General features: G+C 35.3%; 1 protein-coding gene and 1 pseudogene across 1 annotated transcript; one reads left to right on the forward strand and one right to left on the reverse strand.

Moving 5' to 3' along the window:
- Positions 1-31,721: 31,721 nt before the first annotated feature.
- On the forward strand, positions 31,722-32,837 carry LOC131856526 (F-box protein At1g11810-like). Its single transcript, XM_059208349.1, has one exon. The coding sequence runs from the start codon at positions 31,722-31,724 to the stop codon at positions 32,835-32,837; it is 1,116 nt and encodes a 371-aa protein (XP_059064332.1).
- A 6,351-nt stretch (positions 32,838-39,188) lies between these two features.
- Positions 39,189-54,426, reverse strand: LOC131078242 (serine carboxypeptidase-like 32; annotated as a pseudogene).
- Between the last annotated feature and the right edge of the window lie 17,663 nt (positions 54,427-72,089).

A 72,089-nucleotide genomic window follows, 5' to 3' on the forward strand; every position in this document is an offset into this window, starting at 1 on the left:
CCAAACTACCCTCTAGCTTTGATACCGCATAGATATGACAGACATCAGAACAACATAGCCGTAACGATGGTGGAAGAGGTAGAGATTACTTCCGATAAGACCTTAATAACCAAGGGAATCCCCCACCTCCTCTACTACAGAAATAGACATGTTGAGACAACAAGTAGAAAATATCTCTCAACAACTCAATAGTGGTGTGAAGACTACCCGATTTTAACTAAACAATATTTGTCCCTATCCCTTTGATAGGAACATGCATATGCCACCTTTTCTGCGAGGGTTTGAAACACCCAAGTTTAAAAAGTACAGGGGCAAAGGAGACCCTAGAGATCATGTACAAGAATTTCACTCAGCTTGTTTAGAGGTGCCCTGTGAGGACAACTATCTAATGCACCTTTTTCCTCTGAGTTTGGGAGGCACAACCACACAATGGTTTTCCCGATTACCAGGTAGCATTAGAACATTTGAGGAACTAGTTCAAACATTCATCGCTCATTATGCACATAACCTAGAACGAGATGTTACCATTGTAAAGTTTTGATGCCAATAGCTAACAAGATGAGAGGGGGGGGGATGAATCATACAAACTTAATCTTCCATAAAATCAACAGATTCAACCTCGGTAACTTATACTTCAGCAATATAACCAAAAACTGCTAAACATGCAAACTCATAAACACATAATCATCATAACACATATAACACCAGATTTAACGTGGAAACCCAAATAGGGAAAAATCACTGTGGGATTCCGGACCCTCTAAGAAATATACTCTTCTAGAGTATGCTCAGTTAAAAGCAAATCCTATTAAAGATTACAAACACATTGCTAGATGTGACCCGGTTAAGGGAATTCAATCAGATCTGTTAGGATCTTCACTTTGTTATAAGTGACCTTGTCAAAGGATTTCAAACACTCATTTAGAATGTTACCTTGCTAGAGGGTTTACAAATAAGACTGTTAAGTCCACTCGGTTAAGAGATTTTCTGTCACTTACAAAATAAACAACAGTAATAAATATATCTACAACTTCACATCTGAAATGCTAAAGAAGATTCTTATTTGCTCAAAACAATCTTGTCATAGGACTTATCTTGTCCCTCTGCTGGGCTCCTTACTCTGTTATACAAACATGTATTCAAGCTTCTATGCTCGGTAATCACTATGTAGCATCCCTGTGCTTACACTTGCCCGCATACATTGTTCATCAATAATTTCTTATTTATAAACAATTTGCTAACCGCTGAATCTCCTTGATCAAATTTCCCACGATCAATCTTAGCCATCAGATCTTCAATCTTGACTAGGTTCAATGTATCCTTCGATCTGAAAATGTTTTACCTTGCCTTGGGACTTGCATTCCTTTCTTGGAACTTGCACAAGGTTATTGCGGTTCAATCTGCGCTGTAGATCTTTCTCTTGATTTTCCATTGCCGTAGATCCTTAACAAACTTCATGCACGGTATACCAATCATTTAATCAACTCCATCTCATCATTTTCCTTCATTAAATAATGCTTTTATCCATCCAATGCGATCTGTCATAACTCAGTCACAACTCGGTAAATACTAAACTTTACTCGGTAGACATTCCATCTTCATTAACCGATATCGATAACCTTAGGGTTTACCGACTAGGTTCCTTAGGGTTTATCGACTAGGTTCTTTGCTTGGTGACATAGTATAGTATTAACATTATAATCAACAACATTTGTAGGATATCAAAACAATCTAAACATCATGATCTCATCATTGTCTAACTCGGTAATAGTTGCCCATTGAATATCTTATTTCTCCCCTTTCTTATCACATTCTTTCTGTGTCTTTTACCGACATCTTAATTTTCTTCAAATCAATCTCCTCAAGATATAACAACATCATATTGAATAAGAAAATCAATTTCTTGACATCAATGACAAAATAATGTTATAAAGATAGTTATCATCCTTTTTCAGTTATATCAAATAATCTTCAACAACCTTCTCAATATCCTTAATGAATATCAACAATCTCCTTCTATTGAAATGCCAACAATCTCCCCCTTTGGCATTGATGGCAAAACCAACTTTTAAATGGTAATACCAACAATATATTCAAATTGATTCAGATTCAGATTGTTGTTAGACTTCTCCTGTTATCCTTGAGCTGTTAAAATCTCGTGAAGTCTTCTCCCTTTTTCATTAGCTTCTGAGCTGTTGTCTTGCATTTAGTCTTCTCCCTTTTGTAATCTTCTCCCCCTGTCATTAGTCTTCTGTTATCTTCTTCATTTAGGATTTTACCATTTAGTCTTCTCCTCCTTTGACAACAATGCCAAAAAGTAAAAGAACTAAATCACGATTTCTTCCTCTGTGAAGTGATTTGCCTTGCTATGTATCATCTCAGTCTCGGTTAGAGCAACTTGTCTCTATTAACTATTTCCTGCACACCTTTAGAAAACCTTCTAAAGTGTGTAAATGAGCATCAATCCACACATAATATTCTGTAGATTCATCGAATTGATGCTTTCACCGAACTCTATCAGTGAGTAGAAGATAGGGGTAGGACACCTAACTTGATTCTAAGATACTCAAAAGTGTCCCTTGGCAGTGGCTTTGTGAAGATGTCTGCTAATTGCTCCTTTGAACTGATATATTCCAGCACAAATTTCTTCTCTTGAACTTCTTCTCTGAGATAATGATACTTTATAGAGATATGTTTTGTCTTAGAGCACAATACCAAATTCTTTGAAATGTTAATGACACTCGTATTATCATAGAATATAGTTGCTGGCTTGGTAACTTTCTCATTTATACCTTCCAACAGTTGTTTGATCCATGCTATATTGGTACAATTCAATGCTGCAACAACATATTCAGCTTCTATTGTTGACTTTGAAATACATCCTTGTTTCTTACTAAGCCAACTAACTAGTCTTTCTCCTAAAAAGAAAGCTGCACCACTTGTGCTTTTCCTGTCATGTATGGTGCCTGCCCAATCAATATCAGTATAAACTTTTAAATCAAAATCATTCCTTTTTTCATATACTAAGCCATAATCTTCAGTGCCTCTTAGGTATTTGAAAATTCTCTTGAATGCTGTCATATGGGTTTCCTTGGGATCTACATAAAATCTTGCAACAATACCTACTACATGTGCTATATCCGGTCTACTATGCACAACATATTGCAACTTCCCAATCATAGATCGGTAAAGTGTCTCATCAACATATGCAGATTGATCATTCCTTGATAGTTTACAGTTAGTAGTCATAGGAGTACTTACTGGTTTAGAATCCTCCATTCCAAAATTCTTCAAGATTTCCTTTATGTACTTTGATTGAGTAATGAAAATCTCATCTTTCATTTGCAGTATCTGTAAACCTATAAAATACTTTATCTCATCGATTAATGACATCTCACTTTCTTTGCACATTTCATTTCCAAAATTCTTGCATAAGGAGTCATTACCACAAAAAATAATATCATCAACAAATATGGCTGAAAGCAGTATACAATTGTTCTCATCATTCTTCATGTACATATTGCTGTTTTCACTTGTCCTTATAAAACCAATCTTGATCAAATAAGAGTGTAGTCTTTCATACCATGCTCTAGGTGCTTGTTTCAGACCATATAAAGCTTTGTTTAATTTACATACCTGATCTTTACTCTTGTCTTCAACAAATCCTTTAGGTTGTTCAATATAAACTTCTTCTTCTAGTATACCATTCAAAAATGCAGATTTAACATCCATTTGATATACCTTGAAATTTTTGAAAGCAACATATACCAACAATGTTCTTACTCCCTCAAGTCTAGCCACAGGTGCAAAAGTCTCACCATAATCTATTCCTTCTTCTTGAGCATAACCTTTGCAAACTAGTCTTGCTTTGTTCTGAATGACCTCACCTTTTTCATTTAGCTTGTTTCTGAAAATCCACTTTGTACCGATTACATTTTTGTCCTTCGGTCTTGGGATCAGTGTTCATGTGTCATTCTTCTTTATTTGATCAATCTCTTCTGTCATAGCATTTACCCAATCTTCACTATTATATGCCTCTTTTACTATTCTCGGTTCAAATTCAGATATCAGACATGTGTTCTTTCTCAGTTTGTTCCTTGTCATCACTGGATCATCCTTGATGGATGATGTCTTCTGATATAGCTGGCTAATATAGGCTCGGTAGGTTCTGTATGATCTTCTTCATCACTCGGTAACTGGACATTATCTTCATTTTCTTCAGCAGCTTTCTTAGTAGGACTTCTCGATTGAACATAAACAAATTCTTCATAATTTTCTGGTTCTTTGGAATTTCCTTCATTATTTCTTTTTGTAAATTCATCAATTTTCACATTTGCACTTTCCACTATTTTGTTAGATGATTTGATCAGACATTTAAATGCTTTACTTCTAGAAGAATAACCAAGAAATGTTCCTTCTTCCCTTTTCTGATCAAACTTTCCATTTCTGTCATCTTTGTGAAGATAACATCTACTTCCAAATATTTTAAAATAACTTACATTAGGATTCTTGTCATACCAGATCTCATATGGTGTCTTCATAGTTCCTTTCTTTAGTTGAACTCGGTTCAGGGTGTAAACTGCAGTGCTGATTGCTTCTCTCCAAAATGTTTGAGGTACCGTTTTTTCTATCATCAGGGTTCTAGCACAATCTACAATTGATCTGTTTCTTCTCTCGGCTATCCCATTTTGTTGAGGTGTTCTCGGTGCAGATACTTGTCTTTTTATACCATGATCATTGTAGAATAAGTTAAATTCAAGAGAAGTGAATTCTCGTCCTCTATTAGATCTAAGACATTTCAGCTGTCTTCTTATTTCATTTTCAACTCTTGTCTTGTACCATTTAAACATTTGAAAAGCTTCTAATTTTTCTTTTAAAAACATAACTGACATCATCCTTGAGTAATCATCCACCAATAATATGAAATACTTATCACCATAATAACTTTGAACTTACATGGGACCACAAAGATCAGTGTGTACTAGATCTAAAATTCCTTTAGAAGTGTAGGACTTACTTGTAAAGCTTGATCTTGTCATCTTACCCATCTGGCATCCTCGGCATATAGCATTCTCAGGTTTTTCCAGACTCGGTAGACCTCTTACTCGGTGCTTCTTTCTTATTTTGATCAGATTATCAAAATTTACATGACAAAATCTTTTATGCCATAACCAGGTATCATCTATCTTAGCATAAAGACACTTGTTCCGAGTTGAGTCAAGATGAAATGTATTACCTTTTGTTTGCGTCCCGGTAGCAGCTAACTTTCCATGCTTGTGATGAACTTTGACAATTCCTTTCTGAAATTCTATTCGGTATCCTGTATTGTTTAGCTGTGCTACACTCAACAAATTGTATTTCAAACCTTCAACCTAGTATACATCATCACATTTAGCATTGTCAAGAAGTGTTATAGATCCTTTACCTTTCATCAGACATGGTGCATCATTACCAAAACTTACATAGCCTCCATCATAGTCTTCTAATTTAACAAACTTGTGTTTATCACCTGTCATGTGATGTGAGCATCCACTGTCTATGATCCAAGAATCATTATTATTTATGTGAGATATTAGGGATTTTTCTTCATACCTTTCTTCATCTGATCTATCTTTAATAGCCACATAAACAACTTCCTCTGTATCCATTTCATCAGATTTGTCATTGTTGGATTCCTCATCAGCTACTAGGCATGTCTTTCTATCTCTCCTTTTGAAGTCTCAGTGTCCTCTATATTGGTTGTCTTTCTGCCTGTTATCTCGGTATTCTCTCTTTTTACTAGATTCTTTGTCAGGGTAGTTAGAAGCCATATGTCCTATTTTATCACAATTGAAACATTTTAAAGGCAGCTTTCCTTTATACTTACCTTTTCCTCTCAGTAACCTTCTGGCTAATAATGCTTCAAACTCTTCTTGCTTCTTGATTTCCTCATACAGTTTGTGCACTTCTTGCATGTTCTTGTGAAATCTTTCACTTGCTCCACTGTGATTCCCTTCAGAGTACTTACTCATTCTATCATTGTAATTATCAGATTCACCAATATGAAAAGAACTGAATGCAGATTCTACTTTATTTACCGAAGACCCACTGTTATCAAAATTACTTAACTCAAATGCATGTAGCTTACCAATAGTAGCATCCAAAGAAACTGGCATGTTAGGTACATACCTTAGTTCATTGATCGCAGAGACTCGAATGGCATAAGCAGGTAGAAGGGTTGTCAACAACTTACTTGTTACATCCTTTTCTTCAATAGTTCCTCCTGCTCCTTTAATTTGATTGACAATCTCCTTTAACCTTTTATTGTATTGAGTTATGTTCTCACCTTCATTCATTCTCATGGATTCAAGTTGTCCTCTTAGACTATCTACTTTTGCTCTTTGGACATGTTCATCACCGCCATACACAGATATGAGCTTAGTCCACATTGCTTTTGCATCATTGCAGTCTTCTAGATCATTAAACTCTGAGTCGGTCAATGCTGATGTTATTTCAATCATAGCTTGAAAATGTTCTTGCTTTGCCTTTATCTCTTCCAAGGTCATCGGGTTGGTGCTTGGTGGTATGTAATCATTCTCCAAATAATATGTTGCATATTCTCCAATTCCTGATAAATGTAGCTTCATCCTTTTCTGCGATGTGGAGAAACTTGACTTGTTCAGCTTTGGTGCATCCCTTTTATACATCTTCGAATCTTTGCCTCAAGTACCTTTAAAATTTTCTTCCGGAGTCCAACGCTTTGATACCAATTGTAAAGTTCTGATGCCAATAGCTAACAAGATGAGATGGGGGGGGGGTGAATCATACAAACTTAATATTCCATAAAATCAATAGATTCAACCTCGGTAACTTATATACTTCAGCAATATAACCAAAAACTGCTAAACATGCAAACTCATAAACACATAATCATCATAACACATATAACACCAGATTTAACGTGGAAACCCAAATAGGGAAAACCATTGTGGGATTTTGGACCCACTAAGAAATATACTCTTCTAGAGTATGCTCGGTTAAAAACAAATCCTGTTAAAGATTACAAACACATTGCTAGATGTGACCTGGTTAAGGGATTTCCCTCAGATCTGTTAGGATCTTCACTTTGTTAGAAGTGACCTTGTCAAAGGATTTCAAACACTCATTTAGAATGTTACCTTGCTAGAGGGTTTACAAATAAGACTGTTAAGTCCACTCGGTTAAGAGATTTTCTGTCACTTACAAAATAAACAACAGTAATAAATATATCTACAACTTCACATTTGAAATGCCAAAGCAGATTCTTATTTGCTCAAAACAATCTTGTCATAGGACTTATCTTGTCCCTTTGCTGAGCTCCTTACTCTGTTATACAAATAGGTATTCAAGCTTCTGTGCTCGGTAATCACTATGTAGCATCCCTGTGCTTACACTTGCCCACATACATTGTTCATCAATAATTTCTTATTTATAAACAATTTGCTAACTGCTGAATCTCCTTGATCACATTTCCCATGATCAATCTTAGCCATCAAATCTTCAATCTTGAGTAGGTTCAATGTATCATTTGATCTGAAAACGTTTTACCTTGCCTTGGGACTTGCATTCCTTTCTTGGAACTTGCACAAGGTTATTGCGATTCAATCTGCACTATAGATCTTCCTCTTGATTTTCCATTGCCTTAGATACTTAACAAACTTCATGCACGACATACCAATCATTTAATCAACTCCAGCTCATCATTGTCCTTCATTAAATAATGCTTTTATCCATCCAATGTGATCTATTATAACTCGGTTGAAACTCGGTAAATACTAAACTTTACTCGATAGACATTCCGTGTTCATTAATCGATATCGATAACCTTAGGGTTTACCGACTAGGTTCCTTAGGGTTTACCGACTAGGTTCTTTGCTCAGTGACATAGTATAGTATTAACCTTACAATCAACAATATTTGTTGGATATCAAAACAATCTAAACATCATGATCTCATCATTGTCTAACTCGATAATCATTTCCCATTGAATATCTTATTTCTCCCCTTTCTTATCACATTCTTTCTATGTCTTTTACCGACATCTAAATTCTCTTCAAATCAATCTCCTCAAGATATGGCAACATCATACTGAATCAGAAAATCAATTTCTTGACATCAATGACAAAATAATGTTATAAAGATAGTTATCATCCTTTTTCAGTTATATCAAATAATCTTCAACAACCTTCTCAATATCCTTAATGAATATCAACAATCTCCTTCTATTCAAATTCCAACAACCATGGTAGATTTATGCAACACCAAACAAAAACTAGGGGAATTGTTCTCAGCTTTCCTGCAATGGTGGAGGCAACTGTCTAGCAGACGTTCTCTTCATTTGCCTAAACAAAAACTAGTGGAAATATTCATTTCTAACTTGAATGACGAGATGGAATTCCATTTAGACATGAAGGGTACAAAATGCTTTGAAGAGATGATCACTCAAGGATTAAAATGTGAATGAGCCCTTTTCAAAAAGGGACTTATCAAAATCTACAGTGAACCCAAAGATGACCCTCGTCCATGTTATAATAGTGATAAACCCAATTTGTGAAACAAGAACAAGAACGTTGTCAATGATGGGATAGTGGATGCATGAATAGTAAAAATTGCACAACCTATTGTTAGGTTTGTAGGACAAAATCCCCCTCCTAAAAGCAACACCATCACTCATCCACAAAATCAAGGTCGCAATGCGCCATAAGAGGAACCAAGACAAAGGCAACAAAACTACAAACCAAAACGCACGTACACACCCTTAGGGGAACCCATTGAAACAATATTGTGTCAATTGGTCCCTTGCAATCTTGTGACCTTACCGAAAACATCTAACTATGAACCTTAGGTCAAACCTCCATGGTGGCGCAATAATGAACATTGTGAATTTCACCAAGGAAAAGGGCATAAGATGAGCAATTGCCATCGACTGAAAGATCTTGTTCAAGATCTTATTGACAGAGGATAAATTGAAATAGAAGGACATAACCCTAAAACATCCAATGATGATCATCTAATGTTCAGGAATCCACTTCCATCACATGATCAAAGGGGTCCTTCCACCTCAGGGCGAAACATAGATACTACAACTAATTATACACAAGCTGCCTATAATTATACTATTAATCACCTCTATGATGCTGATGAACAAGTTGCAACTCTCACCATCAAAGATCCAAATCCTGCATGCAACGTTGTTACGCATCGGAGAAAAATTACCATTCGAGGAGCACCACAAGGAATGATACCCCTGCCCAAGCAATATAATCTTGTGGAACAATTGGATAAAACACCCGCACTCATTTCCATATTAGAGCTTTTGCACTTATCTCCTTCTCATAAAACAATCTTGGATCAAGATCTCCAAGAAGTGTCAGTCCCCACCAACCTCAACACAAATCAATTTCAAGCCATGGTTGGCAACCTCAGGTCATCACCATGCCTCACTTTTTCTGAAAGTGACAACACTCCATTCCAACAACCGCATAACGCATCCCTTCATATTCAAGGATTTGTAAACCAGCATAGAATCAAGTGAGTCTTGATTGACAATGGAGCGTAGTCCACCTAAATATACGCACCTTGCAGTTGGTCACAACATTGGGATATGCGGTAGAATAAGTGGATCCCAACAAAAAGATAACCATTAAGGCCTGTGATGATGCAGAGCATTCTTCCAAAGGAGCTATTGTATTACCTATCAGAGTGGGGCTAGTGGTGAAACATATAGTTTTCCAAGTTCTGGACCTTCCTTTTCCATATAATCTTTTGTTAGGAAGACCTTGGATACATGCCATGCAAGTCGTTCCATCTACCTATCATCAGTGTATCAAGTTTCCCCATAACAGTGTAGAAATCACAATCCTTGGCGATGCAAATCTATTTGCATATTGTAACAATATTAACCATCATCCAGAGATTGCCACACCTAACAATAGAGAAGCTATCCCTTCCACATCATATGTTAATCCAACCTCTCTTTCTGGTTTGATCACCCCTATACCAAAGCAAGACAAGTTGAAAATGAAAATGACTGAGGAAGGTCCCGAGGAATATAACCTTAGCCAACTCTTTTATGTTGGGAAATTACCCACCTCCCCTAGAACTCATGGAAAGCCTCAAAATTTGCTTCAACCACCACTGTCCAAGCAAGCATGCACTTTGGCATAGTTCATCCCTGGTAAAAGTTAGGAAGAGGAAACCAAAGATGAGGACCTGGTAGAATGGATCTACAAGGACCCTATCAACACAGAAATCCCAAAGGCTAAGCTTCCCACTGATAAATATGGCAAAGGCCTCACTATCATGCAAAGAATGGGCTATGATGGCTAGAGTGATTTGGGACATTGTAAATAAGGGCGACACGAGCCCTTACAACTTGAGTTGAAACCCAAAGATAAAACTAGAGTAGGTTTTCAAAAGGAATCTCTTCCTAATCTCAGATTCAAAGGTAAACCCAGCAAACCCATTTATCAAACAATTACTCCAAGGAGGCCATCCTTGATTATATCTGCAACACCAATACTCCCAGGACTTGTACCAACCGCACCTACCAAACTGAGAATCCCATCAGTAGCATCAAAGCCATCAGCAACATCAACAACAACAATAATCCCATTAGTGGCAATAACAACATCAACAACACCAATAATCCCAGTAGCAACATCAACAACACTAATAATCCCATCAGTAACAACAGTAGCACCATCTGCACCAACAACACCGATAATCCCATCAGTAGTATCAAAGCCAACAACAACATCAACAACACTAATAATCTTGCCAACAACCCCAACAATCCCATCTCCAAAAGAGAACAAACCCGTAACCAATACACTCTTCAATTCAAAAGACATCCCATCTTGGTACAATAATTAGATGTTAGAGAGTGATTCAGAGACCGAATCACATGAGTGGGAATGGGATTCAATGAATCTAAATACTTCAGATGAGGAAGACACATCGCCTCCACCACCTCATAAAGATATCCCAGTTTATGGAGAGGCATGGATTAAAACCTTTTGGGTTCGTGAGCAAGAAACAACTTCCATAGGCCCTATGTCAAATCCTACACCAGAATCTGACAAGGAGAGTACCATTGACGAACTTAACTCATCTTTATTAACCCTCACTGATGCCTCCTCTGAACTCAACTTAATATATGAGGTCATGCCATCATCCACCGTGAACTCATTGACTGGAACAAGCCAAATCCCCCATGTCTTGATCACTTCCAAAATGATGAGGCGCTCATCGACTTTTTAGAAATACAGGATAACATACCAAGAAGGGATCATAAAGCTAGATTTGCCATCGAACTTAATAGCACAACATACTTTGGGGTAGATGCCAAACCTTTCAGCTGCAAAAATATCATAATAAAACATGGATCTTCTAGTGAAAACCACACTGTGGCACTTATTGATCCCAAAAAAGTTAAAATAAAGAGCGTATCCAACGGTGAAAACCTCTCTGAGGTGCTTGCGGATGAAAGGTTTGACATCCTCCCGTCTAGTAAAAATCAGGAGAGTTCGATGATCCTAATCAAAGAAACAAAAGAATTCAATGTAGGGACCCTTGAGAATCCTCACCAAATACATTTGGCATCTCTACTAACTCCAGAGGAACTACCAAAGTTTGTGGAGTTCTTCCAGAAGCGTCAAATCAAATTTGCATGGTCTTATGCAGACATGCCTAGCTTAGATCCTGAGTTGGTCATGCATCACCTAACTGTGGTAGAAGGAGCTAAAGATGTAAAACAAAATCTCAGAAAGATGCACCCACAGATTGTTGTTCTCGTCAAGGTAGAACTCAAAAAGCTCTTAGATGTTGGTTTCATCCAACCAATTGATTATGCAGATTGGATCTCCCATATTGTACCTATCGGCAAACCTAATGGGGGCATCCGTATCTATACAGACTTCAGAGATTTGAACAAGCAATGCCCTAAAGATGACTTCCCCTTACCAAACATCGACATGATCGTCGATCCAACAATGGGTCATGCAATGCTTTCTCTTATGGATGGATTTTTAGGGTACAACCAGATCAAGATTTCTCTAGAGGATCAACATAAAACTTCTTTCACATGCCCATGGGGAACCTACTATTGGAACGTGATGCCATTTGGTCTGAAGAATGCAGGGGAAACCTATCAAAGAGCCATGAATACCATATTTCATGACATGATGCACACCATAATAGAAGATTATGTTGATTATTTACGAGCTAAATCATTAACAAGAGAGGGTCATCTAGCAATACTGGGTCAAATCTTTGACAGATTAGAGAAATATCATGTCCGTCTTAATCCAAAGAAATGTGTCTTTGGAGTAACCTCAGGGAAGCTCCTAGGATACATTGTCTCAAGAAACGACATTGAAGTAGATCCGGCAAAATTCAAAGCAATCATGGACATGCCACCTCCCAAGAACATCAGTCAGTTAAGGACACTACAAGGGTGATTACAATCAATTCAGAGATTCATTGCACAATTGGCTGATAAGTGTCATCCCTTCACATATCTGTTACACAAGAATATCCACTTTCAATGGGATACAAAGTGCCAACAAGCATTCCAAATACTTAAAAACTACCTAATGAATACACCGTTGCTGATCCTACCAAATCCAAGTAGACCTCTATTGCTATATATTTCAGCTACAAATACAACATTAGGAGTACTGCTGGCACAAAATAATGCAGAAGGAAAAGAATGTGCTGTATATTATATCTCTCGCACATTGGTAGGCTATGAAATCAATTACACACCTATTGAGCAAGCTTGCCTAGCAGTTATCTTGGCAGCCACCAAATTTAGGCACTACATGTTAACACACAAGGTTCAACTCATCACCAAAATCGATCCCCTCAAGTACCTACTCAGCAAGGCCGCATTGACAGGCCGCTTGACCAAATGAGTTATGATCTTGAGTGAATTTGATATAGAGTATGTGGACCGCAAGGCTATCAAGGGGCAAGCTATTGTAGATCAATTGGCTAATGCACCCCTCGTAGGTGACCATCCTCTTGTTTCCAATTTTCCAGATGAAGAGATCTTCATGATCACAGCTACACAACCTTGGAAGCTATATTTTGATGGCTCATACACTAGACATGGCTCGGGGGCAGGTATTCTTTTCATTACACCTCAAGGTGATAGCATCCTGAAGTCATACAGGCTCACTTTCCCATGCACCAATAATATAGAAAACAATGAGACCTTGATCATAGGGCTTAGATTGACTATACAATGGCATCTCAAAGAGCTTCAGGTATATGGAGATTCCCAGTTAGTCATCCGATAAGTCACCAATGAGTACCAAACTAAGGATGATAAGCTCATGCCATATAAAAGGATGGTGGATAACTACAAATAATCATTTACAACTATCACATTTGAGAAAGTACCCAGAGATCATAATCAAGCCACCAACGCAATGGATACAATTGCATCTCTCTTGAATCTTCCGTAAAATTCAACGTGCTACGAGTTCTTAGTAGATCAACTTTGGATCCCCGTGTATGATATCCTCGAAACTGAAATGATATGTCACCTTGTTGGTTTTGAATCCCCATGGTACGGTGAGTTCTTCACTTACCTCCACAATCACACACTTCCTCCCAACCAATCCAATAACCAACGAAAAACCTTCATCTGCCAAACCACTCGATACACCATCATTGTCGACACCCTATATAGGCGAAGTCTTGATGGTACTTTCCTTCGATGTCTGGAACAAGATGAGATAACAAAGGCCTTGGAAGAGGTACATGAAGGAATTTGTGGGGCTCATTCAAGTGGTCCTTCGCTGGCAAAGAAAATCATGCACACTGGATACTATTGGCCCACCATGGAAAAAGACTCCTACTATTTTGTCAGAAAATGCAAGAAGTGCCAAGTTCACGGAGAACTGATACATGTACCAGCACAAGAATTGCAACCAATCACAACACCATGGACCTTTTGTCAATGGGGACTTGACCTTGTGGGTAAAATCCATCCATCTTCATCCAACGGTCATAAATTTATCATTACCGCCACCGAATACTTCACAAAGTGGATCGAAGCCATTCCACTTACCCAAGTCATCGACAAGAAGATCGCCTCATTCATCCTTAATTATATCATCTGCTAGTATGGTGTGCCCATGTCCATCATCATAGATAACAAGCTTCCTTTAAAAAATCAAGATGTCTGTGAGCTTTGTGAGAAGTTTCACATCCAACACCACTTTTCCACCCCATACTACCCACAAGGCAATGGTCAAGACAAAGAATCAAACAAAAATATATTGAGGATCCTTAAAAAGATAGTCAATGATGCTAGTCGTGAATGGCACATTCGATTAAATCCAACATTATGTGCATATCAAACTAGCATTCGAACCCCTACAAGCGCAACTCCCTACTCACTGGTCTATGGAGCAGAAGCCATCCTACCTATTGAGGTTGAAATACCATCTCTACGGGTCTCTTTGCACAATCTGATAGATGATGAAGCATACCGAGTCTCCCATCTTCAGGACTTGGAACTGCTTGATGAACAACGACAAGCTGCATACAACCACCTCAAAGCCTATCATCAACGCATGAGCAAAAGCTACAATCATCGGGTTAAACCTCATACATTTGAGGTAGGTGATCTTGTTCTTAGGAGAATCCTCACAACCAACCAAACAAAGAACATTTGTTAGATTCAATGATAGTCCCAAAGACACTGAGAAGGGGGGGGGGGTGGTGAATCAGTGTCTAACCGGTTAACAGAATATTTAAACTTATTTATAACTTTGCAACCCAAAACAGTGTATCGGTAAATAAAAATTAATGTAGTAAGCAGAAATAATAGAGATAGCATAGAAACACACCATAACACAAGATATTTAACGAGGAAACCTGGTGTGGGAAAAACCTTGGTGGGATTTGTGACCCATAATATTTACTCACTGGCCAATGAATAAATACTCCTTACAATAAGAGGCCTGCACATGTAGGGAGGCCAACAGCCTAGAGCTCACTGCTCAATAAAGAGTCACACTGACTACAAAAGAGGATTATCAAATCCAATACAATGTACTGCTCAAAATAGCATCTCTAATGCTAGGTTTAGTATCAGTTTAACCAAAACCTTCGCTATTAACTATATCACCTTACACAATAAAATGTCTCATCACACACCAAAATGACTTATAAGATCTCATACATATATGATTCTTTTACAATATACCATGTCGGCTTACAAAAGATAATTATATTACAAGAAACAAAAGTTTATCCCATGTCGGCTGGAGTGCCAGTATGTTTTGTTGCCGATGTAATCTGAATGCCGGTGTAAGTGCTTGCCAGTGTCGGTGTTTGCCGGTGTATGAAGTTTGTGATGCTGGGCATGTAGAAACTAATTGCCGGTGAGTTGCTAGTTGGTTGCCATCAATGACAACATCAACTATTCTCATAAGAGTGTAGAATGCCAACAACATCAGGGTAAGTTTGAATCCAACTGGCTGGGTCCTTATGTTATCACTGTTGTATTTGGGTCTGGGGCATATCAGTTGGCAACTTCAGAAGGGGAATTGCTAGTAGATACGATCAACAACATGCACCTCAAACAATTTCATACATAAGCTGCACAGAGCATCAAGCTCCTCCAACTATATCTGCAAATACCAAAAACATTCATAAAAATGTCCTAAAGAAAATACAAAAAAATCAAGAAAATAGTAAAGAAAAAAATCATCATGCATCCAAATGGTGAAAACCACTACTGTGGCACCTTGGGTAAGTACGATGGTGAAAAATTGGCAAATAGGTGCCACTCATAAAAGCTATGGTTCCATTGTCTTTCAGACTTGTTGCGATCACATCCATTGCATCCATTCATCCGTTATTCATACCATGGCTTGTTATTGATCTCCAATCAGGGTTAGTAGTTCATGTGTCATGCATCCCGCTTTCATAGTTATGTATAAACTGGGGGCAATGCTCTTAACATACTAATGAAAGTGGATTCTACATTACTTGTGATTCATTGAGTTCCTCATTCAAAATTTGCTGCAAATAATACCAAAAACATTAAAAAACACTCACAAAATCCAAAAACATGATAAAACATCAAAAATCAATAAAAAACATGGCAACATATATTATTCCTTGTACATACACATCACAACAGGCACCAAACAAACATTTTGAGCTACTCAAACAATGATCACTTATTAAATCAATCAACCAAGTTAAAACATCTACACACAATCGTCTTCACAATGATGCATCCTTCCTCACGAAATAAAGACATGATTACATTTTCTTTGACAAGAAAATTCTGTTTAAGCTAATACACACTTGGTTGGTTTGTTATTTATTTATTCATATTAGGTTCCTATACTACTCCAGGATATCCACAAGTGATTAGAGTAGCCGAGATGGTTCCTGATATCTTTTTCTTTGTTTGCTGTTTGTGGATTGTTCTAATGAAGTTCTGGGGCGTATACTAATGGTGTCTGCGTGGGAAGTTCACTAAGCTACATGATCCTATGCAAAAATATAGTCATGGATCACTATGGCTTACCAACTACAACGTATACCTTGACCATATGTACATGAACCGGAATGGAGGGGAACTTTCCTTGTCTATAAATACTTGCTTACAGGTGAAATGCTCAAAACTTGGTTCCTGCTACCTCAGCCAAGAATGATACAACCATGCTCGATGATGAAAATAAAGCACTATGAATATCCTATGGATCGTCATTTCATCTCATTTGTATATATTGTATTTCGTTGCATTCCATCCATCCATACATCCATATAGCTGCATATCATTCATGCATAGTCATAACAATGGATACTCTATTTTTCTCCTCTCACACAGGAATGGGTCCTGGGTCCTCCATACCTTCTATCTAATATTGAATCCCCCCCCTCACCCTCCCTATCTCAGTCATTATCATAATTTCATACCCTACCTCATTTCCCATCACACCCAATCAAGCCACATTCATCATTGTCCATCTCTAACAGGAGGGGTTGTGTTTCCCATCCTAAGTCATCCTATAAGAAAAACAAGTTACTCTGTCTACACAGGTACATCAACTCACGCACGCCTAAACTATTGACAGATACTTTTTGATCAAGTATCTTTGGGTCTCAATAGATAATCGATTATGGCAAACCTAGACTACAATAGGCATTAATTACAATGACCTAGTCTCAACGGGGCTGCTATGATTCACCACAAACAACCTACAACACAAACACTATCAATTGATCAGCCAATCAAACACAATCAACATAGATAATTACATCAATTGTCTAAGTCTCAACGAGTATTTTTCTTCATATACCTTAACTTCATCAGATAATTACATCAATTGTCTAAAGTCACAACAGGTCACTTTGACTCACTTACTCAGACTTTATCCTGTCCAAGTGAACAACTGACATAAACTGTCATGCTTTGACTTAACCGGGGCAATTAAACCGATTGCACCAGATTGTCCAACCAATTTTGATCAATTGTACAGTATCAATCAAAAGCACAAACACCACATTTGCACTGAACAACAATTAATTAAATTAATATTTAATTCATTCATCTTCAACCTCTTCTTCTATTAATTAAATAAATTATTTAATTTATTGAAAATTAATTCATTAAGCCACACTCTAAATCAATTAAATGAATAAAACATATTTATTTAATTTAACCCCCTTTCCTCATTTAAATAAAATATTTAATTAATCCCTAAACTACCCACCCCCCCCCCCCCCCCCCCCCACTTGCATTCTCCTACAAATGCAATTTGCACCTATTTAGTTGAAATAAATGAATTTTATTTTAATTAAAATCCTATTTTCTCTCACCCACCAAACCCACTAGACTCTTCGAACCCATTCTAGATTCTTATAAACCATTCCTAATTAGCCTAAACCCATCCCCTAATTATTGTCACATTCCTAAGCAACTTGAAGTCACTTCTCAAAGCCTCCAAAGTCTTTGAAAAGAATTAAATGCTTTATGTCTCCAACAAGTTAACCCCTAAAGTCTTCCAAACCATTTATGGCTCTTACATAACCATTAATGGTTAACTTATCTCACCCACATGGTTAGAGACTTTCCCTCTAACTCAACCTCCATTTAACTCATGGGTCTCTTCAAGCATTGATTGCTTTGACCATGGTTATCCCCACTAACTGTTGCACAAGAGTTTGTCCATTGGATAAAAGCATTATTCATTGAATAAAGGCTTTATTCATTCAACTCAAGCCTAACCTTACCTCCTAAGGTAACCTTCAAGTCATTTCAAGCATTCAATGCTTCTTTCATCTCCTCTCAAGCCATCTCATGATGCCATTTGTCATCTTGGGATTGGGTTAAAAGATCTCACATGGATCATAAACCCATCAATCCCGACCCTTGTTGAGATTACTCAATCTCAACCATCCATTGCCCTGTTTTTCCTATAAATAGAGCCCATTCCTTCTTAATCCAGATCCAGAAATCTTGTATGAATCTAACCTATAGTAAAATTGAGAGAGCATTTAGGAGTAAAATCATATCTAGTTTGTTATTTTGGCTAAAATCAATATAGATTAAATAGGTATTTTGTCATATCTAGTTTGCTTGCATTTGCATAGTCTTTTATCTTCATTATTCATAAATCTTGAATCTCCATAAGACATCCATAGTAGTGCAAAAAGATGAGGGCTATAGTCATGTGGAACTTAGAGAGGAGAGGAACAAGGGAGGAGCAACTATGAGCATTTTGGAGAGCATTTGGGAGGGTTTAGTGTCTTTCCTCTATTTTTGTCTGTTTTCTATAATATGTTTGATATCTCTCTTGATATGCATGCTTAGGATTGTAGTTTATTTCATCTTTCATTTTTGATTGATGCTACTAACACTAACATTTGACTTGTCGTGTGTTCCTAACATCCTTTTTGTAGTGCATCAGTATCAACCTATTTCATTAGGGTAGTGATGATCAATCTTGCAAAGATTGTTTATTTTAATTTTCCTTCATAATGATGAATTGGATCAATGATTTTTTGAATGTCATATCAACACAAGTCCCCAGGACACGTCTATGGTGACAACGCATAATTTGAAAGCCTAGAACGACAACTTATTAATTGATCATTTTAACAAGTCAATGTAGAATGATGATAAAATGAATAAAGGTCACAACAACAAAGAGTTTAAGATCATTTTAAAGCTTGTTATTCATGAAAATTGTGGGTATCGTACTAGAGATATTATTCATCAAAAAGGGAGAAAATTACATAAATTATCTATTCTTCAGAACTACTTCTCCATTATTGCTAATTTAAATAAGTGTTGCAAAAATATATCTAGGTTAACATTGTCAAAGATAAAGATAAGAAAGGTGACATGGGTGGTGTGAGGAAAAATTTTGAGCCTCAAAATTGTGATACTTTGAGGTATTATGAGGACTTGTTGAACTTGTTTGATAAGGTTGATTTAGTTCCTTTCTTCTATGCCATGCAGGGGTATAATGACTCACTAACTTCAAAAATTTATAGCTCTTGGATGAAGGACGAGGTGGCAATTGGAATAATATAGTTTAAGGGAACTCTAAATTTGATTATTGAGGCAATGAGGCTTTAGTGCAATGGATTAAAAGCAATAAAGAAGAGTTTCAGGGATTTACATCATTTCATTAAAAAATTATTTGAAAAGGGTGAGAAACTTGTGAGATTGCAAGATGGGTATGATAGGCCTATTATCCCTCCTCATGCTTTAGTCAGTTGTCATATTATGTAATGTTTACCCTAGAGGGTAGGTATATAATTAGTCATGGCTACCACTTCCCCATTTTAAACCATGCAAGGCATAAGTAAAGTATTAATGTGCCATTCTATTTATTTTCCTTGATGCACATCAATATTGATAAAGGGGCATCACCTCCCTTGCATAAAGGTCTGATAATGGAATTGTATAAATATGTGCTTGTGTAGAGAATGCATGATAGTAGGATAATTATCCAACATAATTTCCCTACCAAACCCAATAGTTTGGTGAAAACCAAAATTATTGAAAGCAAGCCCCATTCTCTTGAGAAACCCAAAGCCTCTTGGGAGAAAAAAATAAAGATAAGAAAAACCTTACCGTGTCTATAGAACAAATTGAACTCTTACAAGTTACCCCTAAAATGATGAAAGTTACTATTGCTAAACATGTGCCTTCTAAAGCTATGAAAGTGGATTCTAAGGCTACCAAGTGCAAAAATATCACCATGAATTTGGAGGACCCAGACCTGGATAGTAAAGAAGAGGATAATAGTAGGTAGTTCAAGTGGCCATAGGTTTTATAGAATTAAAGAGAAGGACCCCAAAGAAAAAGAACATATGATAGTTGATAAGGAAGTCAATATTTACTCTAAAGAGGAATTTATGCCTAGACTTGAGGATAACACTGAGGAGTCAAAGTATGAGAATTATTGTGAGTAGGAAGAGGAGACTGAGGATGTCAATGGGGGATAATTTTTTTTTGGAAGAAGAGGATGAAGCTAGTGAGGTATGGAAAAATATAATGAGACCTTAGGAGAAACAAAAAAAAAAATCAAAGGCATAAAGGAGGATAACTAAGAGATAACAAAGGTTAATGATATGGATAATGGCTTGGTTTAAAATTTGAAAGTGCAAGTGGTAGATCTACAAAATATAATGAGGGATGTGGAAAGAAAGGTGGAGGACTCCAAAGTCACCAAAAAGAATTTTAAAAATACTATAAAAACTCTCACCATTAACACTAATGGAATTATGCAAAAGTTAGTTATGGGTATGGTGACTGGCCAGACTAAGATCAAGAAATGACTCAAAAAGAATGCAAGGATGAGCAAGGACATGATGAAATATCATTAATAATACATTTACTCTTAGGTGGATTGAAAATAGAACCTATGTGAGCTCACTTCGAATTGGGGAATTATCGTGGGCGCCAAGAATCAAGTTTATATGATCATTGTTTACTTTTTGATGATATTTTGGTTGTGGTGGCTTGTGTGCCACCTTAGTGTTTATCCATTTGTTTTAGTTTTAAGTTTATATATGGATTGTTATTTTTCTAAGACTTTATTCAGGCTTGAGCGCCATGACATGCTTAGTTTAAGTAGGTATTTTCTAGTCGTAATATGAAGTTAAAAGACTCGATGTTAATAGTGGATGTTATGTTTAGTTTAATCATGTTGGTTTCGATTATTTAAGGGTGGGTTCTATTGCAAATCCCGACTGAACAACCCACTTCTTGTTTTGTGGTTGATTCTAGGCTAGTTGTTGTTTCTCTTGGTTGATGTTCTGAACTTCTATTTTTTGTAAGGGATCCAGGCCCTCTCCCTACTTATATAATAAAAAATATTTTATTCCCAATATTTATCACATATGAAGATAGAAAGCCATGATTGTTTCTATACAACCTTTATAGAGATCGATCAAAAACAAAATCTGATATTGCGATTAACTTGTAAATGAATCTAATAGATTGTAACGAGTGCTTATAAAAGCATAAAAATGAAACCCTAGATATAAGCTCTAGGACAATATTGAAATTGAGCTTGACATGGGTTACATCATAATGAATGATAAAACATGTGATAAATATAGCTCAATCTAATAAAAGGAAAAAAACTCCTGAGTTTAGTTAAGTGTAATAAAGGAATAAATGACATAATTAGATAATCAATTACTCGATTATCCTAATTACTCTAATAATTAATAGATGTGAATTTTAAGATCAAACAATATTTTCCTACACAATGATGATTTCCTACCAAAAATCTATTAGTATCATAGACATAAAGCTTTAGAATAGTATATACAACATAAATATATATTAACATATAAAAATCAATAAAAACTAATTTTTATGATGCTAAAACAACCTAATAGTTGAAAGATAAGAACTCATAGACAACAAAATAATATTAGAAGATTAGTATTCATGTTGGGTTCACCAAAAATGTAAACAAAAAATTTCGTAAACTAGAAATGCATTGAGACATGAAAACACAAAATAAAATCAAATTCATATCTTGCAAACCTAAAAAAAAAGACATGTCACTTTCGCTTTGGATGGCGATACAATATCAATGGTATAACACTTATGAAATCATGAGTGATTGATTTGATAGAGTGTAATTTCATAATAATGATTTAATATGTTTACATGATGAAAGGAAATGACTTATGTATAGAGTTTTTATGGATACAAGGACGAGGATAAGAATTATGATCTAAGTTAACTAAAAATTAGTAGATTCAACTTAACTACAAATTATAAATTTTCCCTTTTGTGATCAAGAGGGGATAATATTAGATCATGTATTTAACTGTTTGACAAACATGCACACTAATTTCCATTTATAGACTCGATTGATTTAGGGAACAAGATTAAGTTTCTAAAATGTGGAAGAGTGAGTTTCTATATGGAGACCGAAGAGATGAAAATAAAAATTATGAGTGGATAATTAGTTTGCATTTAAATAAAAAATAAAAAATATTTTCTAATTAAATGGATGAAGCCAAAATTTAAATGATAGAAAGGATTATTAATTAATAATTTTATGTGAGATGACAAATATATTATAATTAATAAATGATAAAAGGTAATGATAACAAATGGGTAAACTATTATGAGAATAATTAAGTGATTATTTTTACTTTCTAAATTTCACAAGAGAAATAAAACAAACACATAACACTAGAAAAATAAAGAAGAAAAAAACCAAGAAAATTGAAAACCACACTTGGTTTAAACCAAAGGGCATGATATTGGAAGTGGGAGCCCAATAAAGTGTGCTCATGAGAAACATGCACACAAACACTTGAACTACAACTTTTCAACCTTTCTACTAGATGCTTATTCAACTAAGATCACAAAAAATTGCAAAGGATTCCAAATCACTAGATCATGGAAGCAAGTAGAAATTAAAGATAAGAAAAAATAAAATGGATAAAATAACAAAAAGGACAAAGCCATGTGAGTGAGAAGGTTTCCATTAATACTAATAAAAATAGATAACTTTGGGGTGATGTCATACCATCAAATTCAAAGTTTTAGAAGTGGTCTCACAAGCATCTAGGAATGAGAAACTCTAATCATTTGGACAAAAGGAATGTTAAGGTTTCAAGATACCTTGCCAAGTAATCCTAGATAACTAAATCCCAAAGTTTGATAAAAGGATCATACTCAAACCAAGTTAAAAAATATAAAGAAAATGGGAACAAACCAAGAAAGAAAGAAACTAGCAAGAAAGAATACACTAAAAAGGCATAGAAGAAAAAAAAAAGGGGGCACCACCTTTTCCTTAAGAAAATTTGGGCTTTTTGTGTCCAAACAAGTAACTTAGTTAGTTATTGTATACGGTATATTTTACCTCCAGATTAGCACTATTTTAAAAACATCATTTTAATAGACCAAGTGACATGGTAATAGTGATTACAAATGAGAAAATTCCTTAGAGGATGAGACTATGAAAAATAGTGTATTCTTGTGATGGGTGATAAAAAGAATGTGGTGATTGGTAAAAAATGTTTCCTAGAGGGTGAAAAGATTTTAAATTTGGAAATAGTTACAATGATTAGTGTATTCAAATTTAGAGTATGAAAATAGATAAATAGAGTATGAAAATAAAAAGGGGTAGTTATAAATGATAAGAAACAAAATATTGTATTCTCAAAAGGACTATATAACTTCATATTCTTAAATCTTAGCTTCTACATTGTACAATTATATTCTTGTAACTTTCACATGTCTTGCAAGTGGAGACACCACTATATTTTTTAATTTTAGAATCTAATATGATGTAATGAATGAATAGAGGAAATAAAAAGTTTATAAATGATCCTATGTAATTTTTATGTGAATGATTATCAAAATATCCTATGTAATTTTTATGTGAATGACTATCAAAATATCCTATGTAATTTTTATGTGAATTATCACATATACTTATTCAATTAGGGTTATTATCATTCTTTAGTACTAGTGACCTTGATACTTTTTCAACACAAAGTACCTAGGGTATCCAAGGACCTAAGGTCTAGGTTTCTTATATCATACTGTAGACACCTAAAAGTTGCACAACAAATTAAGTGAATTTTATTCATTTAATCATCCCTATTTCTTCCAATTAATTAAATTAATATCCCTGTTTCTCTAAATTAGCCTATTAATCAAATTAAAGATTTGATTAATATTTCCCTTCTTCTATCCTGGCCATTTTATTAAATTTACATTTAGTTAAAATATCCCTCATAGCCATTTAATTAAATTTACATTTAATTAAAAATCATCCTCTAGCCATTTTAATTAAATCTACATTTAATTAAAACAACTTTTGCAAAAATCTGCTAAAAGAACGGTTAAATGCGCTACAGAAACAGTCAAATCGCAACAAAATATGTTATATGCATGACATAATATGTTATATGCGCTACAAAATATATTATATGCACTACAAAATATGTTATATGTGCTAGAAAAGATGTCAAATGCACAAGAATATCTATCGTATGCGTGAAAAGATCTGTTGTATGTACAATTTTGCATTTAAAAACTTTAGGCGTGAATCCTGCGGAAAAAAAATTAGAAGTGTTGAAAAATGGGGTTTGAGCCCCATAGTGGGCATCATAAATGTATGCTCAGATTGTGGTACCTGCATGAGAGCGGCAAACAACACAAACACACCAATGAGACATTATGTTAGAGATCAAAAATCATTAGAACAACAAATGAAATAAAGATCTTAAGCACGTCTCATCTTAACCCTTGTTGAGATTATTCAATCTCAACCCTCCATTGCCTTATTTTCCCTATAACTAGAGTTCTCATTCTTCATTCTCATCATCAAGTCTTTTGTACATCTAAATTATAGTCACATTGCAGGTTAAGGAGCTCTCTTTATTATCAAGAATCCATATCATAAGCATTTTTAGTTTCATTTAGCTTAGATGCATACCTTTACTTAGTTAATTAACTCATCTAGTATCATCTTTGCTTTCAATTTGTCGATTTGATGTTGTTGCCAAAGTTGTCAATTTGATTCACTGGATAAGAAAATTGATTTGGATATGAGATGTTTAATATGAAACTGGTGTCGATATGAGACTTGATGATGAAGCCGTTATGGAAGTGTTGATATGAGACTGATATGGAGATTCGATATGATAATGTTGTCTTCAAAATTGTCAAAATAGGGATATTAATTAAATCTTAATTTAATTAATTAGAAGAAATAGGGATAATTAAATGAATGAAATTGTTGATAACTTTCAATCCTAGCCCTTGTTGAGATTATTCAATCTCAACCCTCCATTGGCCTATTTTCCCTATAAATAGAGTTCTCATTCTTCATTCTCATCATCAAGTCTTTTGTGCATCTAAATTGTAGTCACATTGCAAGTTAAGGAGCTCTCGTTATTATCAAGCATTTAAATTATTCTCTTGAAAGTTGCACAACAAATTAAGTGAATTTTATTCATTTAATTATCCCCATTTCTTCCAACTAATTAAATTAAGATTTAATTAATATCCCTATTTCTCTAAATTAGCCTATTAATCAAATTAAAGATTTGATTAATATTTCCCTTCTTCTATCCTATCCATTTAATTAAATTTAAATTTAATTAAAATCTCCCTCATAGCCATTTAATTAAAAATCCCCCTCTAGCCATTTTAATTAAATCTACGTTTAATTAAAACCCCTTTTGCATTTAAATAAATCTAAATTTATTTAAAAATCCCCCCCACTTGCAAAAATCCTACAAATGCAAGTTGCAACCAAAATTAAAATAAATTAATTTTATTTTAATTAAATTCTTTTTTCCTCACCCACTTGCAAAATCCTACATCTCCCACTTGCCTCCTAAACCTCTTCTAGAGCCTTCTAGATTATTCTAAACCCTTTTAATTAGCCTAATCAACTCCCAATCATGTCCTTTCCCTAAATTTGAGGAGGTCACTTCTCAAATTTGGAAGAAAGTCTTCTAAATGCATTTAAGACTTTATTCCCTTCAACAAGCTAACTACTCTTTGTCAAAAAACCAAACTTATTCCTTGGCTACATTGAAACCCTAGTTTAAACTCTTCCATGATTGTGTTTTGGTTTTGAAAGTGATCTCTTTTGCATTTGCTTTGACTAATCCTCATATGGCCTATCTTTTGACTAGACTACCAAAACCACTGAGATCCTTTTGGGATTCATGGTGACTGTACACAAACCTTTTGTTTTGGTTTTATTAATGTTGCAACCTTTAACTCATTTTTCATTTGATTGTATTTCAATGATTCATTCATTTTGTATCCAACTATGTCTTTGTGCCACTTAATGTGTTGTCTTTAGCCCTTTTATCTCTGCAACATTCTATCCATCTATTGGAACATTTGCAGTTGTAGACTTCTCATGATTAACAAGTAATTACAAAGGGGAACATCTTGCAAGAGTCCACCCATATGGATCTCGTTTGGCCATAGTAATGTTCATTACTATGGTTCTAATCTTCTTTTTACTGTCGTTAATGCATATGTATATATTGTGGTCTATTTCCTTCTTTTGGCAGTGCATACATCTGTCATATTCTTCTCCATGAATGTGAATTTTTTCTTGGTATATTATTGAAACATCATCAATTACATGCAATAGGACCATACTCTCACTATTTCCTAATTGTCACAAACTACTCTCTTTTACCAAATCCATGCCATGAGTGAACTATTTTCTATCATACATGTCCTTTTCCCTAATAGGTCTATCTTGACAATGAACTATTTTGAAAGTTTGTACTCATTTATTTCACTGTTATTGTTGCACTGTTATAATAGTCAATGGTATTTGTGCTCTTTTCTAATTATTGCAATAGCATTTTTCCTCCTCTTATTGGTTTTTAATCTCTTCATGGTCTTGCTTCTAGGTGAATTTTTATCAATGCATTCATGACTTTAAAACCTTTACCCCTCTTTGTGTTTTGTTGATCAGGGTTTGTACAAGATGTGTAGGATTTAAAATATTTTCCTAGTGACAATCTTGCTATCATTTTATCACTATAGCTAGAATATCTCAAGAAAGAAGTACATTCATTCATGCCATGCATATTTCTAAAAATCATCAATTATTTTAGAAAATAAAAACATAAACCCTCCCATGTGCATGTAACATCAAGCTTCTCTTTTATGAATGATAGTAAAAGGGATTCAAGAGAAGGAACATACATATATTGAAACAATGTAGTGCATGAATTTTGCATGGCTGAACCTAATGATCATCATGCTTCACAACAACTCCTCCTACTAGTTGAAATCCATTCCACATGATGAACAAAACCTTTAAAAAACTTGTTGATGCCCTTGAAAATTGTCAAATGTACCTATTGAGCTCTTCCTTCATAGATGAACTGAAGGTATACACATGAAGCATGCATGAATCTTCTCCTCAAGCCTCTGTTGGTGATTTGATAAGTCTTGGAAGCCATGAATGATTCTACAAACAAAAGAAAACTCCTAAAGGATGGGGTTTTCTTGATAAAACTTAAGCTCTCTTATGTTAAAACCTTAATCTAATTGTGCATACGTGGAAAAGGATTTATGATAAAAGTTCCATGTGACAAGTGCACCTTTAGATCCTTTACATGTAACATTGAAGACTTACTTTTCCTTTTGAATTTTGGTTCCTTCCAAACCATGCATGGGTGTTTCATCATGAGTAGTATTACTTTGGAGTTTTTGAGAGACTTTAATACAAACCAATGGACATTCTTGTGTATCTCTATTTTTTAATTTTGCCTTGAAAACACCAAACAAAGGAATGAGAAATAACCTTTTGATCTCTTTAATTTTTTTATATCTTTTAAAACCTTTATATTGTACCTAAGACTTGGTGTAAGGCTATTTTGACCAAGAAGTGGAAAAATTGGCAACAATAATATAGAGATTGTAAATTAGTAAATGTGTGTCATTACAACATCAAAATAAATGAAGCACAGATTGACATGAAGCATAAGGAATAATTAATTATGAATTTTTAATTGAAGGTAAAGTGTGTGATAATGAAAGAGGAATAAGCAATGAAATGTATATTAAGGATAATAAACCCAAATTATCATATTTGAAACCCTAATATAGGAGTAAATCTTAAGGGGTGTAATATTTTTTTATATATAGTATATATCATAAATAGTAGTTACAAGAGCTTTGCGTAGAAAAAATGGCCTAAAGGAAAAAACACAATATTAACAATCATTACATATAGATATTGTCCCAAATAAAACTATTACATGATAAATCCCAATTAGTGGCTTACTGAGGCATAGAGATAAAACATTAAAAATTCTTAGGGAAACACATGAAGAAAGTTAAGCATTTAGATTAGTGAGGAAGGGAACTTATTGTAACTCATTCTTTTTGACATTGATGAGACCAACAAAAAGTAGTATTGTGGGTAGTGGTTGATTAGGAACTATGGTCCTTGGAACATCATCTCATTGTTTTGTACCAATTAGGGGTTGATTTCTATATATTGAGAGTTGAGTAATTTTATAACCCAACTAGTTAGGTATTAAGGAGGAGATACTTGATGGCATTGCAAACACACTTCACTCTAGGGAATCCTTGGATGTCCTTAGGATTAAAGAGTCTACCAATGAGGGTACAACCATTGAAGAGATCATATTTCAATGGTGTGAGAATGTTAAAAATATAAAAAAGGTAAATAATACATTTATAATAAATAAATAAGTTCTAGTAATAATAACAAATAACTATAGGATAACAAAAAGAATGTTAAAATAAATTATTAGAATTAAAAATAATAATTAATGACATCACTCTTGTTATTACTTGTCCTTATAATAATGGTTAATATTAACTATTAATATTTTCTATAACAAATGAGAATTAAACATTTTTCCGTATTGAAGCCATATTTATATTTTGTAAAGTAGAGATGAAATATTTTTTACCTTTAAATTTTTTAAAATTATTTGTTATGATTATTATTAGTCTCAAAGTTTAGATGTTAGGTGCGAATAAATAGGCATTGCCAAAAACAATCAAGATAATCTTCAATTAATTGTTACAACTAAAAGAATTTTTTTGAATTAATTTTTTTTTTTTCAAATAATCTTGTTAAAAACATTCTAGATTTAATAATTTTTCTATCAAAAATATTAAATAAAACAATATATATTAATATTATTGTTATATAATTTAGTATAATTGATCATATCATATATTTAAAATAATCTAATAGCGTAATCTATAAAAAATATATTAAATTATTAAAAAATTCTATTATAATAAATTGTTAATAATCACATTGTAATATCATAATATGATAGTTTACTATATAATATATTACAAATCATATAATCTATATATTCTACATGTTATTGTAAGGGAATAAAATATATAAGTGTTCATATACATATACATATACATACATACATGCATATACATATATGTGTGTGTGTAAAATTAAATTTCATATGAGCATCAACATGAGACAAATACAAGCTCTTTACAAGAAAACACACTATGGTTTTGAGAGATGTCTGTTCTTGAGAGAATAGATGGAGCTTTGTGGTTTCAAGTTTCTAATTTTCATAAGAGGGCTTGTGATGTTCTTTCCTTGGTCCTCTTTTGTGATACTTGAGGTGGAGAACCTTCTTACGAGAGTGTCCAAGGCTTAGTTTTCTCTACTTCTTGCTTCCTCTTTTGTTCATCCTATTGAGGTGGAGATCGTCTTTAAGGGAGAGGTCAAAAGATGCATTAAGGGGGCTCTTGCTACCTTGTTTCTATACTTTGGTTGCATGGGAGTTGTTGTTGCCTTCACTCTTTTTATATTTCATTCTCCTATTGAGGTGGAGACCAAGGTGGACTTTGAGGTGATCGATGGGAAAGTATTATTGCATCAGATGAAGGTTATGAGAGCCTTTTCAAAACCCAATAATCTAGTAAGTTATTATGTAATATCCTTGTATTACTAGAAGTGAAGGTTATGGGAGGCTTGTTAACACCCATTATTATGGTTAACGGAGTCTAAAAATTCTCTTTGTTTATGATTGTTAGAGTAGCTTGGCTTGTTTGGCTTTGGCCTTATACTTTTACAACTAGTTCTCTAATGCTTAGTTTTTGTTGTTAGGTTGTGGGTTAGTTGCTGGTTGCCTATGCTGTATTTTGTTGTAGCATTCTATAAGTGGCTTTTGGATCCCCACAAAATCCAAGGGTTTCAATTCCCTTCAAAACTCACTACAAAGGGTTTTGGGTCCCCTCAAAACCTATTTTACCCTTGATAAAAAAACTTATGTAACTTTCAACGATTTTAAGATTTGTAGCATTTTTATTTTGACTTATATAATTAGCATGATTTTTTATTTTTTTGGATTGAAGCGTTTGTTAGGTAATGACTAGGTTATCCTTTAATCAAATCTTTAAAAGATAAAAAATAGTCTTATACTGTTTTTTTTTCTTTTTCTTTTTCTTTTTTGCATTCTAGAAGATTTGGATTCAATATCACTTAGATGCTTACAACATGAACTTTTCCATTAAATTAAGTTGCCTTTAACATGTCCTAGAATGCCGATGTAGTACTAATTCCAAAACAAATAATACTTTAGTACTCTTCAATATGTGTCATATCTTATATTTATGTTACAAATGAACTAAGCTAGTACACATATATTATTCAATTTATGGATTGCAAGTGAAACACTTTAGTCTTCAAATCAATGCATAACTAACCTAGGTTCAAATTTGAGAATAAGTGTTCAAATTTGGATTTGAATTTATAAAGTTTGAGTTTTCTCCACATATATATGACAACTACACTAGATTATTTGAAATTAGTTTCCTAGAATGAGCATATGTGGATCAGATAAAGTTTAGTGCATAAATCATGTACTTGTTGCATTTGTCTTTGCATAAAAGATAACATATAAAAATAAGTCTATAAAATAAAATACAACATACTATAGGCACATAAAAAATTCTCACTAAATTAAATAAATAATTTACAAAATATATTTATTTTACTATTAATTTCATCTATTAGTTAAATAAATATTTTTATCTATTAAATTAATTCATTAGCTTTTTCTACTAATAGTTGAATAAATATTTTAATTGATTTAATTAATTCATTAACCTTTTCTTTCTTTAAAAAACAAATAATATTTATTATTTATTTAATTATCTTAACCCCATATTTTTCTTCTATTAATTAAATACATATTTGTTTTACTTAATTAATTTATTATCCTGATAATCCTAACCCTCCATTTTGTTCATATGGATCATAAATCTAAATTGATAGGCATGTGACAAATGTCCCATTCCTCTTCATTCTCATTGTCTCTCTCCTCTTCACGTGACAACACACCTGCCTAGCTTTTACCTACCACTCAATCTTAACCCTTCATTTCCAATTAACTCCTAATTTTAGTCATTCCTTACACCACTCAATCTTATCCCTTTATCAATACCTACTCCTCCATCTTATTGATTCTCTTTTAACTATATGATCATGATCGTTTAACCTAATAATCATGACCATTCATCTTTTTAACCTAACATTTCGCTCTCTTAAAATTTTCTATAAAAGAGACTTCTTTCCTTTCATTTTCATCCATCAATCATCAGTGCACTTGCTATATACAGCTATCCAATCAACTCCTCGCTCTTCTTCTTTTTCTTCGCAGCCATGCCGACTTCATGGAATGATTTGCCCGAGAAAGTGCAAAATAAGATACTTGCGCGACTGCCACTTACAAGATTCATGAGATTATGCTGTGTGTGCAAACAATGGTGGTCATTGTACCACAATGTTTCTTTTATAAATCTTCAAGCTACCCTCTCACAAACCACGATAGTAGAAATCAAGAAGAGCTCTACGATTTTGGATGCCCAGGAAATGAATTCCATAGACGGAGATCAATATTATAAGGAAGTGCAATTACCTTGTCAGATTCAGGTTAGAGATGTGTTAGGTCATGGAGATGGGTTAATTTGTTTTTATTTGAGAGAGAATGGACACCAGCTTTTGATTTGGAACCCTTTTACAGACCAAAGTAAGACCATAAGAGCTCTGTGTGAGAGAAAAGACATTATCTCAACTGAGATATTCTACGACAAAAATTCTTATCGCAATTTCAGATTGATGAACATGCAACTCAACAGGCAAGGAGGAATTGAAACCTGGATCTACAGCTCTATCAAAGATAATTGGCAGCAAATTTTGGTACCACTGCAAAAAAGCTTAGCAATTTATTCGGTGGGAATTCATTTCTTATACACAACCGTTCCAGATCATAATTTTTTCAGAGTAATCACATTTGATATTGAAAAGGAAGAGTGGGTTCCAAGTGGGGTTATTGTGTTGCCCTCGAAACTTTTTATCTTAGGGCAGGATGCTGAAAAACAATTGTTTGTGGCCACAAAAGTTGCTGAAGATGACTTTTTTCAGATTGGGAAATTTAAGAAAGTGGGAAATTCTTTTGTATTGATGTGGAGTGAAACAACAATACAGCTTCCTCCATCTGTGCCATCAATTGAATTGGAATACAATGGCAATATGCCTAACCCTAATTCAAATGCAGTGTTTGGGAACTCCAAGTTGTCAATTTGTATAGGATACAAGCATTCTGCACAAACATTGCGAAATGCCATCGGGATTTACACTGACATAAAAGAAAACCATACTTGGATGTATCGAAAGTACTGGTTATCATATGATACACAGAAAAATATTTGGAAGAGTTTGGATAGAGATCCAGAGTCCACAGTATTGCATTTTATACCCACCCTCTTCCAGATTTGAAGTATTGCTGATTAGTTGTCAGATTTGAAATATTGTTGATTAGTTGTCAGATTTGATGTATTTGCATATAGATCTAGAGTCTATAGTATTGCATTTTATACCGGCTCTTTTTTAGATTTGAAATATTGTCAGATTTGGAGTTTTTGGATATAGTTCTAGAGTCTATAGTATTGCATTTTATACCCGCTCTCTTCTAGATTTGAAGTATTGTTGATTAATTGTCAGATTTGAAGTTTTTGGATATAGTTCTAGAGTCTATAGTATTGCATTTTATACCCGCTCTCCTGTAGATTTGAATTATTGTTTATTAGCTGTCAGATTTGATGTATTTGGATATAGATCTAGAATCTATAATATTGCAATTTATACCTGCTGGCTTTCAGATTTGAAGTATTATTCCAGATTTGAATGATTAATTTCCAGATTTGAAGTATTGTCCATTGTTGTCTATGGACTAATTCTATCGTTTGGATTCTTGAAGTTAAATGAGAAGTAAGACTACAATAGTTTGGAATTTTGATTCTTAACTCATTTCCATGGCCTGCACATTCTTTAAAAAAATTGAATAACTTTGAAATCTCATGTGTCACAATTACTATTGATGTTTACCTTATCCAATTTCAACCCAGCGTATTTTAATTTTTTAAGCTTGATTGTCAATTATAATTGAATTAAACTGGATTGATGTCATTTATGAAGAGACACCATGATTATTATAATTATAATTATAGGCACATCTGCTTGTCTTCTATCAATTTGTTGCATTATACATGGTTCACCTTATCGGATTTGTTCATTATATTATATTTATCAGTTTCTGCCTACTGGAATTATAGTCAAAACTTTCAATTTTTTTGATCGATAAAAGCATTGCCAGATTAATATATTAATTCATATGGAAGATTGCAGCATCAAATCCCATAACCAAGACTTTCAATATATATTACTGCTTTAACCAACCAATCATTATTCAGATTTTTTATTTTCATGTATTACTGCTAGGTTCCAGTATAGAAAGGTGCAAGTTTATTAAACTCGAAATATATAAAAATTATTTATCTATGATTTGATTGAGCTAAAGTCGGTGGCAACAGAGGGACGAAGAAAATTTGCAGATGGTGAGAAGCACATAAATTTTTGGCCACAGCAAGGGATATATTGCAATAGTGAGAAACATTTAATTTTTAGCATAAAACCCATAATTAGATGTGTCCATTAAATTTTCGATATAAAGTGATGTTTTATATATGTATGTGCAGTTAGCTTTGAAATATTCTATTTTCAAAATTGGATAACTCTGGATTATGTATAAACAAAGCCTTTATTAATGTTAATTTTTCTTCTTTCTTGTTTTTGTTTCCTGTAAAAAATATTTAGTGGAGAAGTATATTAATTCATAAAGAATATTTCTTAAATAATATTGAAAGTTCACTTACATAGTCTATCCAAGCCTTTATTAATGTTAATTTCTCTTCTTTCTTGTTTTTGTTTCCTGTAAAAGATATTTAGCACAAAGATGGAGAAGTATATTAATTCATAAAGAATATTTTTTAAATAATATTGAAAGTTCACTTACATAGTCTATCCATTCATCCATCCTCAAGCAGTTTCTTATGTACAATTGAAATCTTCTCAATGACTATATTGGGTTCCATATACTAAAATCTTTGTTCTCCTCCAAAATCAGAAAACTTTTATAACTCGCTCTCATAGCAAGGCATACCTATTTTTCGCTAGGGGAATCTGCAATGTTCAAGTGAACCCTGCGTTACCTTGATGGTGGGTTGTGAGTGATTTGCAGCTGTGTCCAAGCTCTTCTTTTTAAAACCTGATATCCTACATGGTCCTACCTACTATATCTTCTGGATAGTTTTCAACCTCCTTAATTTTGCGTTACCTTGATGGTGGGTTGTGAGTGATTTGCAGCTGTGTCCAAGCTCTTCTTTTTAAAACCTGATATCCTACATGGTCCTACCTACTATATCTTCTGGATAGTTTTCAACCTCCTTAATTTTTTTCATAGAAGATAGGGTTTGGGAGGATTTATGCATTACTATATCTTCTGGATAGTTTTCAACGTCCTTAATGTTTTTCATAGAAGATAGGGTTTGGGAGGATTTATGCATTATTCATATAAGGCTGCATTTATAACAAATTCTGACTTTGATCACGATATTATTGTTAATTAGCATTTTGGTTTAGTTAATTCGGTGTTTTCATTCAAATTTTGATAATAAATTATGTTGTGTTGGGTGTATTTTGGTTTAAAATAGATTTTTTTAAAAGTAAATTAATACAAATCATATACAAATTAATCAATTGTATAATAATTGAGTGCTTTTGTTTTGTTTTGTTTTGTTGTTTGTGTCTCTTTTGCTTTCGTGACTGTTCTGGGGCGCTCCCCTATTTTGCTATTGGTTTATGTCTGTTTGGGTGATGGCTGACTTTTGTAAAACTTTTGGTTTCGGGTCCATGTAAAACCCGTTTATCTTTATCAAAAACAAACTATTAAAAACTATTAGAGCTGTTCTATAAAAAGAGGTAATGGGAATAACACTAGAAATATCATGGTTGTCTAGATTGTCTAGATGAGATATATATATACCCAATGGCTGTCTAGATTGCCTAGATGAGATATATCCATCCTTGTGTGCAAATAAAATTAGATTAATTTAAAATTTTCACACAAGTTGCAAATGAGATTAGGTTAATTTAGATTTTCACATAAATCAAGTTAGATATATGAGCTATACAATTAAAATGGGTTGCCTATTACTTAAGTAGAGAGATAAATTAATGTAATACCTAGTATTTTAAGCCTATGGAAAGAGATAAAATAGATGAAAATGAATTCTTTCATTTGGTAGAAAATGAATTTTGATGAACTCAATAGGATGTAGAATATTGTAGAAATGTGACCTGTTAATGGGTCTAGCAGGGTTAATCGTAGTTGTCCTCGTGAAAAGTTATCAACTTGGTGTCCTCCTGATCATGGTTGGATTAAAATAAATTTCTATGATGCAGCTCGTGGCAACCCAAGTCCCTCTAGCGTGGGATGTGTTGCTAAGGATTGAGCTATGGAAAAGTTATTGCTAAGAGAAAGCAATACCTTCGGGGACAAACAATGAAGCCGAAATTAAAGCCGCTCATTGACGATTCAATTGGTGGAAAGGATGGATTCAATTGGTAGAAAGGATGGGTATATCGAAGCTCCACTTAAAAGGGGACTCTCAAATTATAACCCTGTTAAAGGTGAAGCACAAAACTGGAAAATCAACAGGGAAATCCAAGGTATTAAATTTTTTTTCTCAGCTTTCTAAAGTTTCAGAATCTCGCATGTCCTCAAAGACGGAAATAAGGATGCCAACTGTTGCACCAACCAAGCTTTCGACCTTCAAGTTGGCGAAGTCAAGTTTGAATTCACCTGCCCAACGGCTACAATTTGAATTGAGGGGTCGAGTTTCTAATTCATATCTAGAACTAGGTGTTCTAGCTGTCCGTTATGTATGTGCGATGCATTGTGGTGAGAAGGTACATATTGGGCATTCAATGCTTGTCAAGTTTTGTACGCCATAGCTAGGCGAAATACGCCCTCTTTGATGACATCTTTCATCATTTCTTGAGCGGGTGAGTTGGCAGAGGTTGGTCGTCTTTTCTTGGCAAAGGTAGCGGCAATTTCCCTCCGCACTGTACTTCCGTGCGGGAGATTAATGACGAGCTTACTATTCACACATGTTGCCACCTTGTTTCGGTGTCAATCATTTATTATTCATCGGGGGTGCGGCCTCATTGTTGTTATAGCTTACATTACAATCTATATGTATTAAGATGAGTTGAGGTGTTGCGTGCGTGAGGGGAGTCCATTCTTAAGGTGCGATTTACGTAGAGTGTTTGGACGTCTCATGCTTCTTTTCAACCATGGAGCCTCTTCATCCAAAAGAAAGTGTGGGCGAAAGGGGCTCGAGAAGGCGCAAGACAAAGCGAACCCTGTGGATTGGATTTCTCCCGGAGGACAATGACGACTTGGATGACCCCGAGGAACCTCAAAACGATGAGCAGAACAATGCAGGGAAAGGCAAGGAGCTCATTGTAGCTAATTGACTGTGGTTCTTCGGTTCCTTCATCATTCTAGTTTTTTGTACTGTTTTGTAAATTTTGTATAATCGATTCGGGTGGTGACTGTGAAGGGAAGGTTTATTTTGACTGTGTAGATAGTTTGGGTCTTCTCTGGTCCATGTTTGATGTATGGACTTTTGAATTTGAACAATATCGTTGGTGATGTAATTTTGTTTCTTTATTAATAAGATGCAATATTAACCACTAAAAAAAGAATATTGTAGAAAGGTATTGTTAACATTTGTAGACTTCAATAGTTGATTTGTGAAAAAAAAAAGAAAAAAGAAAAAAAGAAAAACAAATTGGTCTAGTAACAATTTAAACAATACTAGAAATAGATAAATGGTCTTAAGCTCTTCCTCACTTCTTTGATTGAGTTCTATTATAATGCATATGTTAAATACAAGACAAAAAAAGAAGTAAGCAATGGAAAAATGAGACATTGAAAGAGATTTAAATAAAATTTTACAATTTATAATTATGTCAAGAGAGGTGTAATCTAAAATAGATACAAGGGAAGAAGCATTTGATGTTGTGATCAAGAAATAAAAATATAGGAACAACATTATTTTAGTATCCTCTTTCAAATAAAAATAAAATTAATGTAAATAAATAATTATTTTTATTTAAAAATATAAACAAAATTCATCATCAACAGTCAATATAGAAACAATAAAAAGATCAAATGTATGACCAACAATAATCAACATTGATAATAATATTGTATGTATAATAGAATACCTACATTAGAGAAATATATGTAAAATACATGTAAAGATATCATTATCAGGGAACCTATTTTCTATTGGATTTATCATCTAAGTGGGATAGATGCCTTGAGAAAATGGCTCTCAATATATTTGCATAGCTTTATCATAAGGTTTGTTGATTAAATATGAAGGCGATAACAACAACAAATCAATGTCATCTAAAAGAATGTCTCAAGAACTAGGAAGAAAGATAAATTCAACAAATCAAGGATATGAAAAGAGAAATACATTAATGAAAGTTTCATATATCAATAAAAACCTAGAAATTTAGGACATGGATTTCCTTAGGGAGCTTCTTATGATTCATCACAAGTGACTAAGACCTCAACCCTTCTCTTTGTTACCCTAAATAAATTCTTATAGGCACTTTTTACAATATAATTGAGATGTTTTCTCTTAGTAGAATGTTTGGCTAAATCATATTTGTGTGATGCAACAAGTATTAATATCATCTTTGTGCTCTTTGATCCTTGTTCTTATGGAGAATCTAGTTTCTCCAATATAATAAGTTACATAGGAGAAGATCCCTTATAGGTTCATAAGTTATAAAAAGTGTCTTTCCAATATTTAAATGATTTGACCAATTTTTCACTTTGTTGAGCAGTTCAAAGAATTTGATGGCGCATTTTATCAAATGGATTATAAGGATCTTAAATTGGATATCTCTTCAACATAAGTAAGGGCATTTTAGTAAATGCCATATTAGTAAATGAAGAGTCCTCAACTTTATAATTGTGAGAAAGATGCATTTCATCCTCTAAATTAATCTAAATTTCTATCTTTAATTGCATGCATTATTCTTCTTTAAAATATTTAATAATTGATAAATATAATGGATAATACAATTCTCATATCACGACTTTAAAAGATTGTAGTGATAAACATTTTTAAAGATGCCTACTTTCTAAATTGAATGTTGCCAAGTTAATGAATTCCCTATAAACATTCACTAAAATATCAATTTTCCCTGACATAAAGATGTTAAAGAGAGGTATTTTGCTATTAACTTTCAAATCCTTGCTAAATTCAATCCCTTCTATTATTAGATGCCATGTTTAAATAGAATAATATGACTTAAGAAGGAATAAAAATAGAATACCAAAACATCAACCCTCATTATTATTCTTATCTTCTTAAAACATGATTCATAATCATTTTATTATTATAACTTAATTCACACTCACCTGATTACATGGGATTGTGTGTAGTCCAAAATCAGATGACCCATTTCAATAAAACCATTAAATGCAATGAATGGTTAAGGTGCAAATAGCAGGGGCAGTATACATCAGCATTCTTCTTATATGATATTTTAGCCTTGACTGGCCAAGTCTTAACAGTAATATTCAAATTGACCCGGCCTTGGAAAATGCTCCCACCCGTCACCTGATGTATCCCAATTTCTATATTTCTTTACACAGAATATGTTTCTAGAGGAAAATTAATAAATTAATTCAAAGGGCAGTCACTGTCTTCGATTGGGCAGAGCTGTCCCTGAAAGAAATGAGCTGAAGAAAGCCAAGGCTTCTCCTCGTTTAAAAAGTGGCACTGCATGCCCAGCACCCCTAAACGTGGCAAATGTCAAACCCTCATATTCTTGAATCCACCCACTTACCTGTAATCATCCACGGAGATTTTTGAAATTCATTTTGAAAGTAAAAGCTTGTAGAAAACTGTATAATCTAATAATACCAAAGTTTTAGATCATTTGTATTGTTAAATTTCCATCATTTCAAATGGATTAAATTGATGTTAAAATTGCATTTATTTCAATGGATTCATGGATGGTATTTGAATTACTTTCTAAATTGATTCAATTGTTTTTCCAGTTAGATGTGATAATTGAATTAATTACTCACCCACCATAATGATACCTTGGCCCCAAGATTGCATTTGTCTAAATGAATTCAATTGTCTTTCAGTCAGGTATAATAATTGAATTAGTTTCTCACCTGCCCACGATGATACCATGGCCGCCAAGGACCTATTTTGGGAAGTTGCAGAGAATTTAGACTATATCTTGTTGATAGTACTGGAACCCGCCCATCAGTGTCTCCACTGTTAAATACATTATTTGTAAAAGATTGTAAATGTAATGCATCGTTACGTCACTTCTTATAAATAAATACATAGAGAAAGACTTGACTTATATCGATGGAAATCACCTGTAAACCCATATCCGGAGACCCCCCTCTATAAGCTTAATATAGGCCGGCAATACAGATGCTCGAGAGTCTGTCCACTCATTGAAGATATCATTGCTGCATTTTGGAAAAGTCATTATTTTAGTTAAGATAATGATTTCAATTATAAAAGAACCAATGTGTTTTTATTAAGAGTAGAAATATGTGTGGTTGCCACCGTTGAGAGAAAATCTTACTTGCATATACTCCAATTTGTAAGGTGTGAGCCATTGATGACATGAAGAGCTTTCTGAACATCATATCTGTTGTAATACACTCTGGCATAGTCATCAAGACAGGGATCATATCCACCAACCATCTTCCTCATCATCTGCATAAAGAATTGAAAAATGTATAACAATAGTGGTCATGAGGATTTTAAGTTCTTCTGAAAAGGAATGCAAGTTTTAGTTTAGATTATCTTGAAAATTAAACTCTCAGAGTTTTCCAAAAAGCTTTACTCATTATGTGATTAGATCATGATTGGAAAAAAGAATACCCACAGAAATGAGACATAATTGTACCTTGTTAGTTGAATACTTGAATTGGTTCTCCCCATGTTTTGCATTTTTTGTTCTGTTTCTGTGAATGCATTTAGGAGTGTAGAGACTATACATGTCTATCTCATTGTATTGAGATAGAACTTCATCTACTGCATTTTTACAGTTAAGGTTGTCCCATTTATTGTCAGAATCAAAATCACAGTTCTCTACGATGATTCTGTGGGTTTCATCTGATACAACTGCATGGCTCCATGCATAATCCATTTGACCTCGCCAATCATTACCATCATGTGTTTCAGGGTTCCCCACCTGAATTGAGTAGTGTATACTTCAACATGAATCATGAGAAAAAGTTTCGAATGAGAACTCAACTCAGGGAATGGCACTGCTTACCATGAAACCTTTGAGATTTATATAATGACTCTTGGAGGAGATTTTATTCTCATCATATATGAGTTCTGCAAGCTCAGGAACATATTTCCCTGGTAAAACAAGCACAATTGAATATATCAATTTACAACAGAGATGGATTTACTTGGGTAGTATATAGAATAATAAATTAGACACCACACCTGCATAGCTTTCCCCTGCGATGTAGAACTCGTGTGTTCTATACTGGGGGTAAATTCTAAACCAGTTTTGGAGGAACATATATGAATCCTCGGCTGGGGAAATGAATTACCTTCAACCTTCAAATTAGTTTCATATCGGAATTTCAATATAAAATCTTTAAGCAAATACGAATTATCTAAGAGCTATGAAGTAGAAGAAAAACTTAAGATTCTTACCAGTGATGTTATCTCCTAAAATATTGTAGTCAGATGATTTATTAGAGTAGGAAAATCCCACCCCCACTGGAGACTCCAAAAATAATAAATTGGCTTCTGATCATCAAGCCATAGAATTGTGAGTGAATTTGCACATGTATTTATAATCAATTCAATCCATAAGCAAACTATACCCAAAAGATACCTTTGTTCCATGAGTACTCATTGAAAGAAAGAGTCTTTCCATCTGCATTTATGATGAAAGGTCCAATCTCTTGTGTTGCTCCATAACCCACAGATGAACACCCTGGACCTGTTGAATGAATTCCATTGTTACATTACTGCAATAAATCACACACATAGGAGCATCCAATATAAAAATCCATAGGCTACCACCTCCATTAAGCCATAGGACCAAAGGCTTTTTCTGTTTGTGAGTAGCAGCCTCAAAAAACCAATAGAAGAGAGCTCTTCCATTTTCTTCGTTCACAGTCACATACCCAGAATAGTGATTAAACCCTACTTTAGGCTGCCCGGGCAAATGGGTTACCAAATTTGGATTCTTCTCACTTTTCAATGTTTTTCCACCGTATATACACTCTGCATCAATAATCATAGTCATACAAGAAATTGAAAAAACCCAAAATGGCAGGGAATGAATCATTGTTTTTCCTAGCTTGAATGCCCTTTTCTGATCTTAAATCTTTGCCATTTTTTCAAGTACTAACCGTGACCTTTATATAGCTGTAAGAAGCATTAGGGTTTCTAGATTGTAGCTTAAAGCCGGCGTTTGGGTTGGACTTTCCTTTTTTCCTTTCTTTCCCTTCTTTTATGGAAACAACTGGGTTGCTCTTTGAACAAGCAAAAGTAAAGATTTCGAAATATTAGAATTTAGTATAAATATTCCAAACATAATTAAGCTTTGAGGTATTTATTATATTAGACACTTTATAATGAGAATGAGATGTGAACCATTATATCTTTTACTTAAAATTCCAACTATAATTGTTTTTTTGGAAAAACACATTTAAAATATTTATATTAATATTTAATAACTGTACAATTAAATTAAATATATAATTTATCATAATTTTCTTCCTAACAGACTTTTTTTTTAATTAAAATCATATTTTAAATGTGGGCATGAAATTTATAAAGCAAAGTCTGTGGGAAAACCATTGGTTGTTAAACCACATCCATCATCCTTGAGCGAGTCAGACGCTTTGTATGCTTAAAAACTTCTCTTCAACAGACAGTTTGTAGAATTAAAATTAAAACACATCACCCTTCTTATTAGTTCTAGAACTAATAGAAAAAAACATATTTTTTAAACGTTTTCTGCAGGCAAGAGTTATCTAATACATCTCAAATTACTAGAAAATCAAAGACTTCTAGAACTCGGCCGACTTGACAGTTGAGCTGACTTAAGGGTGGGCCCATTAGGGTTGAAGATTCTAGTTGGTTCTGTAGATTTTTATCACGTTGTGAATGCATTTATTGTCTTGTTTATCTCTTTGTTGAGTAAACGTCACTGAATCTCAATTTTCTTGCTTAATCTCTTTGTTGAGTAAACAAGTTTTCAGAGAAGATAATTTCAATTTGCTGGTAGATTTTGATCACGTTGTGCATTCGTAAAGTAATGCAGACCAACCTGTTAGAATCAACGTGAACGTCACAGAATCTCAATTATCTTGCTTTTCTCTCAATGCAAGATAATTGTTATCCAAGCACACAGTATTTTAATTTGGGTATCTAATTAACAGAAGATTGTTTGCAAACATATGATTTTCTAGTTGGTTTTAATCATATAAGTTTGGTTTGGTTCAGTCTTTGATTTATTATTAGGAATGATGGATCATAGAGGTTGATAGGAACTGTTGCACAATCAAAAGAAAAATTATATATAATAAAAGATCATTTTATCAATATTTACAAAGATTATTTTAAATAATTTGATAGACATGAAAACTTATTTAATTCTGATAAAACAACATAAATTTCATGTTCACAAATAAATACTTCATTGAACATATGTTCATAATAATTGCAAAGGGTTTTGAGAAGTGAGATTTTGCCACAACCTCAGTTCAGAGCATTGGTGGCTTATCAAGCGTGAATTCTTTCACATATGGCATCATAGTAGTATGACGTGGAATGTTTAATGAGCCTCAAAAGGACTCAATAAGAATGGAGATAACAGAGTTGCTCCAGCTACAACAGATTGTATCCAACATAATAATTGGATGCTTACTGATACAATCAGATTGCACAATCTGCAAATAATATGATACCAGCTTTAAATTATGCCTTCAACTTACATAAACATATGTTTAGAAAAGCTATTATGAATTTGACGCCCACTGATAAGGATTTAGTTTAATAAATTTATACAATGGATATTGTTCTGATAATAATTTACAACAGGTTGTTTCACTCTCATTGAGGTTCTCAGCTTTTATCCAAGCAAACTGAAAGATATACTGTGATCAGACTTTAGCTCAATCTATTTGTTTTTTTGTTTTTTGTTTTTGATATAATTTGGTATTTAATTATTTCGCTTTAGGAAATTACTATCATTTAAGTTAAGGATCTTATTCTAAAAGATCCATTTATTGAAGATCCTAGTCATCTATTTAGGAAATCACTACCATCTCAGTTAAGGATCTCATCCTAAAAGATCCATCTATTTAGGAAACCACAACCATCCTAGTTAAGGATCTAATCCCAAAAGATCCATCTATTCAAGAAACCGCTACCATCCCTAGCATCCTAGTCATTTGTTCAGGAAACTGCTACCATCCCAGTTAAGGATCTCAACAATCTCCCCATCGGCGTTGCCTAATGGAATTTGAACTTACAATCCTACTCTAATTCCACTTATAAGGAGTTGAGTTGGTTGTTTTTCCCAAAAGATGCATCCGTTTAGAAAACCGCTACTGTCGTAGTTAAGGATCTCATAGGAGATTGTTAAACCATTTTACAAATCATGAGGCGATATAATGAAAAACATACCAACATTTAAGCTAATAGTAGATTGTAGTAGAAAAAGATTATGCAACCATGACCAACGAACAAAATATCTTTTACAAATTCCATCTCTTTTCTTTTGTTTAAAATGATGCATAAAAAATATATTAATAGTAGCTTACATATGTTCATTTAAGATTATATGGAAATATACAATTAAGGAGGTGTAGTAGGTACAAAAAACATTTAAATTTTCATTGATATTGAACGACCATAATTTGGAAGCTTTTTAGTTATTACTATCTATGCGATGATTTATTAAGATTTGTAGGAGTAGTGGTTCACAACAACTCATTTTATTATATTTAGATACTGTTTACAATGATGAAGTATTAGGACTTTCTTAATAAAGATTTGTAGGAGTAGTGGTTCACAATAACTCATTTTATTAGATTTAGATATTGTTTACAATGATGAAGTATTAGGACTTTCTTAATAAAACCTATTTTTATGTCACTCCTATGGACAAGAAACCATAAAGTAGGAAAAAATACTTAAACGCAAGAAATTAAATCTTTACTGTATATTCAATTGCACCTCCATTTTAACTAAATGGACAATTGCATCCAAGTAGAAATGCCTCAGAATAAGCTTCTCAATATGTCTTTTGTTGCATATTATGAGTGTGGACATGCTCAAGGTTTGGATGATCATTTGTCCTTTGTCCTTGACGTCAAAGGGGGGGGGGGGAGAAATATGGAACATCTAGTATAAGGTGTTTCGATCAATGTCAAAGGGGGAGATTATTGCATATTATTGTTATTGATGTCAACAAATGGTTGCTTGTTGGGCATTGATGTTAGCAAAGGTGAACATAGTGAGTATCATAATGACCTATTAAGATGAGGACCAAAAGCGTTAAGATAAAGATCAAAATCATTAAGATGAGGCTCAAAAGATTTAAGATGAGGATTAGACTTATTAAGATGAGGATCAAATTTTTAAGATGAGGATTATGCATATTAAGATGTGGATTAGAAGCATTGAGATGTGGATTAGAAGTATTAAGATGAGGATTAGAAGCAATAAGATGAAAATTATAAGTATTAAGATCAGAAGCATTAAGATGAGGATTATAAGTATGATAATGAAATAGATATTATGCTTACATATTGTAATTTTTTTTTTTCTCTTCCTACTCCTAGGTGAAGAATGATGTTACCAAGAAGCTCTAGTCTCATCTTATAGCTGAAAGAATGAGACTGCACGAAGTTGTAGTTGTACTAGAAACTATTTGGGAGAATGCTCTGCATTTCTCCACTATTGAAGATATGGACTTGCGGTTTGGAAATTAACTTTCATGTGTTGTGAACAGTGTATCTTTTCCTTTTTAGGACACAAATATTTTTGTAAACGTGTCTAGTAATTATAGTATATAGACAATTTTGGTGTATGTCAGAATCTATTTGGAAATTGCTCCATATTCATATTTTTTCTCCCGTGGATTGATGGGTATGCTTATATTGTCTAGGAAATGTCTTAGCTTAAGTTTCAAGTGTTTAAGGGTACCAAAGTTATGATTGTCAACATTCTATATCAAGATTGTGTTTTTTGGCCTGCCAAGAATGAAGAATTGTGTTTCTGCTTGCTTCTATTAGTCTAATTTGTCATGAGGATATGAAAGGAATGCATGAGAATACGAGTGAATGTTCATGGAACGACTCTATATGATCTGCATAATTTAGTCTGCATACCAAATTATGATCTCTTTAGGGTCAACTAGGTAGAATGCTACACATTTTATCTACATGTTCCCTTGTTGCCGACTTGGAGTGATCTGTGTTGATGCTTAGATGAATGCACCTTCCTAGAAATGTGTGTCAAATATGTTTTGTTCTTGTTTATCTTTTGGATAGGGTTGCAGTGGGTTTCTTTACCCCACAAAGCTATTCTGACAAACCTAATTTACATTTGATGATTTTCATTTCTAGCTAACTTGGAGAAGGGTTATTAAAGGTTGTAGATCATATATATTTAAGATCATTTGCTGGAGAGAGGTGTAGATGTGAGAATTCAAGATGGATTATCAATGACATGTTGGAGGCAGTGAGCTAAAGGCTACAATATTTTTAGAAGTGACTTCAGTTTGTTGGAGGCAATGAGCCAAAGGTAACTAATGTGTCAATTAGAGGTGTTGTGATGAGATTTAATCAATTATTCATGATATTTTGAGGTTGTAGCCTCTTCTATAAATGTTATGACATTTAGGGAGTAGTGAACCTCCTTTGGTTGTAGCCATTAAATATTGTATCAAGGAGTTGTAGCTTTCTTGGGTTGAAGCCCTGAAGCCCTAGGAAAAAGTTGTATTATTGATTCTATTTATGCTATGGGCTTTTCCACGTAAATATGGTTCTCTCTTGTGCACTTGTGTTGATTATTTTATCTTTCATTGGTGTTGACTAGTTTAAAGGTTTGATCCAAAAGTTAGTGCAAAAAAGTTTTTTTTAAAGGGATACTAATTCACACCTCCCTTGTTCAACAGAGTTAGAGATATATTAGAAAATTTGTTCTATTAGAAAGTCATTATAAATCGTCATCCTATGTAGCATCTAAATCCAATCAAATTGGTTGTTATGAGCAAGTGCTCACAAAATATGAGTAGATAAAAATTAACTTAAAACCATACAATTAAATCCTTGTAAATCTAGTGGTGAAGCACGAGGTCACAAGGTATAGTCTTCCCTTAGTCCACATGGTACCAGAGGACGTGTCGTGCCAGCGTCACCAGTCACATTAAAAAGTTTACCCGATGCACTGTAGTTTATAGGGAGGCGCTATACCCAATTTCTGTAGTCTAAAAAATAAAATCCTTGTAAATATTCACATGGATAGTAGTAACTAAAATTTTTGGAGTTCATCATCCACGAAAAACTTAAATTTGTTTAGTACCTTCTACACCTTCTTTAGTGTATATTTCTATGTAATTTTAGATGATCATCTACAAGAAACTGTCAAATATATTTGTTATGCATTCAAAACAATAAAAAAGAAAAGGAAATTATGTAAATTGTCTATTAATCTTTGAATTTCTATTGTCCACATTTTTTACTTTCACAAATTTTAAAAAATCCATGTTCATTAATGAATGTATCATCATGTTGTTTCCTTGTATGTTATTATGATCCTCTAAGTCACATGTGGCATCTTTTGATCACCTTATCTTGGGCAATTGAAGATATTGATGTCTACGTTATTCAATTTCATGGGTAAATATTCTTAATCATTTTGTAATGTCAACCTTTTTATCAAATTGAAGCTATTAATTGTGATCATAATTACAAGTGATTTATAATCAAGTTCAAACTAATCAAAATATCACAAGTTCGTCTAAGTCTATGAATTTTCTTGTCAACATGATAATTCATGTAAAATGATTAAAAAATCTTAGTGTCAAAAAAATACTTTGAGTTGTCAGTTTAACAAAGACCCAAGATTGTTTGAAAAGTTATCAAAAAATTTGTATATGATATTCAAAATGTGGACATGATTGTCATTGGCTTCAATATAAAATTAATCCAAGTGCAATTATAATTGTTACACAAATTTACTTTATAATCATTTTATATTTGACACATGATCACAATTTAATCTTAGAATGCAACTTTATTTTATTTATCAAATTAAAATTATATGATTAATTAAAGCATGTAATTAGTATAATCCAAAAATTTAAAAAATTACAATTAGAAATAAAATAATTATAATCAAGAAAGGAAAAAGATTAAATGCACAAACATATTTACTTTAATTTAATTAAAAAGATGAAAATGTATTTGTTCTTTCAAATTTGATTTATTCCTATCATAAAATACATTACATTCAAGCCTTAGAGTTCAATATATTAAAAGAAAGGTCACAAGTTCAAATCATACAGGGGGTAGGATATGTACACTTCTATTTGAAGCATAGGTATGTGCTTCTTGCATTCTGGAAGTATGAGCAGTCCCACACATTGCAAGCCATATATAGACCCAAAAATAGATTGCTTGATATAGTGGATTATAAAATAAAATTAATTAGTTAAAATTGAAAGTCTTTTACTATAATAGAACATAATGAAATAGGAGAAAGGGGATTTCATTGGCATCTAACCTATATGATTGGAAAGAACAGAGTTGTACATTATCATGATTCAAATATAGATAGTTATTAGTATTGTCTCTAACATTTTATTTCTTGTCAAAAGGCACTTGATTTAATTGACAAAGTCTATGTTGTAGACAGTTAGATGAGACTGAGTTCAAATCTTTCCCTTCCTCTCTATTTATGAAAGGAGGCCATCTCCATCTCCATCTCCACCTCCACCTCCATCACCATCACCATCACCATCGCCATTGCCATGGCCATCTTCATCTTCATCTTCAACTCTATACGCTCTCACAAGTGTACCGCGAGATCAGTGTCTCAATGAGATCCCATCTCATAAAATACAACATGATTGCAGGCAGCCCCACCAGAAAGACTTGTTGAAAATATTTTAAAACCCTAAGCAAAGGCTGGAAAGATGTGTTCCATTCATATTCACCAACATCCTTCCTCTCTATGCTAGTAGAGGTGCATATGCGACATGAAATTTTAAAATATGAAATACAGAAGTTGTTAAGCATTTTTCTTTAAAATATTGTTGATCCCTCAAGGAAAATTGTAGATGATGCATTCATTGCAAATGCTTGAGACATTGTCTATTAGAGAATGCCCTGAATATTGTGAAGGTGTCCATCGTTATAGGGCATCAGTTGTAGGCAGTCTTTCAATATCCATTTGTTAGACACAATGCACCATTGAGAGGGGGGTGAATATGTGGTTCTCAAACTTTTTCCCTTTATCTGACTTCTGTGAGTATACCGGTTAATAGATTCTAACTCAATGAAGACTTTATCGGTTAGTGAGGAGACTAGACACAAATGCATTCACATAAAGGGACACCACATAACACCAATATGTACGAGGAAAACCCAAGATGGGAAAAACCTCTGTGAGCAATGCTGCTGGAGTCTACTACTCCAATCCAACCTCATAATGAAACTCTGTTACAATGTTTAGGGCACCAACCCAAGGAGCTACAACCCCTGACTTATTTATGGGCTACAACCCAAAGGAGCTACAACCCCTGCACTGAGCTACAACTCAGTGATCACAATGATACCATCAAATACAAAAGTAGTCATACTGTTACAAGTGATTCTTGTAACCATTTCATATACCTTACTCTGCCTCTGAGACACCTTCTCTGCTACGCCGGTGCACCTCTCTCTCTGCTATTGTATTGCTGGTAAACTCTACCGGTTCACCTTTCCTCTATTCTTCTCTACTAGATCTCCTCCTCACTTCTCTTCTCTTTACTAGTACTAAACTCTGCCGGTTCTATGTCTGCCTTCTCTGCAGCTCCCTTCACTTCTCCTCTGTCGGTATGGACACTACTGGTTGAACACTTCAACCAGATTCTCCCTCACTCTCAGTCTCTTCTCAGATACTCATTGAGCACTTCACTGATTTTATCTCACATGCAGAAGTAACACTCAATCACTTCACATTAGCACTATCAATATCTGTGGCTTGCATATATATAGCCCGGTCTTGCTGCCAAAAGCTAATTCAAATCACAGGTAGTTTGGGTTTTCTCCACTAATCATGAGACACATCGAATCTAATCGAATCTGATCAAATCACAAATCAGAGATGACTGCCAGCACATATCCACCATTTTTCGTGCCTTCTAGAACACGCCTTCCTATTTCAGCAACCTACAATCAATCTGTCGGCACACCCCTTGGTCAATCACCATTAATGGCATGATGGATTGCCTCAACAACTCCGATCTACATCCAAGCAATCTGCATCAATCAGTGCATGCCACAGATATGGTCAGATCTGTTCTATCTCGAGCCATAACCCCTTTGCAATCATTCCTCGAGCTTCACAATCACCATTAATGCTGGACCAACTTCCAACTACCTCATCGACACTTTGCACCGACCTGTAAAAGTTTGCCACTTCACCTCTACGTGGGATTACTATCGGTATCCACCTTGGCACACTGTTCTATCGGTTAATCTTAGTCACTGACCACCCACATAACCGGTACACACATACCAATCCACTGACCCTACTGACACAAATCACCTTGCCAGTTGTCCTTCCTGCCATCTCCTTTTCTATTCTCCTAGTGTAACCCTTATGTTTGTACATAACTGCTCAACTGGTGAAACACCTCTGTGAGTATGTTCACTTACCCGCACCATAGAAACTACGACAACTCTCCTTATCCTTCAGTTTGCTGCACTCCTCTTTATCAGGTGAGAACCTTATCTTCCTTGTCTCTTCTCTGATGTTTCACCGGTTGACATAACATGTCAACTATCACCAATGCAGATTCTGGTAGATGTGTCTGTCGGTGGACAACATACTTTCCTTCTTGCCGGTGAGACACAATGATGACACAAATTCATCACACTCCAACTATTCTGTATCAACCTTCCTTCAACATCCTGACATCACCTTGTATATTCTTGCAGACTCACTAGCATCCTTCTTCATCAAACCAGTTCTCCTCTTAACTAGTTTGTCAAGATGACAAACACACCATCTTAACTCATTCTTCCTTCACTGTCTCGGTAGAACACCTTGTTTTCACTTGCTTATCTAGTGTGCATTTCTGATCTCATGGTTTGGAGGCTTCCTCATCTTCCACTTGTACATACGGTCTCTGCATTCAATCACCTTTCTATCTCAGGGAATCATTCTGCCGGTAAAAGTGTGACATTATCGAAGAGAGGATACATCTTCAACATGACATATGTACAAGTGGTTTTCCATATGCCATCCTGCACACAGAGGCAACATACTCTGTCAACCTATCACCTAGCCTGTGACAACTTCTTCATTCAGTTGGAGTCTTGATAGTTAACCTTACACTAGCAATCTGGTGGCCTGCTCATACTTCACCTCTAGTGTTGATGTGATCCAAATAACATTCCACCACTTCAACACAATCAATGCCCATCATGTAGTCTCTTCATTTCGATTGTATGCAACACCATATCAACAACCCTTTTACAGAGTGGTCACTTTATTGCACCTCTAGCATACCAATACACACCAGTTCTTCCTTCTGCATGAAGATGGTCACCTGGTTGTCACCACTGACAACACATCAATTCTTCTCCCATACCGGTCCATCTTCTATTCCAGTTGACATCAAACTCTTATGCCAACAACCTCTTGTTCAATAGTTGACATCAATGTCAGTGATATCGGTAACATCCTATACCAGTTGACATCAATGACAACACAATGCCAACAATCTCCCCCTTTGGCATTGATGTCAACACATGTAGTATCCAATACACTATGATAACTTTCTCCCCCTTTGACAACAATGGCAAAGGACACTGTTAGGAATCTTTCTCTCCCTTTTTACCAGGTGCATCTTCCCCTATGAAGATTTTGCACAACATCATCTCAATCATCAACACTTGAGATGGAAAGATCAGGTACCAAAAAAACCATAAGAGCATACATCGGTCTCTCTCCTTCTTTCATTCAGAACCCGTTGAGGAATGAATTTCTTCTCTTGTGCATGTGGTCCTACCGGTTTGCCATACTTCTCTTACTTTCAACTGATGACCCATAGTCTGATGAACAATTTATTTTTTTGTTCAGATTCTCTCCTGGGCAGATGGATTGTGAGTTTGATAGACAAATTGAATACTAAAAATTCTAAAAACATAATCATACCCGTATTATTAAGCATTTGCTTGATTTGCTTCTGTGTTCAGTATATCTGATATCAATATGAAAATATGGCTCTGAACTCCCCCTGAAACACAGATCTCTGGTCTTCATTTTTCATCTGCTAGATCCTAAATGGGTAGCCCAAAAATAGAACTTTGTACTAGTGGAAGTGAGCATATACAAATGCTGATAGTCTTTCACTTCCAAGACATCCATCACACCTATGACATCCACCATCATGACCATAATGCCAACTGCAAGTCCCATATCTAACCGATTGACTCGCAAAGATTACTGCAAATATGGTCAACTACTAGACCACCTCTTGTCATTCAGGTCCTTTTCAATATCACCTAAGGCATAATTTCATCCATCCAGGCTACTGGAGTTACTGCAATGATCCCTCAACTCATTGAATTACATAACCTGCAACACAGATCAATATCTGTGTTGGTAACATGTTGCTCATACTAGTGTCCCATGCCGGTCTCTTATCTCAACTGGGACACTTTACTCTTAACCTCTATCTCCCGGTCTCAGTTACCTCTACTACCATTCATTTCACCTATAGCAGTAAACCATATTCTATGTGTAGTCAAGGTGGTAAATACACACATACTGCCATCTCATTTCTTTCTCTTACCGACAACAACTTGTTCATCTCCTTGTCCACTTTCAACCAAGGGGTGAATGATCTGGTCAATATGTAACTCCCCTTGAGTCCTGCATCTCCTTTAATCCATAGGAGATATCACTTGTGCATTGAATGCACAATGTCGGTCCATGCTCTTATCTTCCGGCTTCTTCCTCCATGTCTTCTTGATTTCTTTCCTTTCCACATCTGCAGTTTGGGGAGCATGGTTGACCTTCTTCTCCTCATTGGTCCTCTCTCTGTAGATAGTGCTATAGTAGTATACAACATCCATGCCAATCTCATGATTGGGGAAATTTTTAACATACTAGTTTTCTCTTCCTTTTCTGATCATGCCACTTTGGCTGGTTACCATTTTCCTTGAATTCCTTGATTGTGCAGGATCATTTCTCCTCTCGTTCCAAGTAGGTCTATACTGCTCATATCCCCTATAACTGCTCTCATACTGAGCATGATTGATCCTCCAGTTTCCATAGGAATGCACATTCTTCTTCTTGCATTCATAACATCTATGTCCTAATCCATTGCAGTTATAACACATAATGTTTACATTTTTAGGAGCAGTGCATGGATTCTTGTTAGCGTAATCGGGAAAGGGAACATGCATGTTTCTACTATGTGAAACATTCAGCTTATATGCATTAACTCTATAGCCATCTGATTTATTATACCTAGGAAGCACACTTTGTCTATTCGTAGACCTCATTTTACATTATTTTGCCCTATGGCCATAATCTTTACATATAAAATAATAACCGGAGAAAGAAGGCTTATTGCTTTCAAATTTATTTTGCCAAACATGAGGTGATCTTACCAGTTCGGCATCACCATTTCTACTTCTCTGGGAATGGATCCAAGGTTATCCATTCTCTACAGGTCTTCCATCAGATCCCTCCTCCTTCCATACTTGACATGATGTGTGGCCAGCAACATCTCCTTGTCTTCTACTAGTGAAAGGCCTTCCAGGCCACCTTCTCATGTTCTTTCTTTCAGTGAAGCTATCTTCTCCTATTTTCCCTTTTCCTTTCAGATCTGCATTGTTCCTCCATGCAACACCATTCTTCATCCTCAGCTTCATATCCTCACCGGTTGTAGTCAGATCTATCCTTTTCTTTGGAGCATTTCTGATAGTGAAGGTTTGATCCTTTCCATTTCCATTTGAGGAGACAAATTGAATATCTTTGTGGGAGGTCTCCTTGTTTGTAGAGCATTCACCAACAACACATCCTAATCCTCTAGTATCCTTGGAATGTTTTTGCTGATTCAACATTTTGTCCAAGACATCAGTGCTACCATCATACAGATTTCTTACCTTGAGTTTATTTTTGCAATTCTCAAGGTCTTTCCTCAGATTCCCCATTTCCTCTTTCAACTTCTGACACTCTTTGTCCTTTGTTTCCACTTCTAGTTGGAGATCCTCACATCTTCTCTCATTATAATCAAACACCGATTTCAACTCACTAGTCAATCCTTTTGCCTCTTCAAGTTGAGATGTCAATATGAAGATATTGTTATTTGATTCTTCAAGGCATATTCTCAATCGGCTGCATTCATCATGAACTGAATCTTTGTAATTTTTAAAATCCTTTCTAACACTTTGCAGCTCATCTAGTGCACTTACTAGTTCACTTTCAAGATCTACTTTGGCTTCATCTTCATCATCACTCCCAAAAACATCTTGCCGATGGGATCTGTCTGCCTTGTCACACTCTGATGTGTGCACTTCACTTTCTGTCTCTTGTGCCATGAAGAGATGAGTTTCCTCTTCATCAAAACTGCAGCAGCTGACCGATCTGCTATCAACACTTCCACATGTGTCTACTTTGTTGTTCTTCATGCTTCCACAATCCAATTCAGTAGTGCATGGCTCATTTTCATAAAGCTTCTTCAGTCTATCCCATAGACTTTTTGTCGATCTGCACTTATCCACCTATGAGGGAACATCACTAGTGAGCCCACTGAATATAGCCTTCATGGATTCTTCTTTGCACATGCATCTTCTTTCTTCTTCAGAGCCGGTGGGAGGATAGACATTCCTAGGGAGACCATTAACAACTGCCATCCAGACATCATAACCTAGGGAGGACAGGTAGACTTCCATTCTACAACTCCAAATAAAATAGTTTGATCCATTAAACATTGGAGCAGGGATTGACATTAAACATACCATTGTGTCCTTAAGCTAGAATCTATCCAAGCGAGAGAAAGCTTGATAAACAAGGTACCTAGGCTCCGATACCAATTGTTAGACACAATGCACCACTGAGAGGGGGGGTGAATCAGTGGTTCTCAAACTTTTTCCCTTTATCTGACTTATGTGAGTATACCGGTTAATAGATTCTAACTCAATGCAGACTTTACCGGTTAGTGAGGAGACTAGATACAAATGCATTCACATAAAGGGACATCACATAACACCAATATGTGTGAGGAAAACCCAAGATGGGAAAAACCTCGGTGAACAATGCTTCTAGAGTCTACTGCTCCAATCCAGCCTCACAATGAAACTTTGTTACAATGTTTAGGACACCAACCCAAGGAGCTACAACCCAAAGGAGCTACAACCCCTACTAGTTTATGAGCTACAGCCCCTGCACTGAGCTACAACTCAGTGATCACAATGATAACATCAAATACAAAATTAGTCATACTGTTACAAGTGAATCTTGTAACCATTTCATATACCTTTCTTTGTCGGTAAGACACCTTATCTGCTACACCGGTGCACCTCTCTCTTTGCTGCTGTATTTCCGGTAAACTCTACCTATTCACCTTTCCTCTATTTTGATCTACTGGATCTCCTCCTCACTACTCTGTCCTTTACCGGTACTAAAATCTATCGGTTCTATGTCTGCCTTCTCTACAACTCCCTTCACTTCTGCTCTTCCGGTATGGACACTATTGGTTTTGAAATACTACTGGTTGAACACTTCAACCCGATTCTCCCTCACTCTCAGTCTCTTCTCAGATACTCGTTGAGCACTTGACTGATTTTCTTTCACATGCAGAAGTAACACTCAATCACTTCGCAACAACACTACAATATCTTTGGCTTGCATATTTATAACCCAGTCTTCCCACCAAAGGCTAATTCAAATCACAGGCGGTTTGGGTTTTCTCCACTGATCACGAGACACATCAAATCCAATTGAATCTGATTGGATCATAAATCAGAGATGACTAGCAGCACATATCCACCATTTTCATGCCTTCCAGAACACGCCTTCCTATTTCAGCAACCTACAATCAATCTGTCGGCACACCCCTTGGTCAATCACCATTAATGGCATGATGGATTGCCTCAACAACTCCTATCTCATCCAGACAATCTGCATCGATCAATGCTTACCATGGATATGGTCAGATCCATTTCGTCTCGAGCTGCAACCCCTCTGCAATCATTCCTCGAGCTTCACAATCACCATTAATGCTGGACCAACTGCCAACTACCTCATTGACACTCTGCATCGACTTGTGCAAGTTCGCCACTTCACCATTATGTGGGATTACTGTCGGTATCCACCTTGCCCCATTTCTCTATTGGTTAAGCTTAGTCACTAACCACCCACATAACCGGTACACACATACCGGTCCACTGACCCTACCGACATAAATCACCTTGCCGGTTATCCTTCCTGCCATCTCCTTTTCTATCATCCCGGTGTAACCCTTATGTCTGTACATCACCGCTCTACAGGAAAAACACCTATGTGAGTATGTTCACTTATCGACACCATAGAAACTCCAACAACTCTCCTTATCCTTTGGTTTGCTGCACTCCTCTTTATCAGGTGAGAACCTTATCTTCCTTGTCTCTTCTCTGATGTTTCACTAGTTTACATAACATGTCAACTATCACCAATGCAGATTCTGGTAGATGTGTTTGCTGGTGGACAACATACTTTCCTTCTTGCCGGTGAGACGCACTGATGACACCAAGTCATCACACTCCAATTGTTCTGCATCAACCTTCCTTTAGCATCCCGACATCACCTTGTATATTCCTGCAGACTCACTAGCATCCTTCTTCATAAAATCGATTCTCCTCTTAACTGGTTTGTCAAGATGACAAACACACCAGATCTTAGCTCCTTATTCTTTCTTCACTGTCCTGGTAGCACACCTTGTTTTCACTTGCTTATCCGACGTCATTTCTGATCTCATGCTCTGGAGGCTTCCTCATCTTCCACTTGTACATTCGGTCTCTACATTCAATCGCCTTTCTATCTCAGGGAATCATTATGCCAGTACAAGTGTAACATTGCTGAAGAGAGGATACATCTTCAACATGATATATGTACTAGTGGTTTTCCATATGTCATCTTGCACACAAAGGCAACATACTTTGTCAACCTAGCACCTAGTCTGTGACAACTTGTTCATTCGGTGGAAGTCTTGCTACTTAATATTACACTAGCAATCCGATGGCCTACTCATACTTCACCTCCGGTGTTGATGTGATCCAAATAACATTCCACCACTTCAGCACAATCAATGCCCATCATGTAGTCTCTTCATTTCGGTTATATGCAACACCATATCAACAACCCTTTTACAGAGTGATCAATTTACTGCACCTCTAGCATACCGGTACACATCGGGTCTTCCTTCTGCACGAAGATGGTCACCTGGTTGTCAACAATGACAACACATCAACTATTCTCCCATACCGGTCCATCTTCTATTCCAGTTGACATCAAAATCTAATGCCAATAGCTTCTTATTCACTAGTTGACATCAATGTCAGTGATATCAGTAACTGTTGGTGTAAATAATTATTCATCATGGATATTATTACACTTACTTAAGTTTACTTAGGAAATGCATTTCATAGTAGTTTGGGTATGAGACACTTAGGTGTTTGTGCCACATTGGGATAGTGTGTGTAGGAGAAATTCCACCTTTTATGGTGTTGATCTTGTTGTTACACTCCACTCTTGTTGTTACACTCCACATTCAGTGGGTGAGCCACCTCATGTGGACTATTATATTATTTATCCTACCTACCCACACCTATTTCCTACCTACCCTTGTTTCTTATTGAGCCACATGTCATGTTTGTGTGCTCACATATCTCTAGCCTTGCCTATATAAGCAAGCTCATCTACATTGTATGTAACTATTGAATTGTGATTATTGATCATTTTCTATTGATGAGAATACAGTTTATTCTTGTCCCATATTATGTCTCTATTTTGTACATTTCATTGAGCTCTTGATCTTGGCAAAATCACACATGGTATCAAAGCCATTGGGGCTTCATTGATTCATCTTGAAGAGGCATTATTGCGACGTCAAGAGGCAGATCTAAGGAGCAACATCTTTTGGAGGCATCCTAGACCAGGTCCGACCCCACCATTGCGTCCAGAAGGCCGTTTCCATGAATTTTGGTTATAAAGTCGGCCTATTTTGGTGAGAAAATTTTTTTCGCCAATTTTGCTATAATTGTACTGATTTTCAAATTTTTTTATTAATTTTTCAAAAAAAAAAAAATAAATTTCATTTTCTGAAAATATTTTTCAAAAATCAAAAATCAAAAAACAAAAATTCGAAAAATTTCGAAAAAAAAAAATCAAAAAAAATCAAAAAAAAAAAGGTGTTTTTGGGGGGTCTACAGACCCCCCCCGTGACCTGCCGTACTTGTAGGTCTGCGCCTGTCGTACCCGCAGATCGCCCTCGTTTCGCACGCCGCCGTCTCTGCCGTTCGCTGCCACACGTACCTGCTGGTCCCGTCCACCGACGCGCCACGTCCACGTCGTCGCCGCCGCCTCGTCGGCTCCTCCCGTCCTCGGTCTCTGCAAACATCACCGTCCGTCGCCCGCCGGTAGCTGCTGCCACGTCCTCCCACCTCCGCACGACGCTTCCGCCAGTGCCCAAATCCTTCGCCGCCGGCCCTTGGCTCCGACAACTCGCTTTGCCGGCGACCACCCAGACCGGAGGACCCGCGTCCGCCATGTGGCAGGCGGCCACTGGCCCGCAGGTTAAACTGCACCCTCCGTACGCTCAGTCATCCGCCACATCATCCGTACGGCCGCCACGCAAACGCCACGTGGCTCACCCAGTCAGCAGATCCGTACGGTACGATCTGCACAGTCACCTGCACAGTCATCTGCCACGTCAATTGTCCATACAGTACGGACGCCCAGTCAGCAGGGGGCGGAGTTTTTTGCGATGGTCATACAGCCGTCAAATTTAACACAGTGACTTGCTGACGTTAGCGCCACGTCAGCATTTTTCAAAAATTTGGCAGGCCCCTCTCATTTGCATTTTTTATTTTGCAGTTCAACTTCAAATGGCCATAACTTGCTCATTTTTGCTCCTTTTTGGGTGCAATTTTTTTTGAAATGGGCTAGAATTTCATGCTCTCCGTAGTGGTGAATTTTTTTTTTGATTTTGATGTATGGATTTTTCAAAAAATGCAGTTTTTGGTGACTGTACCTGAGTAATCCTAGTTTTTGCAACTTCAGAGGCTTTGTTTGGGGTCATACGACCTCCTTTTTAGGTGCCGTTTTGTTTGAAAGTGCATATTTTTTTGTCTACTTTCACATGATGTTATCAGATTGATGCCATTGTAAGTAGAAATTGTACTTTCAGATTTTGGCCATTCTTGGCTCTCTTGGTACTTTTATATTTGCTTGAATCTCAGTTAGATTCATTGTACTATTGATTGAAGTCTCTTGTATATCATTTGAGAAGTTGTAAAATTTGCATCATAAGTCCACTTTGCCTTGTTTTGCAAGTGGCTCATTGTAATCGCACTAAGTATAAAGTGCCAAAATCATCACTTTGGGGGGGGGGGGTACTTTGATTGAGTGAATTTGGGGGGGTGTCTCTTGTGCTTTTGTGCTCTTGTGTTCATTCCTTTTTGCTGCTATGGGTTCTTATAAGTTTCCTCTCTTAACTCCACATAATTATGCTACTTGGAAAATTGATGCATGGAGTAAACTTATGGAAAAATGACTCACTCATTACATTGATGGAACTATTGTAGCTCCCGCTGATCCTAAGGTTGATCCAGTTGGTCACTTAGATTGGCTCACTAAAAATATCATGGCAATTGGTACCTTAAGAAAGTATGTATCAAAGGATCTCATTTTTCATATTGAGAAATGTACTCTAATCAAGGATGCTTGGAAAAAGTTTCAAGACTTGTATGGTCAAGTTGATGAGATTAGGGGATATCAAATTGATAGTGATCTCACCTTGTTAGATCCCAAGAACTTTGATACTATACACGATTATGTCACTAAGGCAAATGAGTTGAGGGCACAACTCAAAGATTGTGGAATTGATAAAAAGGATACTCAATTGATATTCAATTTGATAGGCAAGCTTCCACAAGAATATGCAGCATTTGTTTCTAGTTTCCAAACCCATAGGATGACAATGGGTTCAAGCTACACAATGCCTACATTTGATGCTTTCAATGAAATGTTGATGATGGAACAAACTAAGTTGATAAGCATGGGCATTCTTAAGGCTTCTAAGTCTCAAGCATTAGTGGCAAATCAAGGGAACAAAGGAAATCAAGGAAAGGACAACTCAAACAAGAAGAAATGGCAATCAAAGCCTAAAGAAAAAGCACCATCTTCTCCACAACAAGGAGATTCATCCTCTTCCAAGAGAGATAATTCACCAAAGAGGGAGAGACCTACTTGTGCTTATTGTAAAAAGATTGGTCATGAGGAGCATCGTTGCCATTCTAAGAAGATTTATGAGCTCACAGACATCATCAAAAAGCATAACATTGATTTGCCTAAAGTCTACAAGAAGGATGATTCATCAACTTCCACTTCCTCACATTCAAAAGGAAAAGGGCAAGCATTCATGGCTTCTACAAGTGGAAAGACTCACTCTTTTGGGATAAGAAAAGGAAAAGCTCTATGTGCTACTATCAGTCATGATTCAGAGAGATGGCTTCTAGATTCAGGGGCTTCTCATCATATGGCATCTTCACAGTCTATGTTCTCTACATTTGAGCCTTGCACCATGCCACAGATTTTGATGGGCAATCATACATACATGGATGTGATTGGGAAAGGATCTATTGACATTGGGGTTAACTCCTTCAATGATGCGTTGTGTGTACCCCACTTGACAAACAATCTCCTTTCTATCTATCAAATCACACATGACGCAACTAAGAGAGTTGTGGAGTTCACACCTGACTCAGTTTTCATTAGAGACTTGGAGACTAGAGCTATCATTGCGACTGGGGTGGTTGATCATGCATCTCGGTTATACTCCTTTTTAGATTTTGTTGATGATGATGATTTCACATTTGATGATTCTACACATTATGATCACACTTCTTGTGATGGTTCAGATTTTGAGAACTTTGGACACTTGAACATGGGGATTCTCACATGTGACCCCATTCTTGAGTCTTGTATTTCATCTCCTCATATTGATATCACATCACCTATTGCACCTGATGATGCAGATAGTGCGACAGTTTTGCCTTCATGTGATTCAGTGCAGCAGGATATTCATTGTCTTCCAGCTTCAGATTCATGGGATGATTACTTGACAGATATTGCAGGTTTGTTTGTGGAATCCTACATTGCAGATTTGAGAGACATCATTGATGACATTCATCTTCTCTTTGATGAAGGTGATCCTTCTTCGATTGTTGCGAGGGAACACTCTTACCCTCTTGTTCATTCTCTACATGATCATTCTTTCGAGGTTGACATGATTGTGGATACTTATGTACAACAGTTGGAGGAGGTCTCTTTATGTTTTGAGGAGACATGTGAGTCTTTGGGACATGTTCTACATCCATCTCCACTAGATCTTGGAGTGCCTTTTTCAGCAGTGTGGCACAGTTTACCACCTTTGGAAGGGGTATCTTTTAGCATCGACATGGGGACACTTGAGCAGTTTTCAGAGATTCCTTTCATCATGAGTTTTCTTCATACATCTTCCCTTCATGATTGGGGAGACTTCATGGATACACCTTTGCTTTTGTTTCTTCCTAAGGGGAGGAATGTTGTTCGATATTCGTGTAGCATTTTCTTCATACATCGAGCTTCTATCATTGGTGCAGATTCCACATTGAGGGGGGGCTTCCTAGCTTCTCTTCTTCTCTCATATGGGGGGAACTTTTTCCTCACATGGGGTTTTGTCCTTCACATACTTCTATGAGAGTTCTTGTATAGCTTTCATCTCTCTTTTGGGGGAGGGTTTTTTCCCATTGGGTTTTTCTCTCTTTCCCCACTTTGTGAGAGATTTCATTGCATTGGTTTGCATGCATTTGCATTTGTACATGGGTACCTAACATGGCCTCGTAGCCGGGACCCATCTTGCATTGCTTAGCTGCATTGTAGACTTAAGTGCATTCCCCTAAGTTGCACTTAAGGGGGGGTGTTGGTGTAAATAATTATTCATCATGGATATTATTACACTTACTTAAGTTTACTTAGGAAATACATTTCATAGTAGTTTGGGTATGAGACACTTGGGTGTTTGTGCCACATTGGGATAGTGTGTGTAGGAGAAATTCCACCTTTTATGGTGTTGATCTTGTTGTTACACTCCACTCTTGTTGTTACACTCCACATTCAGTGGGTGAGCCACCTCATGTGGACTATTATATTATTTCTCCTACCTACCCACACCTATTTCCTACCTACCCTTGTTTCTTATTGAGCCACATGTCATGTTTGTGTGCTCACATATCCCTAGCCTTGCCTATATAAGCAAGCTCATCTACATTGTATGTAACTATTGAATTGTGATTATTGATCATTTTCTATTGATGAGAATACAGTTTATTCTTGTCCCATATTATGTCTCTATTTTGTACATTTCATTGAGCTCTTGATCTTGGCAAAATCTCACAGTAACATCCTATTGGTGCAGGAGCACCTAGGACTTAGGCTCATAGTCCTTCCACAATTTTGGCTTGTACTAACCTTAGCCAAGTCAGTTTCCTAATAAGGACTCCAGGAGGGTCCAAGGTGTGTGTTTGTGATGTTTGATTTGAGTGAAATGTAGGCCTAGTTGAGTTGGTTTTCTTCCTAGGTTTTCACTTTGTGAATAGGTAATAGTTTGAGTAGTTGAAATGGCCTTCTTGATGGTCAAAAGAGGCATGAATTGGTATGAGCATTGGAGAGGTCTAGGATAATCTTAGGAATGTTTAAAAAGTCACAAGTAATGACTTGAAATAGGTTGCTTAGATTGGAAATATAAAATGTGAAAAGTTGTAAAAGTTGTCATGACAACTTTTGAAAGTTGTCATGACAACTTTGGTCCTAAAGAGCTTAGCGGTGGAGTTAGTGATAGCACAATTCCCTAGGATGCCTCCACATGTGGGGAAGAATATTTAAACCTCCTCTTGCATGGTTACCAAGGTTGGAAGTTTGTTTTTGTATGATTGACAATCTGAAACTACTCATTTTTTGGACTGTTATCACTGCTTTGGTCTTCTTTTGCATAAAATGTGAACACTAATGGATTGAATCCATTGATCTAGTTTTGGATTGAAGTTCTTTGGTGTGTTCCAGTACTATTTTTTTCATTTCATGCTTTGTAGATAGGGTGTGCTAGTACTTTCATTGTTTTGTTTCCAATCAGCTAGTTTTGGCTTGTAAATAGCAAATTCATGTAAAATGGTTGCCCCATAAAATTCCTCTGTGCTACCATCACAACCTGTTGGTAAATGGAAGGAAACCCTATGTATAATGTAAATATGTAGGGAGGATTTCTGGAAGTGGATATTAACATGGTTACCACCTTGTTCTAGGGGAGTCCAGGAGCAACCCGACTAGAGAAGACAAGGTGAAAATTGAGTGCATAGTGCAAAGGTGAACACAAAACCTTAGCTAGATCATTTGGAGAGGTTCATGAGGTCCATACAGAGTTGCAACAACAAGGAGAAGCCTTGAAAAGACCTTTAGATGCCCATTCCACAAAACTGAATAGTCATTGCCGATTAAAGGCCTAGAAACCCCACCAAACCCTCATTTTAGGGTTAGGGTACTGTACGACAAGTTGGGAAGCCAAAACCACCAAAATCTCTTGGGGATAGGTGATTTATTGAAGAAAAAAAAAACTCTTTGCAAGGTCTTTTGGACCGTAAAACCAAAAACCCTCAAAAATTGGATTTTGGAGGCCTAATGGGGGCTCATCCTTGTAGCCCTATTTTTAGGCAAATTGGTGAAATCGGTAAGGAAGATAGTGAATGAAAAACCACAAATGGGCCAAATTGAATTCAATCCATGGTAAATGCCACCTCCACACCTTTGCAATGACTCACAACAGTATGGGGGTGAAATTGACAAGTTGTTGTCAAGATAGCAACATTGAGCATATGGGAAACAATTTGAAATGGTAGGGTTCCTAGTCAAACACTTATTGCAAACACCTTGAGATTGGGAAAGAGCAAGTCCTAGAAGAGATTGGGAAGGACTTGGAGGTCTTGGAGCATAGCTAGACTTGGTGAGGTTGGTGGAATTGAGCAACACCAACTAGGTGAAGTGTGAGAAAGCTAGGTAAACCCTATCCCCTATACCGGTTGACATCAATGACAACACAATGCCAACACCATTTTTCGTTGATTTCTTCTAATCAATAAAAATTCAAATTTAGTAGCTTCTATTTGTTGGATGTAGTGTTTTATTGCTGAGTTATAGACCCTTTGGTGGTAAGTCCATCTTAGTTCTGATGTGATCTATATTCAATGACTTTTTAAGTCATACCATAGATGTTTGAGGGTCATAGTTTGATTTTGTTCTGATGCCATGATAATTTTTTCAGAGACTAGCAAGAACATGAACCTAAGATCTTACATTTGCGGTTGGAGTGATCTACTATTGAATTATTGACCCTTTAAATAAGCACATCTTTAATTTGAGTGTAACTTATTTCCAACAGTTTCTAAAAATTTGACAAAAAAAGTATCTAGAGTTTAGTGGACCCCTCTAGAGAGATTATGCAAAGACAATTAGATGTTGTGGATATTATTTCTCAACATCAAGTACTGACATTCATGAATAGCCATCATCAATCAATTTATTCCTTTTGGCAACCTTCTTTTTGTAATTTTTTATTTTGATTCATATAAAATAATATTGATATGTATGAGTCAATCATAGAAAATTGGTTTTGTCTATTCATCCATTTGAATGTACATTTATATCTTTGTTATTAATTAATTAATAAATATGACCAAAAACATCACCTAATGTAAATTTTGTCATAGATTGGAACCTAGATGGAATGAGGTTGTTGGGGAGCCTTTACTATGTTACCTAGCACCATGGTGACCAATTTCATTATTCATTTGTTTGATCTTCTAATAAAAAAGGGTATTGAGGATTCTGACTCTAATGCCTCTGGTGAAATAAGTGGGGCCATGCCTGGAATTTGATGGCCACCCCTGCCTGTCATATGAATTTCTTATGACGGTCTCATCATTGCAATGCCTTTCATTTGACGTTTTAAGAAAAATAGTAATTGTCAAAAAATTAATTTAGATAAAATATTTATTTTTTATTTTCTCTCATAAAGAATTTAATGATAATTTTAAAGTTTTTAATTCTGGTTACAATTTAATTTAAAAAAGATTATAATTAAAATGAAAAGAAATGAAAATCCTTGAAATATATGAAAAAAAATTAAATTTACTATGTAAGTTTTTAAATTCATACTCAAAAATCTTGTTTATAGTTAAAATAGAAACTATTCTAAAAATTAATAATAAAATATGATTTCAATTATGACAAGTTTTTATATTCATATAAAAAATATTTAAAATAAATAAATTGATAAAGTTTCTAAATTCATAATACTAAAAATTCATATTAAAATATTATAAAATTAGAAACAACTCTATGCTATTTAAAATATTTAAAATATATTTATATTTTTATAATAAACATTCTAAAATAATATATATGAATATTAAAAGTTATAATACTATATAATATTTATTACCTATTATAACTTTTTACAGTTTATTAATAATTTGAAGTGTCATATACGGCTTTAGAAAAAATAGCATGTCAATGAATACGATCCAATAACTTTTTAACATGTCAGATACGATCTAAAAATGAAAAAACAGCCATATAGACCGTCAACCGTCAAATTCCAGACCCAAGTGGGGGCCTTTGCAACCTACTTTTCAAAGGCTAAACGAATCAGTTTGTATTTGACACGATAAAAAAAACTGATTGTTAGCTTTACAACGAATGCTTGAAGATTATCCTGAGCAAGTTATAGAGGGTGACCAAAGCAGCCATGCGTTCAAATTTGCAAAAGGCACAATACTAATGCAACGGTTAGATTAACAGTGACACTTCTCTCCAACTGGTGAAAAATTCCTGAGAATGTAAGGTCTTGACAACTATATTTTTCTCGTCCTCCACAAATATGTCAGGTCCATTAATTAGAGTGAGGAGCTTCATAATTTTATTTTTTTCAATATAATCTTTTAATTCTTTCCAATTTTTTTTAATATAGCTTTTAATTCTTTTTCTACTTTTTATATTGATTAAAATTGAAGTACAAGAGTAAATAGCTGTCCAGCAAAGAGGACTGTAAGAAGGAAATAATTAAAGCGACCAATTCTATAGATAATTCAAAACATTTTTGAATATAGTCTTTAACTCTCTTTCTATTTTTATATTTATCAAAGCTAAAGTACAAGAAAAAATAGCAATCCAGCACAGAGGACCGTAAGAAAAAAATAATTAAAATAACAAGCTCCATAAATAACTCAAGAACACATTTTTAGATATAGTTTTAACTCTCCTTCTATTTTTTAAAAGCTAAAGTACAAATAAAAATAACAATCCAGCAAAGAGTAGTGCAATGCATTAAGACTGTTGAAGTAGCTTTCATTTATGCTGATTTATACTTGACATCATCTTCCCATGATAGTAATGAGCTATCAGGCGAAGTCATTAATACTGATCAACCCATGAACCTATTAATTTGGGTGCAGAAAAGATCATGTGGAAAGTCCAGATCTGTTTTAGTCTAGGCAGACCATTATATTGAGAAATTATGGGGACTCCCATTTGTTACAGAACCATCTAGTTTACAATATTTTATCTTAAGAGAATTGTTTGATAGAGGAATGTAAGAAGACTTTATGTTTCAAATTTTAAAAAAATTAGAATAAATTGTTTTGAATGATGGTTTTTTATCAAGGTAAATATGGATTTTGAAAGGGTCTTACTCTTTGTACAAATAAAAAAATAAAGCATAAAGCTGAGTAAGAAATCAAAGTACAACCAAGAGGAGCAACAATGACATTACAAAAAACAAGGCATTACAAAACTTTGCAAATTGCCAACCTGAAGTGAGGGTGGTTTAAAAAATTGTTCAATTTTTTTTGCTTTACCATATTACAAGGATCTTTCTCCCCTAAATTCATTTAATTTTAACAAGAATAAATCATAATACCATAGGTAGATCCTTCATCCAATCTCAAAACTTTAAAAAAGGTGTAGGTATCATTGTATAGTCTATAGGAAATTTCCCCCTATTATGTTCCTTATGTGCCTCCTTGAAAACAGTAATGGATTCCTCAATAGTAGTAGGCATTTGTTCCTTTTCCTTCCAAATGAAATGATATATCTTGTTGCTCAAGAAAGTAACATTAGCATGAATCACTTTACTATAAGAATGGAAAATATCAAGTGAGCCTTCAAATTCAATCAACTACATCTAGTCACCATAATTGGATGGTAAGGTAATTTGAGTAGGGTGTATCTTATTCTTCTCCACAAACACACAAAATCTAGTGAATAACAAATGGTTCTTGAATTTGGTGATTGAATCAATAGCACAATATTGTCCAAAAGAATTCGAAATAATCATAAAAATATTTTCATCTCAATACTCCAACTATAGCCTCGATAGTCGACCTGAAACAAGAAACTTTGAGATGATATCGTTCATTGGGTTAAAACCCAAAGATTGATTTTTAAGACAAAGGTCATTTTGACTCACAAACCAAGGGCCTTCTAGAAGAATCTTTGAGTAATTATCCAAATTGAAAATAGAAAAAATATTATTCAATATAGCAACTACCTCAATTGAGCCTCTTAATTTCCAATTTTGAAGCACCCATATTCTTATGATTGCCCTGAATCTCCTAGCAAGCAAATTCCTAAGCCAAGTAGACAACTCAACAATAAGAGAATCAAGAATTTTAATTTGAATCTTCCCTTCCACCTTAACCTCAATAGAAAGCCTAGGGCATTTACTCTTATCATGACTCCAAAAAGCCACATAACATGACAAACCTATTTGCAAGCCTAGAGCACTAATATCCATCAATGCACAAGCCTTTATCTCATAGAGCTCCTTTGAAACCCTAGGTATCAGATCAAGAATAATAAAAAGAGATGAAGAAACAACAACCACACTAACACCTCCTCAAATAACTCAGACTATGGAGGTGGCTTATGAGGTTGTTTGGATCTTTGTTGTTGCTTTGGACAAAGATCATTATGTTGACAATGGATCTTATGGACTATCTCCTTCTGCAAACAATAGACCTATTGAGGTGTCCCTTCTTGTTGTGTTGTTTGCAAGAATTTCCATCAGCAAAAGGTTCAAGGATACCTTTCAAAACCCTATGTACTATTTGGTTATAGTCCTTTCTCTGGTAGTTTGGTGCAACGAATGGCTAAGTTGCTTTATCTATTGTTCATCGTCACTATTGGTGGAGAAATGTGAGCTTGTATACAAGGTTTTCGAAAGCCTTTCAAAATCTGCTAGTGTTATATGTTACCTTGGTTTCATTGTTGCAAGCACAAGGGCCTATTTGGAAGATGGTTCAGAGTGCTCCCAAACCCCTTTGTTTTTTATTAGGCAATTTTGGTTTTTGCTCCGATTAAAGCATGTTTCAAAAAAGGCTTGCCTTTTTTGGTTGTTCTTCCTGTTGGTCTCACCTCTAGTGAGTTCCCCTTGTACATTAGTATGGCGGTTATGTAATGGGTATAGACCCTCTATTGCTTTTATTAATCAAAATAAACTCAAACCAATCAAAATCAACATCAAATGTTGATTTACTGAATCTCGTCACTTCTTGAGAAGAAGACATGAGCACCAATTAGTCCACATTATTATTGATAGACAAAATGACTATTAGAGGGAAAATAAATCCTTTCTAAAGCAATCACCGGTGAGGAGGGACCTCAAGGAGATCAGTCCAAACTGGTCAGCAAGAGTAAAAACAATGAAAACACACAGATATGATGGAGGCAGAACAGGTAGTTTTATTGCATGAAAGTTAATTGCATCCAACTGGTAACAATTACAACATACTGGAACACAGACCTAGTAGAATAGGTCACACCAGGACTTGGAATCGAAAGATCTATCTTCTAGGAACAGTCTATCTATCCGATACTTCTTAATTATTTGATTGATTATATTCTAAAGCATGATTACAAATATATATCGATCCAAAGGATCCAGTCAGCCCAAAAGGGATCAAAACCCGAAGAACAAGACCTAACGTGCAAAATGAATAAGGTCGACCTCCGCCAAGAGATTCCTCCAGAAAATCCAAAGGATGAGATGTAGAAGGTCAGCCACATGCCCATAAACATCGAGATCAACGTCCAAGGCTCTGTAAGCTTTAGAATAGGTTTCGGTAGATCACCAGAATAGGTCTTAGGAAATGGGTAACAAGAAACTATCAAGGAAACCGGTAGCAATATCTTGCCAGAAAGTGATCCAAATGAGATGCAATTTGAAAGAAAGAAAGATGATCAAGTCTTCAAGTAAAATCCAACTCCAAAGGATCCAGTGAGCCAAAACCGGGACACACAGAAAAGAAAACTGAAACTGCAAACAAAACATAAAAGAAATGTTTTTGGTTGATGCAAGATTGCTATGAGCCGGGGATGGTCCTGCATCAGACATCTAGGGTTAATGAAAAAGTGAGCTTCTCACTTTGTTGGGGTCAGAGGGAAACCAAGGCAGTCTACCTCTACTTGAGAAATCAAAGATGAATCTTCAATTGGTCTTCTCTTCCACTTCACAAGATATTCTTTGTACTAATTGCTCCGGGTACTACGCCCAATCCTACTGTCCAAAATCTCTTCAATCTGATCTAGTTCCTTCTGGGGCAATTGTTTCTCCAAGTCTACAACACTCTCCTCACTGAATTCTGGTTCATGGTACTCATGAAGATCTACAATGTTGAATATAGGTGAAATACTTAGACTATCCGGTAGCTCCACTTCATATGCATTTCTAGAACTAAACTTTCTCAAAATCTTACAGGGTCCAAACTTCTTCATATGCAACTTATTATAAGTTCCAACTGGGAATCTCTCTTTTCTCAAGTATACCATCACTTCATTGCCAACTTCAAATTCCTTATGTCTCCTATTCTCATTTGCCTTCTCCTTATATTTTCTATTCATGTCCTCCAAATGTTGTTTAACCTGAATATGCAATGCTCACATGTAATCTGCAAAATCTTCTTCTTCTAAACTCTGTCGGTTTTCACTGCTAATGTCTCCCAATTTTGCTATTCCTCTAGGATGCACTCTAGTAACAATCTCAAAAGGTGTTTTTCCTATACTTCTATTCATTGAATTGTTATAGGAAAACTCTTCTTGTGTAAGGATCAAATCCCAACTTCCGGTTTTATCTCCCACTAAACATATCAACAAGTTTCCTAAACTCCGGTTAACTAATTTTGTCTGTCCATTAGTCTGTGGATGAAAAGTAGAACTGAACTTCAAATCTGTCTTCATCTTCTTCCAACGTGCTCTCCAAAAATAGCCAACAAACTTAGTATCTCTGTCTGAAACTATGCTCTTAGGTAATCCATGCAATCTTACCACTTCCTTGATAAATAGGTTTGCTACATGCAATGCATCTGATGTCTTCTTACAAGGTATGAAATGAGCCATCTTTGAAAATCTATCCACTACACAAATATAGAATCATTTCCTCTCGGTGTCTTAGGCAATCCAAGTACAAAATCCATACTTATATCCTCCCAAGGTCTTACCGGTACTATCATAGGTTTATACAATCCCACATTCTAACTACTACCTTTTGCAACTTGACAAACTCTACAACTATGCACGTATCTCTTAACATCCTTATGAATATGGGGCCAAAAGTACTGCTTACTCATCAATGCAATTGTTTTATCAATGCCAAAATGTCGAGCTATACCTCCACTATGCTTCTCTTTTGTCACGTTCTCTCTCATGGAACTCTTAGGTATGCATAACTAAACTCCCTTGAATAACATCCCATCCTGAATGAAATAATCCAACCATTTTCTTCTATCATCCATAACCGGTTCTCTACATGCTTTCCAAGGTTCTGCAAGATCTGCGTCTTCATCATACAAGGTCTTCAAATCTTCAAAACCTAATACTATCACTTTCATGTCTGTCAGCAAACTCCTTCTCCTACTCAATGCATTAGCAACTTTGTTAGATTTCCCACTTATATGCTTCAACACAAAGGTGTAACTCTGCAAGAACTCTACCCATCTCATATGTCTCTGATTCAACTTACTCTGACTGTTCAAATACTGCAAAGCTTGATGATCTGTATACAATACAAACTCCTTAGGCAACAAGTAATGTCTCCATTTCTTCAAGGCTTGAACTGTGGCATAAAATTTCTGATCATACATTGAATATCTCTTCTGGGCATCATTCAATTTCTCACTGAAATATGCTATTGCTCTCCCTTCTTGACTCAAAACTGCTCCTATTGTTGTTCCACTTGCATCACAATCCACTTGTAATACCTTATTGAAATCTGGTAAAGCCAACACAGGATGCTCAGTCACTTTCTGCTTCAACAATTCAAAACTTTTGTTTTCTCTGGTGGTCCACTTGAATTCCTTCAGATCTCCTCTCATGGTCTCAGTCATAGGGTTACCAACTAAACTAAATTTTTTGATAAACTTCTAGTAAAAACTAGCTAATCCATGAAATTATCTTACCTCTCCAATGCTTTCTGGTGTAGGCCACTCAACATTGGCTTTCACTTTCTCAGGATCCATCTTCAAACCATCCTCAGATATCACAAAGCCCAAATAGACTAACTCATCCTTCATGAAAGTGAACTTCTTAATATTGATCAACAACTTTTCTTCTCTCAACCTCTACAAAACTTGTCTTAACTGCAACAAATACTCCTCTTTTGTCTTACTGAAAATTAAAATGTCATCCAAATACACAATAACAAACTTACCCAAGAATTTCTTCAATACCTCATTCATCAACATCATGAAAGTACTTGGTGCATTAGTCAATCCAAAAGGCATCACCAACGATTCATATAGTCCTTCATTTGTCTTAAATTCTATCTTCCACTCATCACCTTCTCTAATCCTGATATGATGATATCCACTCCTCAAATCTATCTTTGTAAAGTATTTTTCTCCACTCAAACAGTCCATTATTTCATCCATCCTAGGCAAAGGAAACCAGTATTTCATTGTGATCTTATTTATTGCTCTTGAATTGGTACACATCCTTCGTTCTCCATTCT

This window comes from Cryptomeria japonica, chromosome 7, assembly GCF_030272615.1.
Source record: "Cryptomeria japonica chromosome 7, Sugi_1.0, whole genome shotgun sequence".
Classification (NCBI taxonomy): domain Eukaryota; kingdom Viridiplantae; phylum Streptophyta; class Pinopsida; order Cupressales; family Cupressaceae; genus Cryptomeria; species Cryptomeria japonica.

What these genes read in the sequence shown, in the direction of transcription:
- LOC131856526 (XM_059208349.1), top strand. Translation starts at nt 31,722, where the DNA reads ATGCCGACTTCATGGAATGATTTGCCCGAGAAAGTGCAAAATAAGATA.